The sequence below is a fragment of the Euprymna scolopes genome, chromosome 38 (assembly GCF_053919585.1).
Source record: "Euprymna scolopes isolate OS-2025 chromosome 38, ASM5391958v1, whole genome shotgun sequence".
NCBI lineage: Eukaryota > Metazoa > Mollusca > Cephalopoda > Sepiida > Sepiolidae > Euprymna > Euprymna scolopes.
The window spans coordinates 32215690-32278189 of NC_136519.1; the positions used below are offsets into that span (position 1 = coordinate 32215690).

Consider the following 62500-nt stretch of genomic DNA (forward strand, 5'->3'; position numbering starts at 1 on the left):
ACTTGGTAAAAATCAGGGTATTGGTGCACTTATTGAACCGTGCTAAAACAATGTTATTATTTAGAAAGCCATTCTTAAGAAAGGAAGAGGGGGCTGTTTTGTAACTTTTCTGTACTTTCACCTAACAAGTTAACAAAAACAAATAAAGCATGCATGATATCCCGTGGGTGGACAGTGAACGGGGGCATAAAAAATGACTAAGTTCAGCATTTACCCCCCTCCTCATTTAGCCCCAAAGTCTCCTGAGGACGTCAAATCCTGGTGAAAACAAACAAACTGTGCAGTTTTAGGGCTTAACATGTCAATTTGAGTTTTGCGCCATGCAAAAAACGAAATGACTAAATTCATCATTTACCCACCTCCCCATTTAGCCCCAAAAGTCCCCAAGGCCTTAACATATTTAAATTTGAGTTCATCACCACGCATAACTGCTAAATAGACATACACAGAAAATTTGAAAGAAATATGGTAAAATAGTCCCAAAAATACAGTGTTTTTATTAGCCCTAAAAGAGCCCCTGGGGCACACCCAAGAGTTATCACGAAGTATAGACAAACAAAATTATATAGAAATCAGCTAGTTACAACTTTTCAGAAAGTTTTATAAAAATCCAAGACATCAATTTTTTTTTTTTTTTTAATAAACACAAAAGTGTCAATTTAAGCCATTTTAACCCGAAAGGCACCCTTAGGGGGGGGGGGACCGGAGTTTTCTAAGAAAATTTTTTTTTTTTTTACGCATATCACGTTTAATGTTTGTGCAAAATTTCGAAAAAGTCCGAGGCGTAGTTATTGAGAAAAGTGCGGACAGGCGAATGGACAAGAGTGAATTTACAGGTTCACCCCCCCCCCCCACTTTTATCAGGGGACCCCCCCCCCAAAAAAAAATGAGACCATAAAACTTGAATTTAACTTGAAAATATTATTTAATAACAGCGCGGTTCAATAAGTGCACTAGCATCAAAATCAGTTGTAAGTTACAGTCTTCTATAGCTTGAAGGTTGAAACCTCAGTGCGGACGATACTCCAAATGCAATTACAAATTACTTATGACTTCTGTCTGGTCATGACTGAGAACGGGAGCATGTTAAAACATGTTATTTATTTATCTTCAAAAGTGGACAAAAACTGTATAAGTGCGTACTAGCTCTTCTGGTTCTCATGAACCATTTTTTTTTTTACCATATAGTCACCGCTTATGAAGGCCCGAAGGCCACTCAAGGATAAAGGTTAATAGGTATCGTGATTGTGGAAATTGGACAAATTCATTTATTTTAAAGGATGGCTTATCAAGAACATGTTTCCGATTGGATTTGAAAACGACCATGTTATAGTCAACTTGGAAGCAGCTCCGTGGTATTATGTTCCACAGGCAAGCAGTTCTAGGAAAAACAAAAATTCTGCTTACGGAATTTTCGCTTAGTTTTAGAGTAAGGAAAATTGCTGACAATTGTTTTTTTTTGTTTTTTTTTTTTACACATACATCACCACATTATCAAGGCCAAGAGGCCACTCAAGGATAAGGGTTAAAGAGTGTACAGTAGAAATTGGACGATATAGTAATCATTAGTAATGGAAATTCGGTAAATTTGTTAACTTACATGGAACGGCTCATCAAGAACTTGTTTACGTTAGACTTGAAGGCTACCATATCGTAGTCAGCCAGAAAGCAGGAAAATGGAAGACAATTCCACAGGCGTGCAGTTCTAAGAAAGAAGCTTTGTTCATGGAATCTACGTTTAGGTTTAGGCACAGATAAAGAATGGGGGGGGATTATTGATAGTGTTTTCAGCTAAATGAGTATTTCTTGTGAAAGTTTGGCGAGGGGGGACTATAGATTGAAAATCAGTCGAACACTTTCCATGAAAATAACGATACATCAGATCCAAAATCGCAACATCTCTTCTGTGAGATAGAGGTTGCAGGGAAGAGAAAAATACATCTCCTACGAGGCTACGAAATCTATTTTGAACTCTATCAAGGCAGGACAAGTCCTTTCTAGCAGCTCCTGCCCAGATGTGGCAACAGTATTCCATCCTTGGACGTACCTGGCTCTTATATAGATAGAGAATTGCATCAGCAATGAGATATCTACTGGATCGATAGAAAGATCCCACCATTTTTCCAGCGGCCTTGGCAACATATTTGATGTACGTATTCCATTTAAGATCAGGAGTAACGGTCAAACCCAGAAACTTGTCAAAACTTGAGGCCTCCTGAAGACGAGAGCCATTCATTTCAATTGATGCCAGATGTGGATCAGAATGTTGATGATGTAAAGAGAGAATCTTGGTTTTAGATGCATTAAAAGTAACCAACCCCTCCTTTCCCCATTGTACCACGTTCTCAAGATCAGAGGAGAGAGAATCGGAGAGAACTTGGTCGTTTACTGCCTTAGATGTGCTACCATAAATGGTAGTGTCGCCAGCATAAATGTCTACAAATGATGTAAGGATGTGATTTGGAAGATCATTAATGTAGATCAGGAAAAAAAGTTGGGCCCAAGAGTGACCCCTGAGGACTCCAGCATTAATACTGTGAGCTTCTGATTTTTCCCCTCAACTACTACTCTTATGAACCTATCAGAAAGAAATGATTTAATAATTGAGAAGACATTTGCAGCTATACCATAGCTAGAGATCTTGTGAAGTAAACCTTTATGCCATACCCTATCAAAGGCCTTAGATATGTCAAGAACAATGTTGTAGCTAGTTGAGTGTTTGCCGCGAATAACTTACAGGAGGGACCATAGGGTGGAGCTCAGTCGAGTTCCTGCCATGAAAATAACGATAGAGCAGAGATAGGCTCGCAACATTTCTTCTATGATAAAGAGATAGCAGAGGAGAAAAGGACATCGCCCATCAGATTTCAGAAATTAAATGTGTCAGCATTCTTCAGTAGGGGCGCCTCAAGTGATTAGCAGTAAACTATCTCTTTCTCAAAAGGAAAAGGCAAAGCCTGTAAAGGTGGACATCTTGGAACTACACAGGACTATATACCGCAGTCGACAGGGAAAAGGCAATATCAATAATGGCCTAGACTCTGTTGGCTTTGTTGTTGAGAAAAATAAACAAAACAAAAACACATGTTACCCCTACCCCCGCCAATGGACTATTTAAAAATATTAAGCTGCTTCGAGTATAAAGTAGCAACAAAGGTATTTATGCAGAGAACAACCTGTTTTCTCGTGAATGTTCACCGGCATATTCCGGCAGCTTGCATAAACCGCCGGAATATGCCGAGCGCCGACCAAATTTTAAAACTTTTGGAAAAAAAAAAAAAAAAAAAAAAAAAAGAACACATCATTAGAGAAATTTCAATGAAGAAAGTGCTGCTAGGAACTGACGAATCGAATTAATTCACGCGCACTTGATGAGGAGTGTGGACCTTGCGTAAGCGTTTGCTTTCCAAGAACCGCTTCCTTTAGCAGACATACGCAGAAAGTTTTCAGTGGTCTATTTAGCCATTGAATTACATCAAGTACAAATTGGAACCAACAGCTAACTTATATCGGACTTATATCTAAACTAAAAATTATAAATTATATCTAAACTAAAAATTATAAATTATATCTAAACTAAAAATTATAAATTATATCTAAACTAAAAATTATAAATTATATCTAAACTAAATTTCTTTAACTTTTTTCGTGCACTATTTTATTTTATTTCACAACATCATTTTTTTCATTTTTTTTTTAATCGAGCGTGTTTTCTGTTTTGACTTTTTTTTTCTTGGAATAAATTTCATTTATACTTTTATTTTGTGCTTGTTTCTATTTTATTTGTTCATCTTAAATTTATTTTTATTTTGATTCATTTTAAATTTTTATTTCATTTCATTCTAAATTTATTTTATTTAGCACGTGTAACAATTTGGACTTTAAAATCAATTTGGCATTTTCTTTGGTATTTTTTGGGGGGGGGGCTTGAAAAAGTTTTTCATTGCTAAATAGATCACTGAAAACCTTCTGCGCATGTCAGCTAAGAGAGCGGTTCTTGGAAAGCAAACGTTTACGCAGGGTCCACACTCCTCATCAAGTACCAATTCACGTTCTGCTACCAACCAATCAGAAAATAGAATTGCTCCATAAATATTAAACCTTTCTGTACCAATTTCGCATGTTTTCTTCGTGTCAACACGGGAAGAATCTTTTGCTCTGTGGATTCCAACTCGAGAACTGTCTACTGCCAACCAGTAGGTGTATCAGACTCGGCCATTAAAAATACCGTATATGGACTTGAATAAATCAACTTACTATCTTTCGAAGCTTATAACTACTTGAAAAATGTAATTTCAAACCCTAATTTTTTTTCTATTAAAGAAGTAAAGACCAAATTAAAAAAAAATAACAAGTTTAATAGCAAATTATGAAATATTTGCTCTTTTTAAATTGGTTTTCTTTAAAAAAGATTTTAAAGAAAATCAACGAAATTTTACTTAGTTCGATTATAAAAAATATATATAAATTCCAAAATATCACTTACCTATAAAAAATTCTATTCAATGTGTACTTCCATTGTTCATTGTTAAGAATTTATCAATATTATACTTATATTCCATGTCCTTTTTAATAAAATAAAAATTTTTAACAAGGACTAAAAAAAAAAAACGCGAACTTATTGACTGTTCAAATAAAGAGAGAGAAATCTGATTTTTTTCGCGATTATCTTACGGTGAATTATAAACGCCATAATTATTATCTCTTTTTATTGCGTGCTGTTAACCAAAATTAGTATTTTGGGCCCTCCGTAGCTGAAAAAAGCACACATTCACTTATAAGTTTTTGCCCTTAAACAAAAAATCACGTTGACCAATTTTTTTTTTAAATTCTCTTAATGAAATACACGAGTTTTTGATTATTATATCTTATTTCTACTTTATTGAGTGAATTTTTTTTTAAATATCTGAAAAAAACGTAAACATTGAATGAAATAGAAAAAATTGCCGTCAGCGTCCGGTATTTACTTTACGATATAAGCATAACATGAGCTTTCATTAAAAAAAGAAAAAAGAAAGAAAATCAACGCTGTTAAAATAAAGGTTTTACACTTTGGACTTTACAGGTAAATTTCCAAAAAGCACTTTTTTGTTTTGTTTTAAATTAGAATATTTTATTGATCTTTTATTTTCAATTTGTGATATATAAAACTTTGGTGAGTAAATTAATTATTTAAAGTTTAATAGACATTTCAAAATTGGAGGGGGGTGAATTGAAAAAAAAACAACAAAGTTTGTCTAAAATATATTCGGTTTATTGGAAAGAGCATAAAATTTCACATTGACCCTGAAAATATCGTAAAAATTGAACCAATAGAAAAATTTTGATAGATTTTTAAAGTTTAAAAATTGAAAAAAATTTCACTCATGAAATTCAATTAATTTCATACGTAAAAAAAACAATGGCTAGTTGAACGCGCACCGGCACTTTGTAAACACTGTTTTTGAAAAAATAAAAAATAATATTTCTATTATTTTTTACACAACTTTAATTTTTTATTTTTATAATATTTTTTAATATTTTATTTTTTTAATAGTTTATTTTGGAAGTATATTCCATACAGAAAATAAACAACCCACTTTAAAAGGAGAAATTACGAGTTTTTTTTAATTTTCTTCGCAGTTTTCTGTTAGGGGTGTCAAAAATTCCCCCAAAATCCTGATACACCTAACCAACCAGTCACCTCCCAGGACTTGTGTAAAACAACGAACCGTTGGAAACTGTTCTGAAACTAAACATGGCTTACACTTCTAGAACTTCTTAGGTATAAGCAAAAATAAACGAATAAAAATAGGGGGACCTAGTTTTGAAAGCCGATTTATCATTTTTTTTTGTAGGTTTTCGACTACTTTTTGATTGTATTTGAAAGATTAAGGACTAAGCTTCATCCCCCCCCAAAAAAAAATATTTGTACACGTGAAATAAAAAAGTTATGAAAAATGTTTTCACGGCGAGCTAACCAATTCAGCTAAATTTTGAAGTTAAATAAATTCATTATAAAAATCCTTTTAGAGATAAATATTAGTTTTCTGGGTCTATTTCAAAGATAATTAGTAAAGTAAAATCCTAAGATATTTTAATTGAATAAATAATAAAAAAAACAAACAAAAAAAAACACCTTGTTTGCACAAAAAATAGCTGAATTAGCCCCCAAAGCACAACAAACTGTACTATTGGAAATACGGAATATACGGATGCCCAAAATCTGAGACAGTCGAAAAGCTGTCTGAGAATGACATCATGTAATTAAAAGGAAGGAGAGGTGCTGGATTTCTTCCCCACCCCTAGACGGGCATCCGTACATTTCTATGGTAAATGTTTGCATAAATTTTATCATTTTTTAATTTAATTATTTTTCTATGTTCCTGTTTTTAAATTATTTTTTTTTAAATTTTGACCAATATTATATAAAACTTATGTTACACCGAAAGTTTCACATTCTTGCGAGCAAGGAAATTATTAAAATCTTGCATATAAAAATTATGCGAAATCTGTAATTTAAAAAAAAGTAGAAATATTTTTGCTATAATAATTTTTTTTGTGAAAATATTAAATAAACAATGCTTAATTCAATGGTACTATCAGTAGTTCGAGAAATTCATTTTTCTTCGAGTTATATTGAATTCATTAATACGGACTTTTTTCGTAATGTTCCTGTAAAGATTATTTTATTTTATTTTTATTGTTACAAATTACGATGTTTTATTATATAAAAAAGCAAAAATAAATTCTTGCATTTTTTATTTACTACTGAAAACCATAACTTTAAAGGTATTTTTTGTTTAAACAAAATAATACATTTCCATTAAGATTTAAATAAAAATAATTAGTTCATAATATTCCGCGATCATTATTTGATAAATACTGAAAATGTTATTAAAATTGGTTAATTTCCTGATTTTTGGTGAATTTTTAAGTAAAGGGAGGGGTCAAAATGTTTATACATTTTGAGCATCGGCATTCATTTTGCCCGTACCTACGTACTTAACTGTCGTGCCATAAATAGTAATAAAACAACATATTAAAAAAAAATCGACCTGTTGACTTTATCTTAATAAGCACCGATATTTTCGCCAATGGACTATTTAAAAAAATGTAAAGTGGCAACAAGAATACTTATTCACATGCTGTTTTATTTAAATAAATAGTAAATAAATAAATAAATCTATCTATATATCTATAAAAGTGAACGTACCTGTGTGTGTGTGTGTGTGTGTGTACATTTCCCTACGCAATAACTCTGTCAATTTTCAGTCTATAGACTCGAAATTTGATATACAGGGTACTGAGATTTGGGAAAATCTTTGTAATCCGTTTTCGGCCAGAAATTTAGTTGTTAAGGGGTCAAAGTTGAACGATTTGACCTTTGAGAATTCTACCAAACTCCTCCGACAATTTTGGGTCTAAACATTTGAAATTTTAGATATAGGTTCCTTGGACATGGATCTAACTTAATAACTTGATTTAAGCGCAAAACAATAAACGTTAAGGGGTCATAATAGGGGTCAAAGTTAAAAAAAATTGACCTTTTTTGTATTTTTTTTGCTCAACATACACCTCCAAACACCCGAGCAACGCCGGGCTGAAATGCTAGTAAATAAAATAAAGTGATTACAGTTTCCGAAACAGTTTATTCTGTATTTAGAAACTTTGTGGTTTTTAAATAGGCGTTGAGATCCATCGAAGCAAAGATGAAACGCAACACTGTCTTTTAGCGTCCATTATATAATTTTTATGTGTTTTAGTCAGAGTAGCCAATTCTCGTTTGAAGTTTTCAACAGCCTCTTGCCATCCCCTTTGAATTTTAGAAAGGGTGCATATCTCTTCATTCAAGGGTACAGCTGTTGATCCACCCGAAAATAGACGGATCAAAACGCAGTAATGTCCTCCCTTAACTTGAAAAATAAACTAAACATCAAATGACCAGAAAGTGCTCATTTTTATACGTTTCTTCTTTTTTTTTCTTTTCGTCTTTCTTTCTTTCTTCTCTTCTTTTTTTTTTGTAGTTCCTTTGTCCATTTCTTTCTTCTTTTCTTCTTTATTTTGTCTTTTTTCTTTCCTTCTTTCAATATCTTTTTTCTTTCATTTGTTTATCTTCCTTCTTTTCTTTCTTTTTTGTATTTCCTTCTTTATTTCCCTTTTCATTTCTTTTTCTTTCATTTTTCTTTCTTTCTTTGTCTTCCCTCCTTTCTTTTATTTTATTCCTTTCCTCTTTCTTTGTCATTTTCTTTCGTCCTTTCTTTCTTTTTTTATTTGTTTTTCTTTCATTATTTCCGTTTTTGTTTTGCTTCCTTTCTTCTATACCCTTTATTCTATCTTTTCTTCTTTATTTATTTACCCCTTGTTTTTTTCTTTGTATTTTGTTCTTTCTTTTTCCCTTCTTTCTTTCTTTCTTTCATACGACGCCATTTTTTTTATAAATTATATTTTCATGTATGAAATCATCTCATAAGTTCTGCCAAGATTTTTAATTCTCTACACTTCTTTCTTTTTTTTAAGTAAGTTGAAACGCTTGATGGAACTAAATAATATTTATATGTCATATTAGTCTATTGGCACGGTGTTGTTTTGTGATTAATGCTACAATACTAATTACTTTTTCGTCAAATTCATAACATCACCTTAGGTAACTCAAGAAAGCATTCAGAATCCATAGTTTGGGAGTATAGAAGCGGATTTTCACGTAACTTATAAGACTCCTCTTTTAAAGAAAATACTTTATCCCATAATATTTTTAGAAAAATGTTTTCCCCTATAAGAATATGTAGAAACAACTTTCTCCTATAATACTTTCTAGAAAGATTTTCTCCTATAAAATTTTGTAGAAATTACTTTATCCTATATTTTGAGAAAAAGCTTTCTCCTACAATGCTTTGCTGAAAAGGGTTTCTCCTATAATACTTCGTAGAAAACGACTTTCTCCTATAATACATTGCAGAAAAAAAACTTTCTCCTACAGTACTTTGTAGAAAACAACTTTCTCCTATAATACTTTGTAGACAACAAAACTTTCTCCTATAATACTTTGCAGACAAAACTTTCTCCTATAATACTTTGCAGAAAAAAAACTTTCTATTATAATACTTTGTAGAAAACGACTTTCGCCTATAATACTTTGCAGACAAAACTTTCGCCTATAATACTTTGCAGAGAAAAGCTTTCTCCTATAATACTTTGTAGAATACGACTTTCGCCTATAATACTTTGCAGAAAAAACTTTCTCCTATAATACTTTGCAGAAAAAAACTTTCTCCTATAATACTTTGCAGAAAAAACTTTCTCCTATAATACTTTGCAGAAAAAAACTTTCTCCTATAATACTTTGCAGAAAAAAACTTTCTCCTATAATACTTTGCAGAAAAAAACTTTCTCCTATAATACTTTGCAGAAAAAATTTTCTCCTATAATACTTTGCAGAAAACTACTTTCTCCTATAATACTTCGTAGAAAAAAAAACAACTTTCTCCTAGAGTACTTTGTAGAAAACGACTTTCTGTTATAATACTTTCTAGAAAAGGTTTATCCTATAATATTTTAGAAAAAGCTTTCTCCTATGATACTTTGGAGAAAAGGTCTTACTCTTATAATACTTTTTAAAAAAGGGGTTTTCCTATAATATTTTAGGAAAAAGCTTTGCCATATAATACTTTGTAGAAAACGACTTTCTCTAATAATACTTTGAAAAAAAAAAAAGAAAAAGATTTTTTGCTATAATTCTTTATATATATTAAAAAAAAGCTTTCTCCTATAATACTTCGTTAAAAAGGCGTGAGGAGAACCGTGCATAGAATGTATAGTGACGGGTGAAAGGAGAGAATTCGACGCTTTTCTTTATTGATTTTTTTAGAAAATTCTCTTACTGCTTTGCGAACTCGTAAACGTCTACCGATGGAGCCATCAAACAGAAAAAGGTACAAATTCTACTCCTCGTAGTTAAACTAGTCATCGCGTGATCAAATAACCTCATCATTGCTACAGGAGTAAGTGTAATTGTAACGTTGTTCAAGAACCAACACGTTATCGCCTTAGTCGCAAAGTAGACAAAGAATAGACAAGAACTGTAACTCGATTTTTTTTTTTGTACAACGACATTTAATTCCTCATTCCCCCGCCACGCATGTCTTCTTGTTATTGCTATGAGGTATCTCACGTGGCCATTTTCTCGAACGTAATTCACGCCTCTCACATGATCTCAAACATTATTCCCGTCTCTAACGTGATTTCCTTTTACATGTATTTATTTCGCATGCATCTGCATATGCGCATCCGCGCTATGTTACATAATTAATGTGACGTTAATTAATTTATATAGATACACATCTTTAGGCACAGTTATAGCAGCAGATTTAAGGCAGAGCAGCCCAGTAGTTTCCGAGAAATCTTCTAAAGTAAATGTGGTCTTGCGGTTACTAATTCCTATTAATATTTATTATTTCCTAAATGTGCATTCAGCAAATATTATGATACCAAGTTAGCCGCACTTTATCACAAATGCCTATACAAAACTTCAACTCGATCTGCAGCAATAGTGGCGGTTGCCATTGATTGCGGTTGCAGCAACAGTGATATTTAATGGTTTACGAGTTTGAATCCGTGTTTGGTTTATAAGCTCGGCGCTGACTAGTGCGAGCATTCAACTAGACGTTTATAGACGATGGAATGGTTTGTTGGTCGTTGAGTAAGTGTTAGGTTCGAGCCTGTTACGTTTTAGTGTTGTATACTGGATATATAACGAGTGTATATGCGTGAGTTGTATATATGTGAGTGTCTTTATCTGGTTAACGTGTCGTCTATTTAATGTGTGTGACGTCTTCCAATATGTTATGATCTGTTGTATAAATGTTTTTCTTGTTGATGTGTATGCATAATTGCTATCTGTACACGCCGACATACTAAACAGTTTATAGACAGAAGGGCAAATAAACATCTTTTATATTTGTGTTGGACAAAGGAACGACATATCTTGAATCAAAACCATTTTCGTCTGTTCCGACGTGCTCCTGAAATGTAGACATCTCTCACGAAAAACTGAAACAACCAAGTTGCTGTTAGAGAATGGATCGAGAGCGAGAGAGAGAGAGAGAGAGAGAGAGAGAAGGAGAGAGGGAGAGAGGGAGAGAGAGAGGGGGGAGAGAGGGGAGGAGTATGTAAATTATATTGAGACACGTTGACCGGAAGTCAGGATCAGCTGATTGGATTGCGTGTGAGTCACGTGATCAGGTTAGCTGAATCGTAGAGATTTGGTTTAGACTTAGAAGAGGACGGACGGTTTCACCGTTGTCTCCTCCCCTTCACTGTTATTTTTCCAAACTGTTTATCCATTTTCTTTGTCCTAAATTCCTAAAACTCACCGACACATTCCTATTTGTTTTAATGTTAAATATTTCAACTGTAAATATTTATTTCTCTTTGATAGAATTCTTTCTGACATTCAACTTTTACAAATATCAATAATTGACCATTATAATACTCATAATAATCTACTGTTTTACTTTTCCGGCGTTTTCCGGTATATTTACAACATTACATTAGTTCTATGCGGCCTGATAACATCATCATTTGGTTAGTGTGGACGTATTATTATATAAACGAAATGTACTCTTTGTATGTACTTTAATACTATGTGTGTGTAGTAATTCCTACAACAACAAAAACAGCATCAGCAGCAACAGGGAGATGATGGTGACTCAGTGGTTAATGACACAGCCTGACAACCTTGGCGTACTAAGTTCGAATCCACAGAAATATTTTCACTTAGGGACGTTGGCAACATTCACTTGGTCCCCCCTCCACAAGTTTCTATAAACCCAAGGGTGTGAGTTCTATTATAGAAACGTTGATTTAATTTGAATCAAGTGCGCTTGAAAGCCAAATCACAACGTAATATTAAGGAAAATAAACAAATAATAGAACTCACACCCTTGACGTTAATTTCGCGTTGCTAACGCACAGTTCTAACATTTCAAAATACAACCGCTGAAAACAAAGCGCGGATCTTTACAAAGACCTCTTTCTCCAACTTTAGAACATGGCAAGAAAGAAGAAGAGAGAAAAAAAAGAAAGAAAACAACATATATTTAAATTATAAATTTCAATCAAGTGAAATATTTGTTTATTTTCCTTAATATTACGTTGTGATTTGGCTTTCATTATTTTATTCTATAAAGTATTCGATGTTTTTCTGAAAAGAATTCTAACTCGAGAGATATCGAGAGAAACGAATGCCAACAAAAATCATCCGATTTATACGAAATGAATGATGATGATGAACAACAACAACAACAACAACAACAACAACAACAACAACAACATAACGTATAATAAAGATGTCTAAAATAGTTGTTTGTCTTGTAAACTTGGCTCTGATTGGAACAAACACTTAATTTATTTTGGGATTTAACCAATGAAAAACAATCTATGAGCAGAGAACTGGTCCCAAAAGGTTATTTAAGGGAGTGTCACTAAGAGAACCTACTAACTCCTCTCAGAGCAATAGAAAAAGTAGATCCAGCCTTCGGGCTAAAATCGCAGATAAAAAAAATGTATATACACACACGCACGCATGTACATGATTTACATAAAAATGCTGCGGGGGGGGGTTCATTAAGTAGGTTTGAGTCAACGGAGTGAATGTGGTATTGTGGTAAATGATGACAGTCAAGAATAATCTCCAAAGTTTTGTAGAGAAAATAGAAAGACCGTGTATCCTTCCCCTCTTCCCCCAAATTTCTTATAGGGCTTCATGACTAAGCTTTTTTTATTTGTAAGTTTTACCTTTTTTGTATAAACATTAATTGTAATTTTTCAGATAAAAAAAAAACACTATATATAAATAAGATCACAGTGTAGTATCAGTTCTGCTGCTACACTTAAGTAAATTTGTCCTTAATCAATGCAGGGGGGGGGGCTCCTATACTAAGGCGATTTTTAGTTTTGCCTACTGCCAGAGTGCCCCTTTTTGGAGAGCTGGTTTTCCCCCCACATTAAATATAACCTCGTGTCACGTGATCTCATGGGGAAGCAAATAAATACCAACTCTTCTCAAATCCGTCTTTAGCCTCGGGCTATCGGCGTCGGCACCGAGACTTTACTATCCAAAATGGCAACCTCTCAGTATATGGACTTAGTCAATGCCATTTCGGCACATTTTAAAACAATAACAAAATGAACTCAGCCTTTAAACTAACGCTTACATTTATTTGTATATACGTACATACTTTCGAATAACTTTCTCATGTCGCAGACGCATTAAATTATAATAATAAACCATAATAACATCTCTACGACTAACGCCTAGTTTATTAGTACATCTTTAACAAAGATGCCCAAATAAAGTATAAAAAGTTTAAAATGGAACTTCGATTTTAATCCAACGTATAAAACTCACTATGTTTGTCTGTCTGTCTCCATTTTTTTCAAAATGCATCTCCTCCGAGACGCAAGGTCGCAGAGCGGCCCGAAGATCAAATGATTACATTTTTTTTTGTGAGCCGTTGTTTTATATATATATATATATATAAAAGCCGGTAAAAAAAAAAAAGCCGCTAAAGTTCAAGATTGAAAAAAAAATTTTTAATAAAAAAATAAAAATGGAAGAGTTTTTCTTGTATGCATGCGCAGATATATATCTATACGTTTTATTTATTTATTTATTTATTTATTTATTTACATTTTCACCCCAAACAAGGCACATTGCCACTTTGGTGTAGGGGGCTACTATCAGGGGCAGCAACTACTGGGGCACTATGTTGGGATTTGAGCAAGATGTCAGTTCACGTTACACTTGAACTTCTGCATGTCAGTACAGTTAGGGAAGCAGGGACCTGGAATGGAATTCCAGAGTCTAGCGGTTCTGGGGAAGAAACTACTGGAGTAGAAAGATCTTTTACATCTAGGGATCTCTACTGTGTGGGGTGGGATTTAGCTGCCTGTCGAGTTTGTCGAGGGTGTTCATGTCGTGGGGGCACAAGTGTCTGCAGTTCGTCAAAGTCAGTTCATTTTTAACTATTTCTTATTCGCCTGACGATAACCCAAACACTAACAACAAAGGCTGGAGCGCTAAATGTTTTGGTTTCGATTCTAGCTGACGTCAACCAAGTAAATTTTTTCTACTTTTGAAATCACTACGATATATTCCGTACAATATAGTATTGGCTCTATAATAACAAATGCGAAATCTGCATGAATTAAAGTATAACATTTAAGCGTATTTTACGATCGGGCAATGCCGGTCATCCTGCTAGTTTTACGTATCTCGAGAAATTATTTTATGACAAAGCTAAATATATATATATATATTTTTATCTAAGTAATAATTAGCAGATGCGCCTTTTTGATTAGATATTTTGCCGAAAATATTTGTTAAAAACTAGGACAAAGAGTTCACAGAAATATTCAACACCTGTATACTGATTTTGTGTGTTGTATCTTTTTTGTGTAAAAGTAGATTTGAAGACATTTAATCAAGTCTTAATTAAAAATATACAGAAAAATCTTTATAATGTACGCATCGTCATGGAACGAAAATGTCATGTTCGAAAAATCACGTAAATTGATGAAGTAGTTTTTTTTTCTTATGGAATTTTATGAAGAATCAAGAATAGTGTGTCTCAGTCCGCCATATTTAATAAATAAATAGAGACAACTCAATTCGAACTACCGAGACATAAGTAGAGGTCAAAATCAGCCTTGTAATGCCGATGATTAACTATTAATCGATAGAAAACGTGAATGTCATTACTTTATAAATTTACGCAATTTTTGGAATATGGTATTTTCGTTATGGATACGTATATCATAAAGTTTTTTTTCTGTATTTAAAAAAAATTAGGTTGAATTCTGATCAACAACCAAAAACTATAACGAGAAATGAACTTATATATTTATGTGTGTGTGTGTGTGTGTGTGTGTGTGTGTGTAGCGATATATAGTGTAAGATTCTACATCTAAAAGAACATGACTCACAAAATTCATACTAGAATTGTCAGCAACTAAATAAAACAACTTTATAAAATATCGTAAGGTTGTATTATTTTCAGTTATTTTCTTTGTTTTCAAGATGTTCGTAAAATGTGATTTTCTAATTTAAAAATAAAACTTTGTAACACTTGCTGGCACTTGTCCTCATTAGTTGGTGTTGGAATAATAAAAGTAATACAAATGTTAACCTTTAAATGGAAAAAAACTTTATTTGCCTTTTTACATTTTGGAGTGAGTACACCTCTTGTTAATAATGTTCACCGGCAACATACGCCTCGTTGGTTTCGGGGCTAAGAGTGTACTGCCTACTCGCCTGTCATGCTAGCTAGGGATTGGTTAAGGAGAAAAGAGAGAAAGAGAGAGAGAGAGAGACAGAGAGAGAGAGAGGGGGAGAGACAGGAGGAGAGATGATGAGGGACTCTCGATAGCAGTTCGTGGTTTGTGTCCGGTTTATGAGAAGGCGATGGGCTAAGAAACTATTATTTCTTGGGGAATGGTATCATTTTCGTCCTAATTCTTAGCTTTTAAGGGTGACTCAGGTCAGTCCTACAACTACTTGATGTATTTACGTGGTTTTTGGTGTACGATATTTTCTTTTCGGCACGGCTACATGCATCATACAGATTTTCTTTTTTTTTTTTTTTTTTTTGAAATATAAGGTGAATTCTGTTGGAAAATCTTCTTAAAAAGTGTCTGATCACTGGACCAACTTTATTGCGCAGGAATTTAAAAGGCCGTCGCTTTAAATTTAATAGATATCAAGTTTATTATCGTTTTCTTTTTTCTTTATAGGTTTGTATTCTCAATCTATCAGATCCTAAACGTTAGAGTAACGCCCTGCCCTGGTCTCCAGACCAAGAACTCAACTCTTTGTTGTCTATCAAACGCATACAAGATTATCGAGTCCACAAGACGACGACCCTAACACCCTTTCAATTCACAGCAAATTACCAATATATTTGACACACCCAAGACTCTTTTATATCTTTTCTTAATTTTTTTTTTGCATTGAGCGGACACCCAATATCCTCAGATGTTTTTCCCCATTCACACGGTTAAATGGATAAAAAAAAAAAAAAAATGGAACGTTTACTAATGAATACTTTATTTTCTCGACAATTTAACAGCGACTTTGATGGACCATAACGGATACCGGAAGCACTCAAGAAAGACATTGTTATGCGTTAAATAAACACGTTTTGATTGACTGGTTATTGGCTCGTCATTGAAGACTACACCCTACATAAATTAAAAAGGGTGAATTTCAAAGTATACATTCACAATTTCAAATAACGAGATTCTCTTTCAATCAACGCGTTTAGCAATGTCACTGCTTCTTTATCTGCTTACTTTTATGTCAATTTCAACTAAAACAGTGACATCTACTTAATTATCATAGCTCAGTCAGTTAAATATTACTGCATTAATAAATTAAAAGAAAAAAGAATTTCCAAGCTTTATCAAAAAACGTTTCGCCATATTTGTTTGAGACGCGTGACGTAAAGACAAGGAAAGTAACTCATAGTTTGGAATATTTCGAAAACTTCTCCGGAATGGTCGTAAGAGTATCAAAGTTCTCAGAAAATAATTACCTCCCCTGTTACGATACGAACTCTTCTGTTTATTTTTTATTTTTTTTTTATAGCAAAACTTCGTTGGACTTGAACACATCCAAGTTGTAGTCAGGTGGGAAGCAGGCAGACGGAACAGAGTTCCACAGGCGTGCAGTTCTAAGAAAGAAACTTTGTTCATGGAATCTACGTTTTGATTTAGGCACAGATAAAGAGTGGGGGAAATTTTTCACAGTGGATTCGGCTAGACGGGTGTTTTTCGTGAAATATTGGCGAGGGGGGACTAGAGATTGGAGTTCAGACGAGCACCTGCCATGGAAATAACGATAAAACAAGGATAGGCTCGCAACGTCTCTACTGTGGGAGAGAGGTTGCAGGGAAGAGAAAAGGGCATCCCCCACTAAGCCACGAAGTCTATTTTGTACTCTGTCAAGGCAGGATAGGCTGTTTTTAGCAGCTCCTGCCCAGATATGGCAGCAGTATTCCATCCTCGGACGTACTTGGCTTTCTGAATAATTTTTTATATGAATTATAAATGAACAGATGTAAATTCACTTGCACATTTTTACAAAAAATTAAAAAGAAACTATAATAATATAAAAAAATTAGTCTCCTCTCAACACTACTTTTTTTTTTAATTATAAAATAAAATAGCCAATTTGAAATCGTAAACAGACATCCATATTTTGTTTTGTTTTTTAATTTTTTGGAGAGGAAATGGTTTTAATGATTTTTAACTGATAAAGAGCGACTATAAAGGGAGGTAATTCGTTTCTCATTAATTAATGTTTTCGATGATGATGTTTTTTTTTTGTGACACGAACAAGTAAATTAATATTTAGATATTCTACCTCATCGTTTTTTTTTTTAATGTTTGGATATGTTCATTATTGCGACATATTTCGATTTTCGAATTTCGCTCTAATAACGAAGAGGCACCGCAGATTTTTATACTAATAAGTCAGCACAGCCAAAGGCCATTCGAGGATATAAGAGTTAATGAGATTGTCAGTTAGATCATGAACAATAATATGAGAGGATTGAAAGCCGTAAATGGAATAAACAAAAAATTAATAACAGTTCTGATTTTTGGAAATGAGCTATGAGTATTTGTATTATTTATATTAAACGGACAATTATTCTCATCTTCAGTGTTATCTGCACAACGTTTTGGTCGGTATAACCTTCGACCTGCGTTACGTATAAAAGGAGCCATGTTTGGGCATGAAAAAGAAATGAAAGGGGGTTAGCGCTGCACGACAAATTTTCGAATTTTGAGATCTAGTTGGAAGTAAGTTTACACGATTTAGCTGTATATCAATAATACGGTAGTACCTGTAACGTACGTACGTATGTACGTGTGTCACGGTTTCCAGATTATAAATTATTCGATCGGGAGATCATATTTATTAAAAAAGAAGGTAAAACGGTAATAACATACTACGGACAGTACATTCGTATATAGATATGCTAATTTAATGTGTGTAGTATGTTATCAGTTTCTATTTTCTTTTTTTTTAATAAATTGGATATCCCGACCACCGAAGACGCAGTGTAAATACAAAATTCAAAATAAAAATAATGACGTTACTTTTGGGCCGTACGTGAAACTAAAATATACCTCCTTGTTCTTCTGACTAGGATCCAATGGTAGTATTTGTTCTGTTTAAAGATGGTATAATGATATCGTGGGGGTTCCGTTTGTGCCGGGCGCCCGTACAATGGAAATATGTGACTATAAGATAAACTGTAATAACCAGATATATTAAGTCAGAGAGAGTTGCAACTTTGATTGAAGTGAGTGTTCCTAATGATGGCGGTCTGAACAGAGCTGAAGGGGAGAAACAGACCAAATACCAAGGTCTCATGTATGATATGAAAAGAAACTTGAGATATCAATCATACCAGTTATCATAGGTGCCACATGGCTTATGAAGAAGAACCTGAAGTCCTACCTAACTAATATTCCTGGTGAACAAAGTGCAAAAGAGATCCAGACAGTTGCACTTAAGGGAACAACGAGGATACTAAAAAGAGCTCTCGGTTGGTTTCAATAAAAAGCGGGGCAATGTTGGCAGCTGGTTTGGCTGTCCTATACCTAGCATTACAATCTTCAAAGGAAGAAAATTAAAAAAAAAAAAAATAAAAAATCAAACAAAAAACACTACATTAACCAGATTACTTAGATAAATATGTTTACAGTTTTAACAAAATGGCTACAATAGTATCATGGGGTTTCCATTCACGCCGAACGTCCGCCGAATGCCCAGCAGCAATATATTAAATATGAAAGATGCCGCTGTGGAATTTTCACAGGCTTTCCTACTAAAGATAATTAAATTATCAGGAAACCCTAGGGGGTTATTATTTCTAACTTATTATGATTAAAATTTTAATTAAATCCATTGAACAAGTGTAAGTTCTTAGAAACATATCATTTACGGAACTAAAAGGTTTCTGATTTCACTATGGTTAACCACGTTTGTGTCTCGTGTTATCCCTTAAAAAATCTTTTTTTTTTTTTTTTTACATTTTTGGGTATTTTTTTAGATTAGGTCCACCTCCACAATTTTCTTTTAAAGTACGACTTTTATAAGTTTTCGACTATGCTGAATACGGAAATCGCATTGAAGTTTTGCAGAAATAAGTAGTTATTGAGTTATAAAAAGTTGTATTATGTATTGTATTCTTTAGCGGCCATCTTTGTTATGCGCGTAGATTTGTTTATGGTGCGCGCACGCGCGTAAAAAAGATGGCCGCCAAAGAATACAATGCATAATATAACTTTTTATATCTCGATAACTACTTATTTCTGTAAAATTTCAATGCGATTTCCGTATGCAGCAATGCAGCGCAGCATAGTCGAAAACCTTTAAAAGTCATCATTGTGGAGGTGATGGACCTAATCTAAAAATTTACCCAATTTTTGATATGTTAAACTTTCAAATAAATACTCACAAAAAATCTTATTAAGTAATTCTAATTATTTTATAAAAGCTAAAAAAAAATTAAATTCAATAAATGTCTAGTTCATGTTTTATTTTACATTATCGTTAATTTACTGTGTTTGCTTTTCTTTTACCAATACGTTTTGCAAAACTGTGACAACTTTTTGAATTGTCTCCCCTTAAAATTCTTCAAAAATGAAAACAAAAAGAAAACCCTTCTAAACCTAAAATGCACAAGTGCCCACCAATTTACTACTTATACAGTTTAGTCAAGACATTAAAAAATGAAAATATCGAAAAAAGGTTATATTGTACGTATCCGTTTTGGACTGAAGACCTCCGAAAATTTTTTTTATTTAATTTGATCGAGTAGTTTTCTTTTTTTACAGCGGAAAAACACGTTCTTATGAGAGCGCGTTGAAGTCAGCCATTGTGAAATTTGCCGAAGCTGAAAAACATGCCACGAGGAGATAACTCCAGTTAAAGCGCTGACACTCCCTTCCCATCTTTAATTCTAGCCTTTCTTCCTAAAAATCGAACCTTTTGCTCGGTATCATAACAAATTGTTTTTTTTTTTTTTTTGCTGTAAAAAAAAAAAAAACTACTTGATGAAATTAAGTGAATTTTTTTTCGGAGAACTTCGTTTCATAACGGATACGTAAAATATAACCTTTTTTTCGATATTTTCATTTTTTTAATGTCTTGACTAAACTGTACAAGTACCATTTACTCTCTGAGGTTTTACTTCCGGCCGTCTCGTAACTCTCACCTTGCTTGTTAGAGTTTACGAACACTTTAGGAGTGGGAGCGACTTTTACGGACAGTCTTCAGTTGACGGCGTCAGTTGACGACAGGTGGTTGTTCGGAGCAAATCAGTAGAGCAGTTTCGACAGATAACTAAAATGCGGATGTTAGGGTTTAGAGGGTCATTTTCTCCGACGGTATAACACACGCACGCAGAGTAGAAAGTTATATACAAAATGTGCTGGAGTCTGTCAGGAAACATCCATAGTATCATCCAGCTAAATTATCCTTTACATCGTCACTCAAATGTTTTAATCCACACATTCCATGAGCGATGTTTCTGACCAGGGAAGTATTATTGCTGTCTTCTGGGTCGGATTTTATGTAACATTGTCTGGGAACCAACACGTTGTATGCTCATTCGTCAAGTAAACAAAGAACAGGGATTAACTTCAACTCGCTTTTTTTTTGTTGTGCAAGAACATTAATTTCCTCATTGTCTCGTTACTGCTAACGTGATCTCGGACGTACTCTCCATCTCTAATGTGATCTGCTTTTAAAGTTTTTATTTTTCCTTACCGGTCACATCACTTTGCATGCATTTGCATACGCGCGTCCGCACTATCTTACACCCATCCATATTACACATATTTTTTTTTACCTTGAAGTAGTATATTTTTTAGCACGTTACATTAAGTGACTACATGCTATGTCTGGAGCGATTCCCATGAAAAAATTAGTCCCTGGTGGAAATTCTTGATCAGACTATTTTTGCATCAACTCTTCACGATGTACATATTTGGATCTAAACACATTTGACGTTAAACTAATAACGGAGGTTTATAGTACAGATCCTAAGCCGACGTAATTGTCGAGTGGATTGAAAATATAGAGCTGACATTTTTGCAGTGAAAAAAAAAATGATATAGCGTGTACTCCTGATGTATTTGGTTAGTGGTGTATATCTGTTATACCAGCATTTGAGTGAAGACGTAAGGAATACTTCAGCTGTGTAATATTATGGACGCCCCCCCCAGAGTGTTAGGAAATGATTTAAAAAGGAAATAGTTGATTGTCAGAACAAAGAAGGTGGCGGCAGTCTTGTGGTTAGTGACACGGATTGACGACCTGAGTGTCCCAAGTTCAAATTCAGTTTGTTCCAAAAAAAAAAAAAAAAAAAAAAATCACTTTCACTTAGGATGTTTTGCAATTTTTTTTTTTTTAAAATTACATTTTCACCCCAAACAAGGCACATTGCCACTTTGGTGTAGGGGGCTACTATCAGGGGCAACAACTACTGGGGCACTATGTAGGGATTTGGGCAGCAAGATGTCTGTCCACGTTGCAATTGAACTTCTGCACGTCAGTACAGTTGGGGAAGCAGAGACCTTGAATGGAATTCCAAAGTCTAGCGGTTTTGGGGAAGAAACTACTGGAGTAGAAAGATCTTTTATATCTAGGGATCTCTACAGTGTGGGGGTGGAATTTTGCAGCCTGTTGGGTCTGTCGAGGGTGTTCACGTTGTGGGGGCACAAGTACTTGCAGTTCGTTAGAGCATTCACCATTAAAATACTTCTTGTGGTCTCTTCTGTAAGTACCTGATGTCATTCTAGAAAACATTCTGACTAGGAAAAAATCAATGCCAACAATGGAATCATTGAATTCATACGATATGATTATGATGATCACAACAAAAGCATAGATAGTGAGGTAAGTAGAATGACAATAGAGGGAGGTGGTTTACTAAGGAAAACATAGCAATCAAAAATAGGATAGTTAATCAAGGTGTGACAATGAATGGGATAAAGGACTGGACAATAGAGGTCTGGGATCGGTTTCCTCTATATTTATGAAGCTACTGCGAGATTTTAGTCTTTGTCTCACTGATTGGTGGCCAAACAGTGACTGGCTGTGGTCGTTAAGCTGTTTGTACCGTTCCAGCAGGAATAAAAATGAAGCCCTACCAGACCCAAAAGAAACACTCCCCCAGGGTTCAAACCTTGGTAGAAAAAACTGGGTGACTCTAAATAGAGCCAGAGCCAAACAAGGCAAAACAAAAGACAATCTCCACAAGTGGGGCCCTAGACACCTCACCTTTATGTCCATGTGGAGAGGTACAAACGATGCACCACCTTACGGAAAACTGCCGATTGGGTCCTCATTGCTCAAACCAAGACCTTAAGGGGGTAAATAGCACCGCCATGCGATGGGTTAATTTCTATTATGATAAGATATGATGAATAGAGGTCTATATATTTAGATTTAGTTTACGAGCAGTTTAAGAGTGGGAGTGAGTTTCATGGAGAGTCTTGAGTTGGCATCAGTTGTTCCGCCTTAAAACATATTTCACCGATGGTATCACACATGCACCTAGAGTACAACTGTTATCTACCGAACCTATAAGAAGATTGGAAATAAGCTGTAATAACCAGATATATTCTGACACTACATTAACCAGATTACTTAGATAAATACTTTACAGTTTTAACAAAAGGACTACGGTAATATTGCAGGGTTTCCATTCACACTGGTTTATCTTTAGGTCACACACACACACACACACACATCTAGAGTATACTTAATATCTACATTGTGTCAGAGTCTATCTTTTCTTCTGTTTCTCTCGTGTTGTTTATTTTAAAGCCACTGCATATGCCCTTGGCAATTGCCAACGTAGGAGAAAACGATACGGCCAGAATAAGAACCAGACTATAAGACAAAGATGAATAGAACACTACGTCACACAATCGCGTTGGGGTGGCAGTTGTCTAGAGAGAGAGCACATAGCTTCATAGCTGCAGGAAAGTCATGGCTTACATAACACTCGCCACTGATATTTTCTGTGTCATACAAAAACAAAAGATAGAAAGACAATGAGGGAAGGTGATTTTATGCTGATGACACTACCATTTATGGTAGCACATTTAAGACAGTAAACGACCAAGTTCTCTCCGATTCTCTCTCCTCTGATCTTGAGAATGTGGTACAATGGGGAAAGGAGTGGCTGGTTACTTTTAATGCATCTAAAACCAAGCTTCTCTCTTTACATCATCAACATTCTGATCCACATCTGGCATCAATTGAAATGAATGGCTCTCGTCTTCAGGAGGCCTCAAGTTTTGACAAGCTTCTGGGCTTGACCGTTACTCCTGATCTTAAATGGAACACGTACATCAAATCTGTTGCCAAGGCCGCTGGAAAAATGGTGGAATCTTTCTATCGATCCGGTAGATATCTCACTGCTGATGCAATTCTCTATCTATATAAGAGCCAGGTACGTCCACGGATGGAATACTATTGCTACATCTGGACAGGAGCTGCTAGAAAGGACTTATCCTGCCTTGATAGAGTCCAAAATAGACTTCGTAGCCTTGTAGGAGATGTTCTTTTCTCTTCCCTGCAACCTCTATCTCACAGAAGAGATGTTGCGAGTTTGTCTGATGTATTGTTATTTTCATGGAAAGTGTTTGACTGAGCTTCAATCTATGGTCCCCCCTCACCAAACTTTCATAAGAAACACTTGTCTAGCTGAAAACACTATCAATAATTCCCCCCACTCTTTATCTGTGCCTAAAACTAAACCTGAACAAAGCTTTTTTCTTAGAACTGCACACCTATGGAACTGTCTTCCGTTTTCCTGCTTTCCGGCTGACTACAATATGGTTGTCTTCAAGTCTAATGTAAACAAGTTCTTGATGAGCCATTCCATATGAGGTAACAAATTTCCCGAATTTCCATTACTGATGATTACTATATTGTCGAATTTATACTGTACACTCTTTAACCCTTATCCTCGAGTGGTCTCTTGGCCTTGATAATGTGGCGATGCCTGTGTAAAAAAAAAAGTCAGTGTTGGATAGCCATACTTGGATCTTATTTGGGCCACGAATTCGATTTTGAAGATTTGGTCAGGGTTTGCTTGTTAGGGAAAAATATACTCATGCCAGGTTCTTCTGACAAACCCCTATAAAGGATAGCGTATATTAGTCATTCAAGTTTCTCTCCAGATATATGCATGTGCGTGATACTATAACCATCGTCCTAAAGTGTTACAGAGTAAAAAAAAAAAGGAAAAAACTATAATAAAAAAGATGAAATAAGTTTATCAACCGAACAAAAGTAAGGTTAGTAGAATTACGATATGGTAGCTGATTTACCAAAGGAACACAAATGCGATGAAAAATAGGATAGCTAATCAAGGTGTGGCAATGACTGGGATATGCAGGCTCCTTCAGTCTTAGACAGACTATGGATACCCACGAAGGGTTGCTTGCGCGTGAAATTTTTGTGGCAGGAGGTACGCAATCTCCAACCACACCTCTCCTGAGACGCATTGTTAAATACCAGTGGCAAGTGAAGTACAGGACGACTGGAAACAAATGCCGAGATAAGCGGAGAGCACATACAGCGCCTAGAATTCCCAAATGGGCACCCATCTGATACTAACCAAGCTCAACATTGCTTCACTTCGGTGATCTGACGAGAACCGGTGTGTCAACGCGATTATGCCGTACGACTGGGATATAAGATTGGACAATAGAGGTCAATATATTTAGAGTTAATTTACGGAAAGTTTAAAAGTGTGAGTGAGTTTCACAGACAGTCTTGAGCTGGTGACAGTTGACGACAGTTGATTCCACCTTGGTAACACACACACACACACACACACACACACACAATATGCAAGAGTCTATATTTTCTTCTGTTTCTCTCATGTTGTTTATTTTTTATACTTGTAACCCACTGTGCATGCCCTCGGCAATCGCCAATATAAAAGATAATGACACGGCCAGAGCAAGAATCAGAATAGAAGATGATTAGAAGGTCACGGTACACAACAGCGTTGGACCAGCGTTTGTCTAGAGAGAGAACTGCAGAAAAGTCATAGCTTACATAATACTCGCCATTAATAGTCATTGGGTAGTACAAACCGCTGGTGAAGAAGACCGAGGATGTAGCATAGTCCGTTGCCTTTTTCCAACAGATATTCATCGGATGTTAGTGCAATTCTGTGGTGAGATTGAATGGCACTTGAAAGAAGCTTTTGTTGCAGGTTTATTTTATGCCATATTTCTTTTGACAGTTGTTACCGAATCATCCAACATAACCACCGCAGTTGTCACATTTCTTTCTATAAATAAAGGGAAGAAGAAACAAAAAAACACACACATATATATACACACATATATATATATATACATATATATATATATATATATATATATATATATATATATATATATATATATATACAGGGTGGCCGAAAAGTCCCAGGACACTCTATTTTTAATATTTTAATGCTGTTAAATATAATTGATTTTAATATTCTAATGTTGTTAAAACAATTTATTTCATTTATTTTTTCAGGTTATGACTGACATCAGTGTATTTACTGTTGAGGAGCGCTTAATTGCTGCTGTTTGGGTTCACGACCGCATCAGGAATGACATGACTATGGAAGATGTTTGAAGTGCTTTCACAGAAAGATTTGGAAAGCCCGCGCCATCAAGAAGTAATCTGTATCTGTGGGAGAAGAAAGTTTTTGAAACAGGTAGCGTTCTGGATCAGGCAAGAAGTGGCAGGCCTGAAACACGAAAGGAAACGTGTGCTGGTGTTCAAGAATCACTGCAACAGTCTCCCAAGAAATCCACCAGAAAACGTTCTGCTGAACTTGGAATACCAAGGGCTACCATGATGGATCATATGAAAAAGGACTTGGATGTCAAAGCTTATAAGCCCATGTCGGTAAATCAGTTGTCAGATGAAGATATGGATCAAAGAAAAGAATTCTGTGAGAAATTTTTAAAACGCTTTCCTCATGGTCCAAGAAATCACAGAAAGATAATATTCAGCGATGAATGCGCCATTTATAAAAGTTCTAAAAGTCGAAACATATATTTCTGGGCTAAAGAAAACCCCTTTTACAAAGAAGAAGTTGAAAATAATCCTCCACATGTCATGATTTGGGCTGCATTGACATCTGAACATTTGATTGGTCCTTATTTCTTTGATGGCAATGTCAACCAGGAATCATATGCCAACATGATTAGAAACTGGTTCATTCCCAAGTTAATAGAACTTGGTATTAAGGATCGTGTATGGCTACAGCAAGATGGTGCACCCGCACATTATGCACTTCCTGTGAGAGCGCTGCTAAATGCAGAGTTTCCTGATCGATGGATTGGGCGTGGATCAAATTCTTTTGCTTGGCCACCACGAAGCCCCGACTTGACCACTCCAGACAACTCATTATGGGGTTTAATTAAAGGTAAAGTTTCTGGTATTAGATACGAAACCATTGATCAGCTAAAGCATGCGATTATTGCAGCTTTTGCTAGCGTATCAAGGAATTCTCTAAAAAAAATGGCACAAAGAACCTGGAGGCGAATGGAATTGTGCAAGAACAACGAGGGCCAACATACTGATCCCCTAGACCACTAAATTACTCTAGTTGTTTTCTGCTTTGTTTCTAATAAAGTTCTCTTTTTTTGTTGAATATATATGTTTTCTGTGTGTTTCATTAAAAAATACTGTGTTTTATTAAAAATACATGTATAGTGTCCTGGACTTTTCGGCCCCCCTGTATGTATATATATATATATATATATATATATATATATATATAATTTTTCAGAATGTGAGAGGTTATATAATTTTTCCACAGCCAAACAACGTCGCAGCCCACAAGAGCCATGACAGCATAAACCGGAAGTCCAAGACTCAGGTTTTGGGCTTCCGGTTTGTCATGGCTGCTGTTTCCGGTTTGTTGGCTGTCATGGTGGAAATAATTTTATATATATATATATATATATATATATATATATATATATATATATATATACACACACACAGGGAAAAAAACTTCATCACCAGATTCACTCCTGAACTGAACAGAACCTAATACCATCACACAAAAACATGAAATGCAAGGTACACTCGCATGCACACCCATACATATACACATATACACACCCACATATAAATCAGAACCGACACATTAAAACACATACACATGCGCGCATACAACCACACACAGACATAATACCCCTACCTCTAATACAACACACTGAACAATACCAACCCTACTTAACCTCGAAACCAACAACACTAGGAGACACCTAGAACCATAGTATAATATCTGTTCCAACACCTCGCTCCCTCCTCAGTCAGTGGAGGAGAACCCCCCTCATGACTGAAACGACTATCATCCCTTCTATCATTCCCTCCCATACCTACACCCCCTCCAATGCCCCCCCTCTGGGGAACAAAATCTTCCCCCACTAGGAACCGATCCTGGGTCTGGCCATACCCACATGGGGAGACAAATAAATAGAAACATTAAAAAATCCCCTATTTTAAATACACCCCTCTTTCTAAACAAACATAATATAAGACTAAAACGAAAAATCACAATACTAAAATCCAAGAATCCAAAAAATAAATATCAAAATAGAATGAAAGCATCCCTACCCTTATTTCAGAAGAGCCAGTCCCCCCCCTCCCCACACATACACATTAGTAACGACCTCGGACCACAGCCGCCTTCCTAAGGAAGCAAATAACCCCAAAATACTATAAAACAATATACACATTCCCAAACCAATAAAAGCAAACACACACACGCGCACACACACACATAAACACACACACACACACACACACACACACACACACACACACACACACACACACACCCTACCCCACCCTAAAGGAAAAGAAAAAAATATTAGCAGAAAGAGATAGCGACTACAGCGAGGTCACCGTCTCCCTGGATAAGCCAAATAAAAAAGAAATAAAAAAGCAATAAAAATTCAGCATACCAATGAATAATAAACACTTACAAGCTTCCACCCCTTGGAAAAACTTCAAATTAACTACGAAAATCGCCATTTTTACACATTTGAAAATAATTTCTGACGAGGATGCATCACAGACCGTCTGAAACGCGCGTAAAGGATTTCAATGACTTAAAAACATTATTACAATGATCAAAACATAATTCTCAATGACAAACCAAGACACGGAATAATAAAATAATGTTAAAAAATACACATTGTTGATGACTACTCCCTTATTTAAATATACATCTTTCTTTCGTTGGAATTTATTAACCCATTTTATATAAATATATATATATATATACCACTTAGTCAGATTTTGGGAACAGGATTCTAGCAGAGTTCTCTATTATAAAGAAAAAATTCCAAAAGTAAGTGTATTATTTATATTTTTATTTTCAGAAATTTAGATGAGATAAGTCATCGGTACCGTTGGTTTCAAACCTTATAACAGGAAACCGTTTAAGGCCCCCATATGAAGTTCTCTTCAGTCAATACTCATCTGTATAATGAAACCTTGTGTCTAGAATCCTTATTCCAATTTGCATATAAGTCCATGTAATTTAAACGGATGAGTATTGGGTAAAAGAGAGCTTGATATGGAGACCTAAAATAGTTCCTTATTATTAGGTTTGAAGCCGGCGGTACCGATGACTTATCCTATCTAAGGCTGGAACTCATGAAGAGATTATTAACATGGTCGAAACGTTGATTAATCTGTGTTAGGTTTTTCTGATATTTATATAATTTCACTTATAAAAGCTCTTCATATACACAGAGCAGTTCTGAAAAATATTGTTTTTAAGTTAAATACATTTTAACGTATTTAATTAATTAGTATATATATATATATATATATATATATATATATATATATATATATATATATATATGAAAACAACGCTAGGAAATAAATACTGGGAACTCAAGGAAAGCGGACATTCTCCGGTAGTCGAATGGAAAATAAGAAGACAACTAACACATGTAGAGACCTAAACGACCCATGTAGATTATGCCTTCATGAAAAATTTGCTATCCTGTACTTTAAAGAACCCCAACATCTATTAAACTGTAGAAGAGAAATAGCGAACAACTGCGTTCGCAGGATAAAATTTACTCTAGGATAGCGATACAAAATAATTTTAAAACTAACAAAAATAATAGAAAATAAACAAATAAATAAATTAAATAAACATGAATATACATAAACTATCACATATATATATATATATATATATATAAACTAAAAAAAAAAACCCTAACCTAGATTTAAAACCGGTCAAGAAACTAGATATCCAGGCTAAATAGAGCACACATAAAGGAACAGGTTAACTAGAGGTCAAATAGGCCTTTTTCTGGTAAGTGCATGTTCATTGGCTGATGGGAAGGGCGCGGTGGATACTAGAAAGCTGATTGGCTAACTAAAATCTCAATAGAAGATGCGTATATAAAAACGACAGACAACCACAAAATTCGTGCATAATCCTGAAGAGTCCTAGAGTGGATGAAACGCGGAATATTCAGTGTAGCTATGTTGGTTTATCCGTCACTCTATAGGGCCCTTAAATTGACTTACCCTTTGGACGTCGGAATCATTGCGAGAGAAGGTCAGGACTTGAAAAACCTGACCACCTTGCATACAACGTCGGTGTCCTTTCCCCAGCTGACTTCGGAGCTGAGTGTAACACACCTTAAGGTAGGTACAATGGCTTTAAATTTGGCTAGTCTGAATGTGAGGGACTTGAGATCATCGGGCCAGGCGGCTCGCCTTCAGCACGACTTCTTGTCCCTGGGAGTGGATGTGGCTATGATTCAGGAGACGCATTTCATTTCTTCTGTGGACTGTCAGGTGCTGGCCTGAGATTTTGAGGTTTTCTCAGTATATGGCAGCCTGCAGGGGAAAGGAGTCTCCTTGCTAGTTAAACATACCCTGTCTGCGACAGTCGATGTTGTCCATAGGGATGCAGAGGGTAGGCTGGTCGTAGCAGATGTTGCCGTAAAATATTCTGTGTTTCGGGTGATTGCGGTTCATGCACCCAGTACTGCTCGTGAGAGGGTCTCATTCTTCAGTCAGCTCGACGCGTTTATAGATTGTCAGAAGCGGGTAATGCTAATTGGGGATTGGAATCCCATCTTAGACCCCGAGATAGATAAGGTAGGAGGCAAAGCTAGAGGGTCAGAGAGGTGCGAGTCCAGCCTGGCTGGTCTGATGGCTAGATGCGGTTTGGTCGACAGGTTTCGGGTCGAGCATCCAGGACAAATGTGGACGTGGACCAATAGTGTTTCCTCCTATCCAAACATTTACTTGGACAAGATGTTAGTTAGGAGAGGCGAAGTAGACTTCTTATCTTGTCCCACGTTCACTTGGCTAGGCCAGACGGACCATAAACTAGTTATGGCCCGGCTGAAGCTAGGAAATAGGCCTAAGTTAGTGGCTCACTGGAAATTAAACACCTCCCTTCTGGAGATACAAGACTTCCAAGAGAAGCTAATAGAATTAATTCAAAAAGCACTAGTGGGGGCGGTTACTGGGAGTAAGTGGTGGATAGGTGTAAAAACCAAAATTAGAACCTTCTCCATCAAGTATGCCCAGTGCCTCGCACTAGATAAGGCCAAGACGAAGAAGAAGCTAGAGCAGAAACTACCCCGGGCTACAGGGGTGGGTGATGGGGTTAGTCAGGAACTAGCTAAGCAGAACCTTCTGCGTGAGAATAATGAGCGTTATGAAGGTCAAGTAGTCAGAGCTAGGCTTAGAAAGATAGGCAATGAAGCAGTCAACTCCAACACTGATACGCATCATGAAATTTTTAGGCATAGCTCGAACAAGTACATTGCAAAGGTAAGACATCCGGATGGACACACCCTGGAATCAACTTGGGAGATCTGCGAGGGGTTTCGAGAACATTTCGAAGAGCGTTTTACGAAGCAGCCCGATCTTCCAGTCCTTGAGTTTAGCAACTATTTGGCTGACTCTCCCCACCTCGAGGTGGCTAGAGCGGCTAGTTGTGAGGGCCAGGTGACGGAGCGGGAGGTTTTTACTGTGCTAAAGCTGGTCAGCTGTGACAGATCGCCGGGACTCGATGGTCTGCCACACGAACTTTTGAACTATATATATATATATATATATATATATATAGTAATTTATAAAATGTATATGGCGATTAAGCTACACTGAATATTCAGTGTAGCTTAATCGCCATATATATTTTATAAATTAAGCCTGACGAATCCTATAGTGGATGAAACGCCGAATATTCAGTGTAGCTTAATCGCCATATATATTTTATAAATTAAGCCTGACGAATCCTATAGTGGATGAAACGCCGAATATTCAGTGTAGCTTAATCGCCATATATATTTTATAAATTACTAACTAGCTCTACCTACGTATTGAGCACTTTTGAAGTAAATACTTAAAGTTTACGCATAAATCTATACTTTCGTATATTAATTTTATGTGAGTAAATGAAGTAATTATATGTATATATATATATATATATATATATATATATATATATATATATATATATATCTGTGCGTGTGTGCGCGCGTGTGTGTGTGCGGGTTTTGATGATTACTTCATTTAATCACATAAATTAATATACAAAAATATAATTTTATGCGTAAATTTTTTAATATTTAATTCAACAGTGCTCGATACATAGGTAGAGCTAGGTAGTAAGTTATGAATATATATATATATATATTAAATTGTAATTCAATGAATTTCAAAAAACTCTCATTGAAATGAAATGAATTGGTTGAGTTTCATATCAAAAAATTTTTATTATTCTAGTATAATAATAATAAAAATTATTTATATGAAACTCAACCAATTCATTTCATTTCAATGAGAGTTTTTTGAAATTCATTGAATTACAATTGAATTTATTTGCTCTGTCTTGCATATCGAGCAATTCTTGTTTAGATGGGATAACTTATAGAATATTACTGCCAGTAATATTTTGTAAACCAACAATCTCACGTGTACATAACCACTGATTGTTAAATAAAAACTATTCCGAAGTATATATATATATATATATATATATATATATATATATATATATATATATATATATATATATATATATATATATATATATATATGGCAATTAAGCTACATAGAATATTCCGCGTTTCAGTCTCGTGAGAATTCGTTAGGCTTAAGCTAAGGCTGTGTAGCTTAATTGCCATATATATATTTTCATAACTTGAGAGAGAGGCATGTACATACATGAAATTGTGAACTGCCAACAAATGGCAGGGAAACATGAACATGTAACACGTGTTTCATAAAAATCTTAAAGGCACATATAATTCAAATGAAATAGTAATAATAAAAACTTACATGTTCTCGTTTGGATTTCTTTCACGGCAAAAGTGAATAGAAAATGCGCGCCATTTTGTCAACGCCGAACAGAAGAAAACGATAGAAACCTTGTTTTGATTCTCGAGTGTGGATGCACAAGAACCAAATAACGTGACGTAACGTCCACTGCTGTCGAGGCCGCCGCGGCGGCCTCGCTGCTGTCCGAGATAGTTTTTTCCAAGGGAAATTGGTTTGATTCGTACGTTTTATCGAATATGCTGAAATTATATAAAAAAAAAACATTTGTTGGGTTTGTATTACTGTACACATAGATTCGGAAAAGTTGTCAAAAAACAAATATATAATAAATAAATGTTATTAAAGGCAAGATAAGTTACTTTTCTACCTAACTGGATAATTTTTTGTATTTTTATTTAATGTAACATGTTTATTCAGCTCGAAAAACATACTGTGCTTACCGATGTATTTGAAAATTCAAAATGGCGCCCGACTCTCTCGTTAACACGGTAAGTTTGGGAAAAGGTGCTATAAGTATAAAACTAGACAAAATACTGTTAGAAACTCGCTTAATATATGTTACCTGACATAGGTTGACATATATTCGGTGGGTTTTTAATAGTATTTTGTCTAGTCTATTATTTATTACACCTTTTTCCAAACTTACCGTGTTAAAGAGAGAGTCTGGCGCCATCTTGAATTTTCGAATACATCGGTAAACACTGTATGTTTTTCTGGCTGAATAAACATGTTACATTGACTAAAAACACGAAAAATATATCCAGTTTGGTAGAAAAGTAACTTATCTTGCCTTTGATAACATTTATTTGTTATATATTTGTTTTTTTTGACAACTTTTTCGAATCTATGTGTACAGTAATATAAACCCCGTATCGGTTATGGAATGAAATCCCCCCCCCCAAAAAAAAAATTCACTTAATTTAAACGAGTATTTTTTTTTTGTTTGTCTTTGTTTACGGCGAAAAAACAAATTATTATGACACAGGTCCACCACGTAGCCATGTTTGATTTTCAGGAAGAAAAGCTATCATTTAACATGAGGAGGGGGGGGGGCTTTAGGCCGAGTTATCTCTCTGTGGCGTATTCTAAAAATCCAAATATGGCTACCTTGAGCGCGCTGTCATAAAAACGTGTTTTCCCGCCGTAAAAAAAAAAAAAAAAAAAAAAAAAGAACTACTCGATAAAATTAAGTGAATTTTTTTTTTCAGAGAACTTCGGTCTAAAACGGATGCGTACAATATAACATTTTTTCGATATTTTCATTTTTTAATGTCTTGATTAAACTGTACAAGTACCGTTTTTTTCTTTTAAATAACACGAAAATATTTCTTGTAACGAACTCGCAGTAATATCACGAATTAAAATAAACCTTTAAATTTTGACCCGAGAACATTATTATTTATTTATTTGTTCATTTCACCCGAAAAAGGCACAGTGCCACTTTGTCGTAAGGGCTATTATTTAGAGCCAAATTTGCAGGGAGTTGAGCAGGGAGATGTCTGTTTATATTACACTTGATCTTCTGCAGGCCCAGACTTTCCAGAAAATGAACAAGCTTGCCGTCGATAAACCTTTTAAAAAATTGGCGCTTCTACACTATTAATGTAATTTAAACAATGAAAGCATGTTCCTTCTCTCTACTACATTTTTTCAGGGCTACTTTTAAGTGGGCCACTCCGTAGAATTTCAATATTTTTAGAGTTTTGTAAAACAAGGGGGATTCTTTAGCCGAGTTATCGAAGAAGTCAGAATCGATAATTTAAGGGCCATGAATTACAGAGTTTCGAAAGAATCGTAATCAAAACTTCTCCGCTCATTTATACAAATCATTGTAAGAAATTATACAGTCATAATACAGGCCCTAACTGCCATTGTATCGATCGATTTGATTGGTCGAATCTAATCAGACATGTCACGTGCCTTTGGCGCCAATTTCTATTTCCTTTTCAGTTTTTTTTTTTAGTTCGTTACAGATCACCGAATGAGAAAGGACTCATTTTTATTATGTCTTCTAGGAAGGAGACTTGGGCGCTATGCTTCAGATCTCAGCCGTAGATGAAGTATAGAGCATATTTGTAAAAGCCTACGAATTAGGCTTACTTATAAGACAGAATGTCTACAACCGCATTACGGACCTTTCTTATCATTGTAAACTTTCCATCTTCAGTATGCAGCCTGTTTGCGTTGCTACCAATTTTTTTTTTTTAGAGCTATGAGGTCAAATAGAACACGAATAAATTCATCCTTGCCTGCAACAGACAACGACAACACGCGGATTGTAAAAGGACTAAAACTATCGCTTCGTTGAAGCAACCTACCAGCTCCACCATGTTGGACGCTGTAAACATAACACTGAGTTATGTACCCTTAACCCGAGCTCTCCAGGAAGGAGAGAGAAAAAGACACTGTCATGGCGGACCCAATAAAGGTACACATGTACGTCGCTTATCGAGGCTAACTACTGTGTCTTGTTGTCTTTCCCTTATGAGTGAAGTCCTTCCCTCTTAATTATACATGGTGTCAGGAGTCGGATAAAAAACAAAACGAAACAAAGGAAAAATACAACGACCCATCCTAAAAATAAAACATGAAAATACGTATGAACGATGAAGGACGCACCCTCACCACATGGTAAACTTTTTTCGTTTCTTTGTTTGTTTTGTTTTTAATATCCAGTCAGTATACATATTCAATACTTTTTGACACTCTAGTTAAACACAAATATGTCTAACCCAAACGAAGCTTCACCAAAACATGCCGAAATCGACCCAATTTTTTTCATGTTACAAATGCAACAACAACAACAACTCACCATGCAAGAACAGATGATGAACCTCATGGCACGCCTTCTGCCCACCGGGCAACACGCCCCCACCCCATTGTCGCGCCATTCACGGGTGAAGCCCGAGCGACCAGTAATAGAACCTGACTCGTCAGACAATAAATGGATCATTTTTAAGGATGCATGGCTTTGTTATAAGGAGATGACACAACTTAACGACCCCACAGAAATCCGGAATGAGTTACGATCTGCATGCAATTCATCTGTCAATGAGATGTTATTCAATTTTATTGGTCCGGATGCCCTGCATAATGCTACAGAGGAGCAGCTGCTGGAATCTATTAAATCCGTTGCCGTGAAAACCGTCCATCCCGAGGTATACCGTCAGCAGTTCTTTGTAATGAGGCAAAGTGATGGGGAGACTATCACATCCTTTATTTCCCGGTTGAAATCACAAGCGATGCTCTGCACTTTCAATTGTGGCAACCAGCAATGTACAATGTCATTTTCCGAAGATATGATCAAATCTCAAATCTTTGACGGATTACGGGACACCTCCAACCAGAGCAAAATGTTAGCAGAGATTACGTCCCTGCCAACTCTAAATGACTTAACTAGACGTCTCTTGACTCTAGAATCTACCGCCAGAGCATCAAATCACGTCCGACCAGCAGAGATCACACAAGTGGCCCAATTTAAATCTGCGTCATCAAGAAAGTTTCCACCACCAGACAGGACCAAAAATGATAATGGCAAATGCAAAGGTTGTGGACACAAGGCACACCCAAAAGGACGAAGACAATGCCCCGCTTGGGGCAAATCATGCCACAAATGTGGCAAAGAGAACCACTTCTCAACCACATGCCATGGCACAGCATCGTCAAATGCCATAATGGTAGACTACCCAAATGACAGCCAAGATGAAGATTCTTCGTTCATATCGACAATGACTGTGCAACCTAAATGACTAGAGGAAGAAGAGGGGATCCCGCATGGGTCATGGACCAACAACAAGTTCACACCAAGCCGACCAGAGCCACCTCCATTTTTCAATGTTACTATCACATTAGATACAAAGGCCCACCAACATCTCGGACGATTCAGACATATAAATATGAAACACCAACCCGTCCAATTGCTCGCTTTGGCAGACACAGGAGCTCAGACAAGTACAGCTGGTGTGGACTTATTGAACAATCTGGGGTGCACTTCTGAACATCTGCTGCTCACCAGACATCGGTTACGTGCCGTTAATGATGACAACCTGCCCATTAAAGGGGCCTTAATTGCCACGATGTCACTCGGTAAGGCAACATGTTCGGAGGTGATATACATCAGCCCAAGGGTTAAGGGCCTGTATATATCACAAACGGCCCTGAAAAACCTCAAAATTATCAACGACGACTTTCCAGCACAAATTAATAGTCTGGTAGCTACAACGAAGATGGACCACAAACCAACTGACCGAATGTTAGCCCCATGTGGATGCCCATACAGATCACCATGCCCACCACTGCCAGACAAGCTCCCGTTTCCTGCCACACCGGAATATCGAGGAGAGATAGAGAGCTGGATCAAATGCTATTTTGCCAGCAGTGCATTTAATACATGTACACACCAGAAATTGCAGACCATGACCAGAGAACCGCTTACTATCACATTCCTCGACAACCACCAACCTAAGGCTGTTCACAAACCAATCCCTGTCCCTCACCACTGGAAAGAAGCTGTCAAATCCCAGCTTGATGCAGATGTAGCACTGAACATCATTGAACCAGTGCCAGCAGGGACACCAACGACATGGTGTTCGAGAATGATCACCGTGCCCAAAAAAGATGGCAGCCCACGTAGAACGGTCGACCTCCAAAATTTAAATGCAATGACAAGACGAGAAACACACCACACCCCCTCCCCATTCAATCTTGTCAATACGATACCCCCAGGAAAAAAGAAAGCTATTCTGGATGCCTGGAACGGATATCACAGTGTTCCTCTGGCTGTAAAGGCACGGGATGCCACCACTTTCATAACAGAATGGGGCAGATACAGGTATTTGCGAGCCCCCTAAGGTTTCCAAGCGTCCAATGATGGTTACACAAAGAGATTCGACACCATTATAGAAGGTTTCCTTCGTGTTGCTCGCTGTGTGGACGACTCTATCTTGTGGGATGATGATATGGCACTATCCTTTTGGCACACCGTTAGATACATCATACTATGTGCTGAAAATAGAATAGTATTTAACCCAGAAAAATTCCAATTCGCAAAAGACAATGTAGAGTTTGTTGGCTTCGACATCAGCTTAACAGGGTACAAACCATCTCAAAAATTACTTGAGGGCATCAGAAACTTCCCATCACCGACAAACATTACAGGAGTTAGATCCTTCTCTGGTTTGATTAACCAAGTTTCATATGCGTTTGCCCAAGCACCCATCATGTCACCCTTCAGAGAACTACTGAAACATAACAGCAGGTTTTACTAGGACGATACATTGGAACGACTCTTCCAGAAATCCAAGGAAACAATCCTAGAAAACATCCGGGACGGCGTTCGAACATTCAAAATAAATCGCCCAACATGTCTGACTACAGACTGGAGTTGAACAGGAATAGGATTTACCCTACTCCAAAAACATTGTGCATGCCCGTCCACAATGGACCACCGTTGTGGGCCAGGACATTGGAAAGTTGTATATGCTGGCTCCCGATTCACTAGACCTGCTGAGAACCGGTATGCACCAATTGAAGGGGAAGCTTTAGCTATAAAGTTTGAATTGGAAAGCTGCAAAATGTTTGTTTTAGGCTGCCCCCACCTGATACTTGCTATTGATCACAAACCCCTTGTGCCGATATTAAATGATCGTAGCTTGGATGAAATAAAAAATCCCAGGATCTTAGATATCAGAGAGCAGACCCTGATGTACCAGTTCAGGACCATATCAATACCAGGCGATGCCAATGGTGGAGCAAATGCCATGTCCCGTATCCCTACACATACCACCAAGGTCGCCGCAGCGGAATTGGATAGCATGGAAGAAGCGTTGCAAGCTGGAATAGAATCCCGATACAACCAAGAAACATCTCCTATCAAGATGGTGCGCATACAGCAAGAAGCCGCGATGGATCACCAATACATGAACCTCGTGGAAACAATAGAACAAGGATTCCCTGAACACAAGGATCTTCTACAGCCAAATATTAAAGAGTTTTGGAATATGCGAAGCGACCTATACACAGTTCAGTCTCTAGTATTCAAGGAAGGCCGCATATTAATTCCAAAAAACCTACGTCGCGAACTCATCGACCAACTCCATGTTGGCCACCAGGGGGTCAACAGTATGAGCAGCAATGCCAGACAACGTTTTTTTTGGCCTGGTATGAGAGCACAATTGCAGGAAAAGCACAATCAGTGCAAGCGCTGTAACGAAATTGCCCCATCAAACCATAAAGAACCTGCAATGGAGCCTGTCCACCCAGAATACCCTTTCCAGTCGACAGTAACAGATATTTTCAACATGGCGGGACCCCCATACAACTCTGATGAGTGGAGGACATTTCTCAAAACATGGGGCATATCCCTCCGAGTCTCGTCGGCATATTATCCACAAAGCAATGGCAGAGTTGAGGCAGCTGTCAAGCATATGAAGAGGATATTAACAACAAATGTTAGCCCCAATGGTTCACTGGATACGGATGAAGTGGCAAAAGCACTGCTACTCCATCGCAACACACCACCACCTGACATAGGTGCGTCACCATCAGAACTTCTATTCGCTCGTCCCCTGAATGACCACTTACCAAACCCCCAAAGATTTTGCCGTGAATGGTTGGAACTCGCCGACATGCGCGAGAGGGCCATTAACCAGCGTTTCCTCAACAACATGAAACACACTGAAAACAGGCAACAACTCAACCCACTAAGAATTGGGGAACATGTGTCTATTCAAAACCAACATGGACACAAACCACTGCGCTGGGATAACACCGGCACGATTGTTGAAACTCTCCCCCACAGACAATACCGTGTATTAGTTGATGGTAGCAGAAGAACCACACTCCGAAACTGCCGTTACCTTCGCAAAATAAGCACGGATAGCCGCAACCTGGCTCATGATGACACCCTAACAGATGACCTACCAAACAGAATCAGGATTCATTCCCCACAGTCACCTACAAACTCAAACCCGGTACGCCCAGACAGCCAACAACACCCTCAAATACAAATAACACCAACCCCACCTTCCACACCAGGTACTCAAATAAAGAATGAACCCCTGAAAATGACAGATACAGGGCAGAATGAAAGATCTGAAGCTAGGGCTAGACCTATCCGTAACAGACGATTACCATCTAGATTTAAGGACTTCCAGCTTGGATGATAATAATAATAGTGGTAATAATAATAATGATAATAATAAAAAAAAAAAGACTTTAAATAAAAAAGAAATAAAAATAAAAATAAATAAATAAAAATAACATGTAAACGTAACACTGAGTTATGTACCCTTAACCCGAGCTCTCCAGGAAGGAGAGAGAAAAAGACACTGTCATGGCGGACCCAATAAAGGTACACATGTACGTTGCTTATCGAGGCTAACTACTGTGTCTTGTTGTCTTTCCCTTATGAGTGAAGTCCTTCCCTCTTAATTATACAGACGCAAGATGGGTGCACTATTTTGCAATAATATCCTGTGTACCAATAATGTTTGTCTTGAATTTTACAGGTAGGGTTTTTTGTTTTGTGATTGTCTCATTTCTTGCCTTCAACAGATTAGTTAAAATTCCCATCTGGACATAAAATAATTCCTACATTATATTTCATTAAAAGTTACTAATAAGAATCAATATCCATTTGTTTTCATAGTAGAAAGAAGGTTCGATGAGAAAGGTTGGGCATTTTTTTTAATTAATAAGTTTATACAGTTTTTGATGATCATACGTTTAAGGCTTAACGAGCTGTGTGTCTGTGTTTTCGTTAATATCTACGTGCGGATGTTTATGACCGTGTATGCATGAGCTGAGGTCACAGCAAGCAGCTCCGAGACGCGACAGAAGGGCAGAATGAGGCTGAGGCGACGTCAATCTTAGATCTGCCGTGGATTTCGGCTCAACTGTTAATTGAAGAAAAATATGGGATTTTATAAATCCAAGTTGGATTGAAAACGGCATTTTTTTTTTAATTCTAAGAAATGCATCTGATTGGTCTATGTTTTTATTTGTTTTTATTAATTCAGGTGAGTGTATGCGCAGAGAAACTTGCGCAGAAACGAGTTCAAGCATAATTAATTTTTGACGCTGGAGTGTAAACATCGTCGCCACACTCTAAACGGGAAAAAGTTATTTCAATTCATGTTTTTACTAATAGAATGTTCGATGATTTCCAGTTTGTTCTATAAATCACAATCGGAAACATTCTTGTTGATATGGATTCTCTCGTAAAAGATTTTATTTGTTTCGTCACGGAAAAGGGTAACGTTATTTACCTCATTCCCACAGCAGGATGATGTGACTCAGAACTCGGAAAGTAGGATTTGAAGAGCCAGAGGAAGAGCACCCTGGCTTGCAAAAAATAATAATAATAATAATAATAATAATAATAATAATAATAATAATAATACTTAGCAGCCCTATCGGCAAGATGGTAAAACCTTGAAGTGTGGACCTCTTAGTATACCACAGGATCAGAGACACACCTCATTTAAGAGAGAACAGGATACTTCAACAAATGATCTAGACTCTGTTGGCCTTGGTGGCAAGGGAAACTCTGACACGTAGAAGAACATCACACGTAAAGACAAAAAAAAATGTGCGCTCTTAAAAGAGAAGCCCCCCCCCCAAAAAAAATAGAGATAAAAAAAGAAAGAGATAAAAAAAAAGAGGGGAGAGAAAATATCGACAAGAATTGATAAGATGTGTAGAAAAAAATGAGTTTGATGAATGTTACTTACATTTAGCAGGCTCAGCGACGGGGGATATTGTGACCAACTTGAATGTCTATCTACTTCTGATATTTATAGTCAGGATTGAGTAGGAGGGGTGGGAGGTGATTACAACCTATATATTCAGGGTTGGTCTCTCTATCTGTTCTCAGTCTCTACTGTGGAAAGACATTCAGACCATGTCTAACCGCACGTTGTGAATTATTTCCCGGCATTTTTCTAATTTGCTACAAATTTGAAAAAAATCGGACCCACTTGACCACTCGTTGGCCATTTAAGGGCTTTTCTTGTTTGGCTATAGGAACCGACCCCTTCTTTGGGTGAGTGGTCCCTTAAGCATTGTTTTTGTTTACTTGTACCCAATTGGGTTTGTTGTTGTTTTTACTAATTGTTGTTTTCCATTCTTTGCAGATAGTCCAATGTCTGGACCCAACTTAAACAGCCGGCAGAGCTAGAGAAAACCGACGTGCCTTTTTAGGCGAAGGTCCCCCTGGTTTCCAGATCGGCGGGTTGGGAAAGGGCACTGGGCCAACACTTAGGGGGGCAGGCCTCTGCCTCTTCACCATGGGGGACGCCCCTGGTGTAGCGATCGTGAAGGGTTTTGGGGATGCCACTTTGAAAAGGGATACTGGGGTCGCCGCCCCGTCCGTGAGTTTGGTTGGTGCATGTTCGGGGGTCACTACCCCAGGTTCGGTTGCAGTCGGTAGGGTGACGGCTGCAGAGGTTGCCTCCCTAAAAGGCAACCCCAGTTCGAGGTCGAGATCGGTTTCGGGGGATGCCATCCTAAAAGGCACCCCCAAGGCGGGTATGGTCTCGGGGGTCGCCACCCCTAGTGGTTCGAGCGAGTATACTGGCAGTACAGAGATAGTGGTTGTGGTGGAAGCAACGCAAGAGCTAATGACGGAACCCTTCTCATTTGCAAGTATAGAAGGAGTGACACCCTGGAGGACGTCGGCAACAGTAGTGGCCACAACCAAGGAGCAGACAGTTGAGGCATGGAAACAACTGCTGGAAACCACTCCAGACGCCGAGAGCATTGACGAAGAGTATAGAAGGACAAGGAAGAAGACCGGTCAAACGTTGGTGGGCCCGCAATGAGGAAGAAGCCGCGTCAACACCACCACTAATGCAGTTGCAATCTGAAATGAATAGCCCTCATAAACCGGCAGCAGAGGGACTGAGGAAGACGAAATCCCTTGAAGTAATTGTTGTGGATGGGTGCTCCCCAGGAGTGGGGGATCAATGGAAGTGACGCCAGTCAGTGCGGTCGATTGGCCAGCCCTCACAGCGAGTGACTCATTCCCAATACCACCGGGGCAGAAGCCGAGAAGTGACAGCCAGCCAGCAGCCGGCACGCCCAAAGAACCTGAAAAGACTACAACAACATGGGGCCTCAAGGAAGGTCAGAAAAAAACCCTGAAGTACTATCGGGATCTTTTCAATAACAAATTCAATGACTACGTGGAGGGAAACGCCCTAAAAGTGTTGCCAGGGAGACTGGAGGAGATTCAGCTGAGATTGGTTTCCCTGGTAAACCTTGAAGTAAAAGGAAGGGGTCTCACCGGGATCCCCAAAGAGAAGATGTTAGAAGTACTGGGCGAATTGAAGGTCCCTGCCCAGTATATAGTCCAGCGCAGTTATGCCATGTGGGATCTCCTTTTATCAACAAAGGAGGAAGCGGAAAGAATAGCAAAAGGGGACCTCACATGGAAGAAAAGGATGAAACCGGAGTACCAATCGAAATGGAGAACTATGGTCACGGTGATGGGCATGCCGTATTTCATAGATGGGGACCAGCTGGGAGTGACAATGTCTCAGTTTGGTGAGGTATAGGGGGTAGAGCCAGTGATGGGGCCCTGAAATATACGAACTGGCGACTACAAGATCCCTATGAGAGTGGATAAGAAGGGATTCAATGAGATCTCTTCCCAGCTGATATGCGAGGGCTGGCAAATGCTGGTGATAGTCAAGGGGAGAAGGCCGCACTGCTGGCAATGCCACAAACCGGGGCATGTAGCCAAATTTTGCCCCCAGAAACAGGTGCCCGAGAAGGCAGAGGAAGCAACGAGGAAGCCAGCAGAGGAAATGGAGGAGAATAAAGAGACCGAAGAATGCGAAGCCGTCACCTGGAGCCAGGTTGCCTCAAAAAAGGCAAAAAGACAGGAAGGGCTGGCTCCCCAGGCAACACTGAGAGGAGCGGCAGTGACGGCCAAGCGGAAACTCGATGTGAGCTCCTCCGAGTCTGAAGGAGAGGAGGAGAGGGGCAAGACCAAACAGGCAGGAAAAAGAGAATGGAAAGAACACCAAGACGAAGAAACTGAGCCTCCAACCCAGATCCCCCACGAGGAAGCTCAGCCCACCCCTCCCCTATTCAACACCCTCGAAATAAAGGAGCAAGGTGAAGCTCCGGTTACAGAAGCACCAGTGATAGAAGCAGAGATGGCAGAGAAGAAGCAATACAAGCAAGAGGCGGCCCCCAGAGAGGAAAAAAACAAGAAAAACGTGAAGTGACGGCAGAAAGAGCCTCATCAACCTCTCAAAGGTTGACGGGAAGGAGGTCGCCGATCCCTGGAACTTCAGTGATGCCGCACAGCTCATTACATTCGTGAGACCAAATAGGGGAGGGAGAGCAAAGGCCTTGTAGAGGATGTTGGAGGCTGGAAAAACTGTCTTCAAGGGATTGCGTATAATTGGCGGGGAGTACCTATCGCTTGGGCAAATTGCCCAAAAATGTGAAGGGAGGGTCCCCATTTACGTTCACCCATCCTTTTATAGGGCATTAAAAGTGATGTTCCCCTTGAACGTCGGGATGCCTGGCACAAGACGGACGGCTTATGTCCGACCTGCTCATGGGCAGTCTTGGTCAGACCTTCGATGGACTTACTCCCGAAGATTTCAGACCCATCTGTGACGAATACTACTAGTTAGGGAATAATGGCAACGGGTTTGAACCTAGCTAGTTTTAATGCGAGGGGCATGAGATCCCGAAGCAAGGCTGCTCGCGAGCTGAGAGATCTTGTGGCCTTTGAGGTAGACGTAGCTGTGCTGCAGGAGACCCACTTTGTTGGGACTGGGGATTGCTGTGTGCTGGCAAACGACTTTGACGTTTACTCAGCATATGGCAATCTCTGTAGCTATGGGGGTTTCTGTTCTAGTGAGTCGCACCCTGTCTGCGATGGTTACCGTTGTCCACACGGACGCTCGTGGGAGGTTGGTCATGGTCGATGTTGCTATTAAAAGCGGCGAGTTCCGGATCATGCCAGTTTATGCACATAACATCTGCAGTGGGAGGGTTTCCTTTTTTTGGCGGGTGGAGATGTTTCTCTCTTCAGGTCCGGAGTGGGTATTGTTAATGGGGGACTGGAATGCCATCCTAGACCCCAAATTAGATAAGGTCAGGGGGCTAGAGGGTGGGAGAGGTGTGAAAGCAGCCTGTCTGACCTGATGGCCTCATGCGATCTTATCGACAGATTCCGTCTGGATCACCCAGGGAGGGAGGTGTGGACGTGGCAAAATCATATGGCCTCCTGTCCAAGTACCTACTTGGATAGGATGTTAGTTAGAAGAGGCGACATAGATTTCTTATCTTGTTCCACATTCCACTGGCTAGGTCATTCGGACCACAAACTAGTTATGGCCCATTTGAAGTTAGGTAATAGGCCTAGGTTGGCTGGCTACTGGAAGTTGAACGCCTCCTTGTTGGAGTTGGAAGACTTCCAGCAGCAGCTGACAACACTAATTCAGCGGGAGTTAGTGGGGGCGGTTACTGGGAGTAGCTGGTGGGTTAGACTTAAGGCTACCATTAGGCACTTTGACGCTGTGGAGCGTGGGGCCGCCCTAAGACGTGGCTCAGACGAGTACTTTCGGGAGGTGAAAAACCTGGAAGGGCGCACTCATATCGGCACAAGAGATTTGCAACGGGCTTCGACAACATTTGGAGGAGCGCTTCACCCAACTACCCAGACTCTGCGGCCAGGAGTTTGGCAGCTATTTAGCTGGCTTGCCCCGCCTTACTGCGGCCCGAGTGGCTAGCTGCGAGGGGATGGTTATGGAGCGTGAGGTCATTACTGCGTTGAAGCAGGTTGGCTATAACAAATCTCCAGGACTCGATGGTCTGCCCTACAAACTGTTCTTGAGGTTGTTGCCCATGTTTGTGCCCCTTCTGAAGGGTGTGTTTAACCACTGGTTTGCACAGGGCTCGATCCCTGGGCAGGTTACCAAAGGAGTGGTCACGCTTCTGAAGAAGTGAGAATGGTATGGTGGGGGGAATCTAGATGACTATAGGCCCATCACTCTGCTAAACACAGAGTTGAAGATTTTGTCCCGCGTTCTTGCAAACCGACTGCAGGTTGTTATCGGTGACCTGGTCGAGCCGAATCAGAACTACGCTGTGAAGGGTTGATCAATTTCAAACACATTGCACGTGGTGTGCACGATCATAGAGGGTTTAAAAACCGACACAGAAGCCGCACTGATCAATTTAGATTAGTTCAAGGCGTTCGATAGGGTCGACCATGGTTTCTCGGAATCTGTTATAGAGACCACCGGCTTTGGTCCGGACTTCCACAAGTGGGTCTCCGTTCTGTATCGTGATCCCATAGTAGTGGTGCAAGTAAATGGTAGGTTGTTGGAGCCCTTTGGGGTCTCTCGGTCGGTGCGCCAGGGTTGTCCGCTGTTGCCTCTGTTATATGTCCTGGCGTTGGAGCCCTTCCTTCACAAATTAAGGGACGAGGTGACGAGACCAGTCCTGCGTGGCATAGCTCTACCTGCGTATGCTGATGATGTCACCGTTTTCGTTGCATGCTGAAGCGATATTAGAGCGGTGATGGAGGCTATCGCTGAGTATGAAGTTGTCACAGGGGCCGTAGTCAATCGCAACAAGTCCGTTGGCCTGCGGTTGGGCGCCTGGACTGGGGTAAACTCGCTTCCAGGTGCATTCGACTGGACAGATGGCCCAGTTAAGATCCTCAGAGTGTGGTTTGGACCTGGACTCCAGCTGGACAAGAATTGGTCGGAGGTACAGACAAAGGTCGAGTCATCGGTAGGGACTTGGATTTAGAGGAAATTGTCCTTGAAGGGTCGTGCGGGGGCATGTGCTACTTATGTGTTTCCGCTGAGTCTTTACCGCTTGTTTGTTCTTCCCCTGCCTGTGGACCGCTGTAAGGCTTTAGAGCACCTCCTGTTTAAACTTCTGTAGAAGGGAGAAAAGCCGTATGTCCGTAGGTCTGTACACAGAAACTTGGCGAGGGAGGCTTAGGAATGCTGACTTGCGGAGTCATAAGCACACCGAAAGATTGGCATTCCTGAGTCAGACACTGTTAGAGGAAACACACTGGGTACCAACCATGGAGCAAACCTTTCCACGGCTCATATCCTCTGAAGAGTGCAGAAGACCGGCGGGGGAATCAGGTTTCCTCACCAAATGCCAAGCCGCCCTTAAAGCATTGCTGGGGTCCAGTGACCTTGCGTGGTCTAGGAGGAGGCTATATGAGGATTTAGTGGTGGGAACCACAAACGATCCACTGGTGGAGCAGCTACATCTGTCGAGGGGGGAAGTTCTCTCGGTGTGGAGTTGGGCGCCAGCCAGTAGCCATATCAACAATTCAGAATTTTCCATCACATGGAGGCTAGTCCAGGACGCGCTGCCACTCTTTCGCAGACAAGCCAGGGACTGCAGGGATAGAGAATATTATTATCCCCCCTGCCCACGCTGCAATGATGAAGAGGAGGAGGAGATGAGAGAACATGCGTTCTTTCATTGCAGCGGAGTTCAGAGTCTCTGAGAGTGTCGGAGGGGTAACGGCTCGCATCGACCCCAAGCGGTCGATGCCACTTGATTTAGCGTACGTAGTTGACAATGTGGACCCGCTGTTTGATGGGGAGAAACGGTCGGTGTTTCTAGCGGTCCTAGCTGTAGCTAGGTTAGTGACATGGGTTTCACCTCTGGGCATTGTCTATGAGGGGTAATCTGTTTCGGATCACGATCTGGTTGTTTATTTTAAGCATCAACTTAAAATAAAGATCAGATGTGATTGGGAAAGATTGCACCACATAGACTTTGATTGGAGATAGTTACACAACACTAGTTTGTACATCCGACGAGGCGCTAGGTTTGAGTTTGTTTTCCCGCCCTAGTAGTCATTGGTTGGATGGTGCTGGAGTCCCTATTTTTTCAGAACGCTTGACGAACAAAAGTCCCTCGGGTAGAGAGTAGTTAGGCAGAGTAACCACCCAGAGTGGAAAACAAATTCTTTATTAGGGCCTAGACTAGTGTAAGAATGAGTGTTGATCCTGTTCCCGACTCTTTATTTTTCATCGGCACTAGGAGAGCTTCCGAAGATGCCCAGTCCACCTATTTGTTTTGTCCCTGGCCAATTTTAACCCCTTACGCATTATATCTTGGAAGACACCATCCATCCCTGACGACCCCAACCCTATGTTATTTTTGCAGAAGTGCTGTCCCTTAGGTCCTCCACTCCCCATTAGGGAACGACCTGCTTGTTTTCACGCCTCCTTTGAGGGGACTGGAAGACAGTGGGCGTTCCATTTGATGATTAGCGAGTAGGTAGGGAGGGACCCCTTACTAACCCGCCCCCATAGGCATTTTGTTTAATTGTTTTATTTTTTCTTTCTTTTTAGGTGTTTGCTAGTTTTGCCCCCTCCCCTTCATCTCACCCCCATTATATATATATATAAAAAAAATACCTTTGTTTTGTAAACATTAATTTTGTTTTGTTTTTTGTAAATATGTTTGTCTTTTTCAACAGAATGCATGTCGCCTGCCATCCCGCTGGACAAGAATTGGTCAGAGGTACAGACAAAGGTCGAGTCGTCGGTAGGGACTTGGATTCAGAGGAAATTGTCCTTGAAGGATCGTGCGGAGGCATGTGCTACTTATGTGTTTCCGCTGAGTCTTTACCGCTTGTTTGTTCTTCCCCTGCTTGTGGACCGCTGTAAGGCTTTAGAGCACCTCCTGTTTAAACTTCTGTAGAAGGGAGAAAAGCCGTATGTCCGTAGACAGGTCTGTACACAGAAACTTGGCGAGGGAGGCTTAGGAATGCCTGATGTGCGGAGTCATAAGCACACCGAAAGATTGGCGTTCCTGAGTCGGACACTGTTAGAGGAAACACACTGGGTACCAACCTTTCCACGGCTCATATCCGCCCCTGCCACTGAAGGTTGCAGAAGACCGGCGGGGGAATCAGGTTTCCTCACCAAATGCCGAGCCGGCCTTAGAGCATTGCTGGGGTCCAGTGACCTTGCGTGGTCTAGGAGGAGGCTATATGAGGATTTAGTGTTGGGAACGACAAACGATCCACTGGTGGAGCGGCTACATCTGTCGAGGGGGGAAGTTCTCTCGCTGTGGAGTTGGGCGCCAGCCAGTAGCCATATCAACAATTCAGAATTTTCCATCACATGGAGGCTAGTCCAGGATGCGCTGCCACTCTTTCGCAAACAAGCCAGGGACTGCAGGGATAGAGAATATTATTATCCTCCCTGCCCACGCTGCAATGATGAAGAGGAGGAGGAGATGAGAGAACATGCGTTCTTTCATTGCAGCGGAGTTCAGAGTCTCTGGGAGTGTCGGAGAGGTAACGGCTCGCATCGACCCCAAGCGGTCGATGCCACTTGATTTAGCGTACGTAGTCGACAATGTGGACCCCCCGTTTGGTGGGGAGAAACGGTTGGTGTTTCTAGCGGTCCTAGCTGTAGCTAGGTTAGTGACATGGATTTCACGTCTGGGCATTGTCTATGAGGGGCAATCTGTTTCGGATCACGATCTGGTTGTTTATTTTAAGCATCAACTTAAAATAAAGATCAGATGTGATTGGGAAAGATTGCACCGCATAGACTTTGATAGGAGATGGGTACACAACACTAGTTAGTGCATCCGACGAGGCGCTAGGTTCGAGTTCGTTTTCCCACCCTAGTAGTCATTGGTTGGATGGTGCTGGAGTCCCTATTTTTTCAGAACCCAGCCCCTTGACGGACAAAAGTTCTTCGGGTAGAGAGTAGTTAGGCAGAGTAACTACCCAGAGTAGAAAACAAATTCTTTATTAGGGCCTAGACTAGGGTAAGAATGAGTGTTGATCCTGTTCCCGACTCTTTATTTTTCATCGGCACTAGGAGAGCTTCCGAAGATGCCCAGTCCACCTATTTGTTTTGTCCCCGGTCTATTTTAACCCCTTATGTATTATATCTTGGAAGACACCATCCATCCCTGACGACCACAACCCTATGTTATTTTTGCAGAAGTGCTGTCCCTTAGGTCTTCCACTCCCCATTAGGGAACGACCTGCTTGCTTTGAGGGGACTGGAAGACAGTGGGCGTTCCATTTGATGATTAGCGAGTAGGTAGGGAGGGGCCCCTTACTAACCCGCCCCCATAGGCATTTTGTTTAATTGTTTTTTTTTTCTTTCTTTTTAAGTGTTTGCTAGTTTTGCCCCCTCCCCTTCATCTCACCCCCATTATATATATATATATATATATATATATATATATATATATATATATATATATATATATAAAAAAATACCTTTGTTTTGTAAATATTAATTTTGTTTTGTTTTTTGTAAATATGTTTGTCTTTTTCAACAGAATGCATGTCGCCTGCCATCCCGTAAGTTGGGGAGTTATACTGATTTTAAATAGGTCCATGGTAAGAATGAAGGCGTTTTAGTATGATAGTGATTCCAGTGTAGGAATAAACTAATAAAGTACTTGTTTTCATGCAAGTCTAGCCTAGCTTAGCACAGACCCCTGCACACCCCACTTCCCCCTACTGGCCCTACTGCCTAAGCTGCGTTGGACCCCAAATGAGGCCTTGGTAGTAGATAATGTCCAGGCCGGGGCCGACGGGCTAAATAAACTCAGTCTGTACTGTGTTATCATAGAGACCAGACCGTTAGTCTTCTACTCTGGAATTTTAGATAGTTCTGTTACCAGACCCATTGGGCGGGTCGCTTAAGGAGGATTTCTTTTTTGCAACCCCGATGCTACCTGCACCTTTAAGCATCACCCTTCAACCCCCTTTTTTTTTTAATTAAATTGCAAAAATGAATTTTTAAGAATTATCCTTTTTCGCTGACCTGTGACATAATTGATCAACTCGTTATTCAGCATGGAAGTTTCCAGGGAACGGATCCTTCAACGGACAACTGTACTGAAGATAAAGGTTGAGGAACGGTTGAAGCTGTGTCATGGAGATAGAGTGACCCCACACGCTTATGTCATCTTCCACAAAGATATTTTGGAGTATATTCATGAAATGGAAGTATGCATCACGGAGCTGGAATTAGCTCAAATTCCAGAGACGGATGTACTGGAAACAGAAGTTAGTTGGGCATCACAACTCATGGAATACATTATAGAGTTGGGTGAATTGGATGATTACTTGGCTGCACCTACTGCCAGTTCTTTCATGGATACAACTCGTCATTCGACATCAGGAAGAAGTTCAGCTTCTTTTGTAGTTAAAACTCCACAGATACAGATCACTGGCCCACATGCGGACCCACGGTGGTTCTGAGATGGCTGAGATGAGTTTCCAGAATTTTTTGTCAAGATTTGAAAACTGTGTGGTTGGTATGGCTAATGATGCTAACGTTTAAATTTCTTAAAATGTTCCCTTATGGACAGAGCCTTGAGGCTAATCAACCATCTGAGCTGCACAGATGCAAATTATCAACGTGCCCTTGCTTTACTGAAAAAGGAATACTTAAATATCGATGAGATCATTGATCAAATATTCCAAGACATATTTGATTATACACCAAGGAAGGAGATCTCCTACTCGAATTTTGGCGAGTTTATTTCCAGGACTGCTTCCCTCTTGGAGGAGTTAGGAAACGCTTATTCCTGTGACTTTTCTGTGAATACTTCAGGTGGAGCTCGTTTAATGGCCAAGATTCTGTTTATGGAAGTTTCCTAAGGAGCTAAAGGGGGGAATGATTGGGCTGTCGGGGAGCCGCATACCATCCTTGTCTCCCATACAGTGAATGAGCCAGTTGTTGATAGGGACGGAGAGCCATCGTGTTTATCTTCCATTCTAGAAGACCCTGTGTGTGTGTCCAATATGCAATACTCCTCAATTAGATAAGGACATGATTGAATGCGACTCATGTGATGAATGGTATCATTTCCAATGTGTTGGCATCGATGAGGCACCCCCAAGAAGCCGGAAATGGTACTGCCCTGTGTGCACCACAAAAACAATGTAGAGGAAGACCAAGCCTGCTACCTGCCTAAAATTGTAATCAGCAATAGCATGTTGTAAGGGACAAGGAGGATACCATGTTCCTTATAAACAGTGGATTGGACATTTTTATTTTATTTTTTTTCTGAGCTTCAGTTTAATGATTTTTTTTAACCTTTTGAATTTTTTTTTTTCTTGTTGGGAGTGTGTGGAAAAAAAAAGTTGGATGAATGTTACTTACATTTAGCAAGCTCAGCGACGGGGGATATTGTGACCAACTTGAATGTCTATCTACTTCTGATATTTATAGTCAGGATTGAGTAGGAGGGGGTGGGAGGTGATTACAACCTATATATTCAGGATTGGTCTCTCTCTATCTGTTCTCAGTCTGTACTATGTTATCATAGAGACCAGACCGTTAGTCTTCTACTCCGGAATTTTAGATGGTTCTGTTACCAGACCCCGTTGGGCGGGTCGCTTAAGGATGATTTCTTTTTTTGCAACCCCGATTGCTGCCTGCACCTTTTAAGCATCGCCCTTCAACCTTTTTTTTTATCAGATGCAAAAAAAAAAAAAAAAAAAAATCCTACCTGGAATGTCCATATCTTATGACGAGGTTCTTCTCCCCCAAAAGTCTTGTGTCTCAGCAGCTCTTAATGATTGGATCAAAGGGATGTTGTCGAAATTTGATTGACAAGCAGAATGAATTAAACAGACAAAGAAAATTGATAAAAGTAGTCCATTCTTTAAAAATGGCATATTATCAGACGGAATTTCCAAGGTTTGCGAATTCAACAAAAATTAAGCAAAGGAAAAAATATATTTCTCCCAATAAAAAAAGTGTATTCTTCTTATCATACTACTACTACCACCACTGCTACTACTATTAATAATAATAATAATAATTGTAATATCAGTATCAACTGGCACCACACCAAATAGTCGTGAAAAGACATCGAGGATGGAAAGACCGATGAGAGAAAGCGTTAACCAGGCCTCAAATGGATGAGTGCATAAAAGACTGAGATCTTAGGGAGGCTTATTGTCACCCAAATTCCAGTGAGGACCAATGGTCGTTGCCAGGGGAAAAATTAATGGTAAACGGCTGTTGCGATAACGCAAATCCATTTGCAAAGGCTATCGAAAGAGGTGGAGAGTACTGGAAATTTGTGGAGACTTGTTGTCACCTAGACTCTAGGGAACACCACAGGTTGTTGGCAGAGAGAAATCTTAGATCATGGCTTGTGTGAGAACTAGTGAAAAAAAAACAAAAAAAAACCTATAAATCTAATTTTATATTGCGCAGATTTTCCCTTTTCTTTTTAACAAACATTTGATAATTTGTTGCTTATTCAAGTTGACAATTTGGGGCAATAAAAACTAAAGAAAATGCGGAAAAGTCTGTATGCTGTACAAGTATGTGTATCAGAATTTTTGTAGGAATTTTTGACACCCCTAACACGAAACTGCGAATAAAATATAAACAATTCGTAATTTCTCTTTTAAAAGTGGGTTGTTTATTTTCTTTATGGATTATACTTTCGAAATAAACTAATAAAGTTGTTTTAAAACTAATAAATTTTTTTTTTTTGATTTAAAAAAAAAACAGTAATGAAATTAATTGAATTTTACGAGTTCAGTATTTTTCAAATTTTAAACTTTAAAAATCTATCAAAATTTTTCTATTGATTTTATTTTTACGATATTTTCAGGGTCAATGTGAAATGTTATGCTCTTTCCAATAAACTGAATATAATATTTTAGACAAACGTTTTTTTTATTTTTAAATTCACGCCCCCCCCCCATTTTGAAATGTCTATGAAAAAGTAAATAATTAATTTACTCACCAAAGTGTTACATATCACAAATTGAAGATAAAAAATCAATAAATAATATATTCAAATTTAAAACAAATAGGTAGTGTTTTTTAGAAATTTACCTGTAAAGTCCGAAGTTTAAAACTTTTTTTTTTTTTAAAAACACGTTGTTTGTTTCTTTTTCTTTTTTTTTTTTTATAATGAAACCTTGATCTTTGCTCCTTTAATTGAAAAAAAAATTAGGGCTTGAATTACATTTTTCGAGGAGTTATAAGCTTGGAAAGACGGGGTGGAATTATTCAATATTTTTCACGAAATTTCTGACACACCTAATGATGTACGTACTCCTTACAGAACATCATTCCAAGAATTACATACATCGACAAAGTATTTTTTTAACTAAAAAAATTAAAAATTTATGATTTGTATTTATTTTACGACTAAACTGGATTGAACGGTAAGACTGATTTTTTTTTTTACCTCAACACTTCAAATTGAATTGTCTCCTTATTTATTTCATCAGATTTAATCATGGCCGGCAAAAACACTACGACTTCCTAAGTCGTAAAATTTATGATTTACGTACTTCTCATGGCATGAAGATGAAATATTTCAAAAATTATGTAAATCGATAAAGTAGTTCTTTTTTTATTCAAGAAAATCAATTTTTACGACTAAGCGAGTCATAGTGTTTTCGTCATGCATAATGAAATTCGATGAAATAAATAAGGGGAGACCACTCAAATCTAAGTGTCGAGGTAAAAATCAGCCTTATGTTCAACACAGTTTAGTAGTAAAATCGCTCAAAATCGTAGATTTTGATTTTCTTAGTTTTATATATATATATAAAAAAAAACTACCCGATCGATTTATATAATTTTTGGAATATGACATCTTTGTTCTGTAATGAGTAACGTATATTATACAGATTTTTCTGGGTTTTTTTTTTTTTTTTTGTTAATTGCTGCCATATGTGCCAATTTGAATAAACACCGATAATTTTTTATCAATTTTAATTGAAGGTTTTAAGAATTTCGCTAAATTGGCTAATTATATATAAAATCAATAAAAATCACAAAAGCGATAGACAACGTAATCTGTAGGTCCGCCATATTGAGACTTGGCATTTAGTTTTGGGCAAACTTAAAGATAAAAGAAAAAGAAAACTAATAGGAATACAAACAGAATGTAAACCAGAATAGGCCACAGCACATTTATTGGGTGGTCAAGTATTGAGGTCTTTTTGGGTGCTTCTATCTCTACAGCCGTTTCTTGGTCGCTTCCAATGTCTCTAAGACTAATCGATTCCATCGATGGAGATGTATCTACTACAATACTACTACTTTCGGCATCTGCATATGGTATAACCGTCTTCAGTTTTCCTTCTGTGGTTTTACGTTGATCGCTTTCGCCAGACATGTCGTTCCCTCCGGTAGCTACTAAAGGTTCTTCAGCCTGAGACATTTCAGCAATTTTATCCTCAAACTCTTATTTGGTTTGTTGAAATACGCATTTGGTTTCTATCTTATTTGTTTATTTTGCCCTGGGTTTCCAATTTTGTGGAAGTTTTGATACCCCCCCCCAAAAAAAAAAAGTCACCTAATAAATGACTTCAGTGCAGGAAACCAAACAAAATAGCTTCCCAGTCGATTAAAATATAGTAGCCTTCAAGTCCAATTTAAACAAGTTCTTGGTGAGCTGTCCTCTTAAATAATCCAAATTCTACCCAATCTACACCAGTAACGATTACTACGCTACCACCTTACGTTCATTAACCCTTATCCTCGAGTGACCTTTCAGCCTTGATAAGTGGTGATTCCTTTGTAAAAAATGAACTCTGTAATACTAACCGTCTGTGTCAAAAGATTGTAATTAACGAAAACGATTGATTTAAAAAAAAAGAAAAGAAAAAAAAAGGAGGCATTAAAATATAACCACAAACAATCCGTTTTGTGATTTCTATTGTATAATTTAGTTCCTTTGTTTTGTTATAAACGCATGGGTCCGTTCAATTCGAAAGAGTCTCATCTGGGGTATTTGTTAATCTCCCATATTAACCGATCTTGTGTGACGTCCGCCTCTCGTTGGAAGGCAGTAAAAATGGAAACACCATCAAAATCATCTTTTTTTTTCTTCTTTTTTTTTCAACTTCTTTATGACGTCATAAAAAGAAATGACGTTATTTTGATGCCGGTTGGGAACAGAATAATCACGAGCGTTTTCTTTTTTTTTATTCACATCGAAGATTTCTGAGTTCGATTTCAATTTTCACGGCGAACGATTTTTATTCACTGGCCCCCAAATCAACAGAGATTAGACCATTCCTGTAATGATATGGTCCCTGTTGATTTTGTGGTGGGATGTTAGTTCTTTGGAGTTCTCTGACGGAACTGCCCAGGCATTATTTGCAGGTCAGAGTGCCCCCTCCTCGGGGGCGCTAACTTCCTAATCCAATTTTCCGACCTTGGTGTCACAGTTTTTGCAGTGGGAGAGGACTAAATAACCTTAATGGTCTCCATTTCGTGAAATTGTTTTAAAGAAACAATTATGTTCACATTAACTTGACTTTTTGTGTTTGTGTGTGTGTGGGGGGGGGACTTGGGATCTATTATGAGAAATTAATCTCACAAACTCAATACTCCCTGGCTGAGGCAAAAATAATTCCACAATTACAAAACCATACCTTTAAACTTAAATTTTATTCGATTATAACATCAAAGAAAGGTTGTTGGTCCCGGTACAGTCCTTGCAAAACAGTGGGTCAGTTTTGCCTCCTGAGTGGGAGCCAGTAGTTAACTCCTTGTGTTAGAATGGTTTTCCTTAAAAAGGTTCATAGTATTCATGGTGGTCCCGGAAAGAGTTCTGGTGCCTTTAATTAGGCATAAATCGAGCTCCTTGGGACTCCAATTGAATTGAGAACAGTCCACAAAGTGTTTAAATGATGCCTTCCTCTAATTGGGATATCTTCGGCACAATACAAAAGTATCTCTGCTTGTAGAGATTTCAAGGCCTTTTTCACCAAACATTTAGGTGAAGTAAACAGGAATTCAACTCGGAACTGACTTTTGTGAGTTTTGTGAGTGAATGTCAGTCCCAGAAGCCTGTCATGACACGGAGTTTCCCCAAGACTAGATCCATTCATTTTAATTAGGACATGATGAAGATCAGAGCGATTATGATGAAAGGAGAGAAGCTTGGTTTTCGATGCATTAAAATTAACCAGTCACCTTTTCCCAATTACACCACGTTCTAAAGATCAGAAGAGATTTTATTTTTTTTTTACAAGGTGGTCACCACTTATCAAGGCCCGGAAGCCACTCAGGGATAAGGGTTATTGTAAGTACAGTACGTTAGTGTGGATATTTAGAGTGTCTACTTAAGGAGGCGGTTCATCAGGAATTTGTTTACGTTGGACTTGAAGACATTCAAGTTGTAGTCAGGAGGGAAGCAGGCCGACGGAACAGAGATAGAATCAGAAATGACTTTTTCATTTCTGGCCTTTGAAGTGTCGCCATAGATTGTCGTATCGTCTGCATAAATGTCTACAAATGACCTAAGAAAGTGATTTCGGAGATCAACAGGGTTGGACCCAGGATAGAACCTTGAGGGACCAGCATTAATACAGCGAGTTTCTGATTTCTGCCCATCAACGACTACTCTTATAAGCCTATCAGAGAGAAAGGATTTTATAATTGAGAGGACATTACCAGCTATTCCATAGCTGGTGATCTTGTGAAGTAGGCCGTTGTGCCACACTTTATCAAAAGCCTTTGATATGTCAAGAACTATTGCTCTAGAGACAAAGCCTCTATCGAGCAATTCGCTAATCCTGTGTGATATAACAGTTAGTACATTAGCTGTAGATCTGGCAGAACGGAAACCATACTGCGTGTCACTGATCAGGTTATTTTTCATGTGGTGGTTGACCACTTCTCTGATTATAACAGATTCCAGCAACTTAGTCATGAAGCACAGGAAACCGATGGAAAAATATTTAGTGTTTTTACTCACTTTAAAACGTTTAATCGGTTCAAAACACACACACACACACACACACACACACACACACACACACACACACACACAGCGATGATACAAACAATAAAAATTGCGGCGAGCTGATAGCTTAATATTTGAAGGTTTGATAATGACTTAAAAATAAGAGAACTGTACAAAACACTGGTAGACACCCACCTAATATATGTTACCGTGACATAGTGCTTTTCAATATTTTTAGAGTACTTGTGAAAAATGCGCAGTAAGATATGTTTTCTGTAACAATTTAACGATAAAAATGAATGGCAAAATAGTTTGCACATTAAAAAACTATGAATTTGTTGAAAATAAAGAAAAATCATAGGAATGCATATGTGTCCGTATTTCATTTAAAAAAAAATAACAGAATATCGATAGTTGACAACTTAACAATTACATATATATATATATATATATATATATATATAATGGATCACAAAAGTGAGTACACCCCTCAACAGTGTGGGACAACACTGAAAAAATGATTTTTTTTGACACAACGAAAAGTGGTCTGTCTGCAGCTTATATAGCAGAGGTAATTTATTTTCCCCTCAAAATAACTCAAAATATAGCCATTAAAAGCAAAATGCCTGGCATTAAAAGTGAGTACACCCCTTACGAAAAGTTGTCAATATTAACATACAACGTGTGAACTCTCAATATTTTGTGTGACCACCATCATTATCCAAAACTGCTTTTACTCTCCTTGGCATGGAGTTTACCAGAGCTTCAAATGTAGCCACTGGAATACTCTTCTACTCTTCAATTACGACATCACGGAGCTGGCGCATATTTGAGACTTTGCGCACCTCTACTTTCTGCTTGAGGATGTCCCAAAGATGCTCTATTGGGTTCAATTCTAAAGAAATGCTTGTGTCCAATCCATCACATTTACCCTTATCCTCTTCAGTAAAGCAGTGGTTGTCTTGGATGTGTGTTTTGGGTCATTGTCATGCTGGAATACTGCTCTGCGACCCAGTTTCTGGAGGGCGGGGCTCATGCTCTGCTGCAGTATTTGACAGTACATGCTGGAGTTAATGTTTATCTCAATGAAATGTAACTCTCTAATACCTGCTGCACTCATGCAGGTCCAGACCATGACATTCCCACTACCATGCTTTACTGTAGGCATGACACACTTATATTTGTACTCCTGAAATTGATGTGCATGGCTGTCACCCCAGGAGGAAGCCTCTTCTGAAGCAAGCCCGCAAACAGTTTGCTGAAAACATGTCAACAAAGCTCATAGATTACTGGAACCATGTTCTGTGGTCTGATGAGACAAAATTTAATTTGTTTGGTTCTGATGGCCTTAAGCATCTGTGGCGGCGACCAGGTAAGAAAAACAAGGTACGAATCAAACATAAAAAGAACTAAAATGTTCCCTTGATTAAAAATATATATATTATTTTACTTTTTTAAAATCGTAAATGTTTTTTTATTGTCTTTTTTTTTAGTAAATGTTTACAAAAAAAAAAAAATGATACCAATGAAAAATGAATACATCAACAAATTATTTAATTTCCCAAAACTTCAGTCTTTCAGTCTAAAAAAAAAAAAAATAAATAAAAAAATAACAATGAAAAATGAATACATCAACAAATTATTTAATTTCCCAAAACTTCAGTCTTTCAGTCTAAAAAAAAAAATAAATAAATAAAAAAATAACAATGAAAAATGAATACATCAACAAATTATTTAATTTCCCAAAACTTCAGTCTTTCAGTCTAAAAAAAAAAAAAAAATAAATAAAAAAATAACAATGAAAAATGAATACATCAACAAATTATTTAATTTCCCAAAACTTTAGTCTTTCAGTCTAAAAAAAAATAAATAAATAAAAAAATAACAATGAAAAATGAATACATCAACAAATTATTTAATTTCCCAAAACTTCAGTCTTTCAGTCTAAAAAAAAAAAAAATGATAACAATGAAAAATGAATACATCAACAAATTATTTAATTTCCCAAAACTTCAGTCTTTCAGTCTAAAAAAAAATAAATAAATAAATAAAAAAATAACAATGAAAAATGAATACATCAACAAATTATTTAATTTCCCAAAACTTCAGTCTTTCAGTCTAAAAAAAAAAAAAAAAAAAAAAAAAAATCATGGTCGTGATTCCGGGCAACGCCAGCATTTCCTGTCAATAATAAATCCAATTTTGGAAACATTAAAGCACTATTATTTTTATTATTTCTTTTGCTATAGAAGATACATTTTTGTACGATTTTCGGAGAGATAATTTTTTTTACTTTTGAGGTGATTACGTGTGGTTTTACGACCTTGTTGGGCGTAGGTGAAGTTAATGATACCATTTTTAGTTAACCGTCGTAAAATTTTTTAATAATGCGAAAATAGTGAATCAGTTTACGTTATATAAAGCGTGTATATTTCTTTTAGAGGCGGCGAACTTGAAATTCATATAAATCACATAAAAATGTTTTATTATACAAATATGTGACTTATTTCAAAGATTGATTTTTGACATTTATAATTTGCATATAATTTTGTATATACGGCCACCACGACTCGTATGTATATAACGTAATTTAGGGGCTTAATTTTCACAAAATCTATGCATCAAATTAGGTTGTATTTCAGAAATAACTCGTAGAATACTGCCCTCCAAGTTGTCTATTGTGTTTGGTTTATAAGCGTAGATATGGGACTTTACATATCCCACCAAACGAAAATAATCTAATGGCGCTAAATCGCACGATCAAGGTGGCCAATTGGAAGGTCCATTTGGTGAAATTATCCGTTCATCAAATGTAAATAGAATAAATTTTCACAATTCTCAAACGCTGCTCGAGTGTCAGTCTCTTCATGATGAATTGCCAAACCAACCTAAACTCAAAATAACCGATAGTTGTCAAGTCTTCGATTAAAGAAAATAGAGTCGTGAATTTAAAATTCGTCTCCTCTAAGAAAAAAAAAAAAATTCCAGAAATTGATCCCCTATTCTAATGTTTTTTTTTTTTTTTTTAATTATTGTTTCTTTTCTTCCTTTGCTTCTTTCAATCAAGCGTTAACACTCAGTAACCTAAAACATAGAAACTTATTTGTGAAGGGGGGGAGGGGTCGAGGGTGTTAATCTAGAATTTATCCTAAATCTTTGGTCATTTTTTACGAATCAAGGGAATCATTGCGAGTTTATCTCTGCTCTGTCGTCATTTTCATAGCAGGTGCTCATGCAAAACATTCACAAGAAAACACTTGTCTGGCTACAACCACTTTCAACAATTTTCCCCTACTCTCTAACTGTGCTCATATCTAAACGTAAATTCCATGGACTTTTGCTATGATAAGGTGAAACGAAAGTATCATGGTATTTGTTCGATGTACAGTTAGAAATTAATAAGGATTGATAAGGGATATTTATATTTAATGCGAAAATGAGCCTAAATTTAACAATATTCAATTATCAATTAGGCATAAAGTATTCTAAATCAACGGGCAATAATTTTTGCCCGTTTTGACTGTGCTAAAAATCTGGTGTGTGTGTGTGTGTGTGTGTGTGTGTGTGTGTGTGTGTGTGTATATATATAAAAATATAGCCTACAAGATTCTGAAATTATAGGTAGATTATATCCAGCGTTGCCTCGCTACTATTAGAGATAGAACTTATGTTAATAGAAATAATAGAGAATCAGTTATTTCATGCGAGGATTTTTTTTAAGTAAAATTAAAGATATTATTATTAATCAAATTTCTGAGTCGTTCAATTATATAAGAAAATTGCTTAATCAAACAAAAAAGAAAGTTTTGAAGGAAATAGCATCGAAAATATTATTACAATCGGATACGATATATACGAAGGACTATTTCATTCAATGGTGTGTGGTGTGACTATATTCTGGATATAATCGACACTAAATTATATAAGCCACCCGTGGACGGCATAAAAAGACACCTAAAAATGTTTGTGTAGTTTTGAATGAAAATAAAGGTTTTGATGATGTAAATTTACCTAAAATATTTAATAAACAAAAAAAATATACAATTACTATCTAATGAGTTACAGACAAAAGATCAAAAACCAATAGTTACATATAAACTAGGGCCAACAATACGCAATAAGGTCTTCAATTATAAAAAAAACGGTAGAACATATAAATATAAATGATAATATTATAAATATTCCAGAATGTGAATGTAATTCCTCTCCTTTCTGTAATAATGAGATAAAACATGTAATTACAGGAGATTTAAAGATAGTAAATAATTCTAAATTAAGAAAACTCCTTAGTAAGGGTCCGAATTATAGAGAGCCTAAATGCCTAAATTACACTAAATGCGTTAAAGAAGTAACTAAAGCACTAGAAGGTTTTATTATGTCTATGGTGAATAATTATAAATTAGAACAGTCTACGTTTGATGCATGGAAAAATAGTATACTTGAATGCGTAAATGAAAAGGTTAAACATATAAAAAAATTTAAACACCCTAGAAAAACCAATCCTCTTTTAAAAAAATTCAGAAATGCTGGATGAACTTTAAATACTTTAAGACAAGTTTGTAATAGTTCCGATTGATAAAACGGCAAACAATATAGCTTTTATATGTAAAAAATATTATATACAACGTTTATTGATAGAAGTAGGAATTATAGGTAACGTTTCAGATACCTATAAAGTTAGTAATATTAATTTAGATAGCATTATTCTGAATAATAGTATTATTAGTGAAACAGTAGGATAAAAGTTAGAAGAAAAAAACAAAAAATCTTCCATTGCACAAAAATCCAGTTAGTGCTAGATTTATTGTAGGTTCAAAGACGTGCATAACTAAACCTTTAAGTAAAGATATAGCTAAAATATTTAAATTAATTATAAATCAAATAAATGATTTTCACCTGAAAAGAAAATTCTATAGTAATATAAATCTATTTTGGGTAGTAAATAATTCCCAACCAGTGAAAGAAAAATTAGATAAAATAAATTCCAGAATAAAAGCAAAATCTATAGCTACTTATGATTTTAGTACGCTATATACTAAAATTCCGCACGAAAAACTTATAAAAGAATTAAATGATACTGTAGATTTAGCTTTTGAAGGTGGAAAAGGTAAATATATAAACTTTTCAAACTATAAAGCTTTCTGGTGTAAAAATAAAAATAGTAAAACGAGTGTTTCTAAAGGTATTTTTAAAATACTTATAAGTCATCTTATTAAAGAATGCTATTTTCAAATAGGAAATAAAATATTACTCCAAACGATAGGTATCCCAATGGGATTGGATCCTGCACCATTTTGGGCACATTTGTATTTACATAGACTCGAGTATATATAT

At 37.6% G+C, this 62500-nt stretch overlaps 1 long non-coding RNA gene across 1 annotated transcript; it reads right to left on the minus strand.

Annotated features, from left to right (window-relative positions):
• Positions 1-24346: 24346 nt before the first annotated feature.
• Positions 24347-52623, minus strand: LOC145263119 (uncharacterized). Its single transcript, XR_013864479.1, has 3 exons — positions 51941-52623; positions 32432-32670; positions 24347-25373 (listed from the first exon to the last, which is right to left on the minus strand). It is a non-coding gene; the product is annotated as an uncharacterized LOC145263119 (long non-coding RNA).
• Between the last annotated feature and the right edge of the window lie 9877 nt (positions 52624-62500).